Source organism: Apium graveolens, chromosome 4 (genome assembly GCF_009905375.1).
Source record: "Apium graveolens cultivar Ventura chromosome 4, ASM990537v1, whole genome shotgun sequence".
NCBI lineage: Eukaryota > Viridiplantae > Streptophyta > Magnoliopsida > Apiales > Apiaceae > Apium > Apium graveolens.
The window spans coordinates 2,791,895-2,863,983 of record NC_133650.1 but is presented as its reverse complement, the minus strand read 5'-3'; the positions used below and the strand labels follow the sequence as shown (position 1 = coordinate 2,863,983).

At 33.7% G+C, this 72,089-nt stretch overlaps 4 protein-coding genes, 1 long non-coding RNA gene and 1 pseudogene across 9 annotated transcripts; 4 read left to right on the top strand and 2 right to left on the bottom strand.

Moving 5' to 3' along the window:
* Window positions 1-7,228: 7,228 nt before the first annotated feature.
* Window positions 7,229-8,871, top strand: LOC141716596 (uncharacterized). 2 transcript variants are annotated; one of them, XR_012573262.1, is made up of 4 exons: window positions 7,229-8,080; window positions 8,177-8,243; window positions 8,488-8,562; window positions 8,661-8,871. It is a non-coding gene; the product is annotated as an uncharacterized LOC141716596 (long non-coding RNA). The 2 variants fall into 2 exon arrangements; XR_012573261.1 differs by having other exon boundaries at window positions 8,177-8,562.
* A 10,423-nt stretch (window positions 8,872-19,294) lies between these two features.
* On the bottom strand, window positions 19,295-20,026 carry LOC141717259 (putative 2' cyclic ADP-D-ribose synthase BdTIR). Its single transcript, XM_074519351.1, has 2 exons — window positions 19,788-20,026; window positions 19,295-19,421 (listed from the first exon to the last, which is right to left on the bottom strand). Exons 1-2 carry the CDS (start codon window positions 20,024-20,026, stop codon window positions 19,295-19,297), a joined length of 366 nt encoding a protein of 121 aa, XP_074375452.1.
* A 1,849-nt stretch (window positions 20,027-21,875) lies between these two features.
* On the top strand, window positions 21,876-25,415 carry LOC141717256 (receptor-like protein EIX2). Its single transcript, XM_074519349.1, has one exon. It carries the CDS (start codon window positions 21,876-21,878, stop codon window positions 25,239-25,241), a length of 3,366 nt encoding a protein of 1,121 aa, XP_074375450.1. The 3' UTR covers window positions 25,242-25,415.
* A 5,336-nt stretch (window positions 25,416-30,751) lies between these two features.
* On the top strand, window positions 30,752-37,589 carry LOC141717468 (sister chromatid cohesion protein PDS5 homolog D-like). Of its 4 annotated transcripts, XM_074519557.1 has the most exons (14): window positions 30,752-31,027; window positions 31,926-32,129; window positions 32,230-32,411; window positions 33,174-33,300; window positions 33,386-33,553; window positions 33,693-33,965; window positions 34,068-34,181; window positions 35,341-35,426; window positions 35,688-35,739; window positions 36,034-36,099; window positions 36,221-36,252; window positions 36,777-36,851; window positions 36,966-37,159; window positions 37,245-37,589. In XM_074519557.1, exons 1-14 carry the CDS (start codon window positions 30,911-30,913, stop codon window positions 37,268-37,270), a joined length of 1,716 nt encoding a protein of 571 aa, XP_074375658.1. In that variant the 5' UTR covers window positions 30,752-30,910; the 3' UTR covers window positions 37,271-37,589. The 4 variants fall into 4 exon arrangements, with proteins under 4 accessions (XP_074375658.1, XP_074375657.1, XP_074375656.1 ...); XM_074519556.1 differs by having other exon boundaries at window positions 36,969-37,589; XM_074519555.1 differs by having other exon boundaries at window positions 36,966-37,589.
* A 72-nt stretch (window positions 37,590-37,661) lies between these two features.
* LOC141717469 (CBL-interacting serine/threonine-protein kinase 6-like) lies at window positions 37,662-39,392 on the bottom strand (annotated as a pseudogene).
* Window positions 39,393-63,162: 23,770 nt separating this feature from the next.
* On the top strand, window positions 63,163-65,046 carry LOC141717466 (putative WRKY transcription factor 40). Its single transcript, XM_074519554.1, has 4 exons — window positions 63,163-63,474; window positions 63,576-63,635; window positions 63,787-64,251; window positions 64,452-65,046. The coding sequence occupies exons 1-4, from the start codon at window positions 63,397-63,399 to the stop codon at window positions 64,827-64,829; spliced, it is 981 nt and encodes a 326-aa protein (XP_074375655.1). The 5' UTR covers window positions 63,163-63,396; the 3' UTR covers window positions 64,830-65,046.
* Window positions 65,047-72,089: the final 7,043 nt, after the last annotated feature.

The following is a 72,089-nucleotide window of genomic DNA, read 5'->3' as shown; positions in this document are numbered from 1 at the left end:
ATCTAAGATTCCTGATATTCAAAAGAATACCATCATGGAATCAAGGAACGCCTCATTCTTTGAGACAACATTTCCATGTAATCCAGGATACGAACAACCTACGACGTCTAAACGAACTCATGAGTCTATAGATGATAATAATGAGAGTGAAGAGAGTGAAGACGGAAATGTGGGGGTTGTGAGAAAGAGCAAAAGACAACGTACGGAGAAATCCTATGGGTCTGATTTTATGACCTATTTGCTCGAAGAAGGTGATCCGAAAACCTATAAGGAAGCGGTTACCTCACCGGATGGGCCTATGTGGAAAAAGGCCATCAAGAACTAAGTTGATTCGATTATGCAGAATCATACTTGGGAATTAGTAGATTTGCCAACTGGTTATAAACCATTAGGTAGCAAGTGGGTGTTCAAGAAAAAGTTGAAAACCGATGGCACTATCGATAAGTATAAGGCCATACTTGTAATCAAATGATACAAGCAACATAAAGGCCTTGATTACTTCGATACATATTCTGCTGTAACGAGAATAACATCCATAAGGATGATGTTTGTTATCGCTGCAATGTGAAATCTAACAGTACATCAGATGGATGTGAAAACAACTTTTTTAAATGGGGATATAGATGAGGAAATCTATATGGAACAACCTGAAGGGTTTGTTGTCCCTGGACAAGAGAGAAAAGTCTGTAAATTAATGAAATCACTATATGGTCTAAAGCAAGCGCCTATGAAATGGCATGAAAAAATTGATGAGATCGTGCTGGAAAATGGCTTCAAAATCAATGAATGTGATAGTTGTGTCTATTACAAGGAAAACGAGAAAAGCTATGTCAAGGAAAATTATAACGGTTAAGTCATGATGACATTGTATGTAGATGATCTACGTATTGCCGGAAGCAATTATAAAGTGATCAAATCTACTAAGGACATGTTGAAATCAAGATTCGACATGAAAGACATGGGACTACCAAATGTTATTCTAGGAATTCAAATTTCTAGAACATCAGAGGGTCTCGCACTAAGTCAACCTCATTACGTTGACAAGATCCTAAAAAAATTTCTTAAGGATAACTTTGAGAAAGCTTGGACACATGTGGATATGACTTTACATCTATCCAAGAATAAAGGTGTGGGAGTCTCCCAAGTGAAATAGTTGAGAATAATCGGAAGTCTGATGTACCTTAAGAGTTGTACAAGACCATACATTGCATACTCAATTAGCATGTTGAGTAGATTTACGAGTAATCTGGGAGCTGATCACTGGAAAGCAATCATAAGAGTACTGAGGTATTTGAGGATAACTCGAAACTATGGAATGCACTGTGGTAGATATCCAGTAGTATTATAGGGATATACTGACGCAAACTGGATATCTAGCAAGAAGGCACTAAAGTCTACGAGTGACTACATATTTACACTAGCCGGAGCAGCAGTATCATGGAAATCCTCCAAGCAAATGGTGATAACTCATTCCACGATGGAAGCTGAGTTTGTGGCACTAGATAAATGCGCTGAAGAGGCTGAATATCTACGCCAGTTTCTGAAGGATATTCCAAGATGGCCAAAGCATGTGACTGCAATAGGGATACAATGTGATAGTCAATCCGCAATTTGCAGAGCACATAGCACGATGTATAATGGAAAGTCTCGGCATATACGATGACGACATAGTTCCTTTAGATAATTAATCTCAACCGGAATTATTACCATTGATTATATATCGTCAAAGGATAATATCGTGGATCCGCTAACCAAAGGATTATCAAGAGAACTGGTTGAGAAATCATCGAGAGGGACGGGCCTTAAGCCTATTTCTTAACGGCATCATGGTGGACACCCAACCATTACTGACTGGAGATCCTAAGAACTTGGTTCAACGGGACAACTAAATCATGATGACCAAATCACTGTGGGGGTAACCCCTGGCCTGTTCCTATGATGAGAAACAGTGAGACCCGTAAGGTACGAGGTTAAGCTTCTGAGCTTTTAATGATCTTTCGGTGAATACATGGAGTTCAAAATGTTGAATATATGAAATTCAGTTGAGTAAACGCGGGTTACTCTATAAGACAAAGATCACCTATGTAGGAGAGAAGTGGGGTCGCTTCAAAGGAGAATTGCGATGCACAATTCTTTAAAAACTCCTGCAGAACCAGGACGATGTTCCATGGCCAAAATGGACATACCCATGAGAGCTGAACGAGTCAGAAAAGATATAGTGATAAGTATATCATCATTTACACAAACGGTCGAATATTTTAAGGACAAGCACGTCTATTGTCTACAAGTAAAGTCGGTATGCTTACTCGAGCGAAGTTTCAAGGAGCATTCTCTACCTATCGTATACTATATCAGATCGAAGAAATTATCACCAAGTCAAACCTTATGTCTGCCTGTTTGTCTGTCTGGTGTGTGCTACTAAGATCACTAATCTCACCCATATGGGGGATTGTTGGAAAATATGGGTATAAGTCCCATATTGGTAAGTCATATTTTGAGCATTATGACTAAAAGATGTGTGAGATATGATGATATTCTCTTAATAATGGAAATTTTTATTTTCCACTAGAATTTAGCTCAAATATTATGGCATAAATTAATTTGATTTTATTTCAGATTAATTGATATGGTGTATGTCTTGATATATTTAATCTGATTTTGTTTCAGATTATTTATGGAATAGAGTAGGTTGCAAGTATTATACCGATTTCATAATTAATGATATTTAATTATGGAAAAGAGTAGCGCAAAAGTCTATCTACACCTATATAAACATCTCTAGGGCGTTAGGGTTAGATACACCAAAACACATTCGCCACTAAACACAAAACTCTACCTCTCTCTCCTCCGGTGATAATTTCTTGCTTTGTTTCAAGCTCGCTGAGAGTGTTGTTCTACATCACTGCAATCCGTTTTATCATGGGAGGCTTTTCACTCGCACACGACGATGATGGCTAATAAGCTCTAAGGAGACAGTTCCGCACTGGACTCGGATTATATCCTTCTCTCCATTTTTCTGTTACTCTGATACACATATTGGTTTGTTTCTACACAGATTGTACCACATCTTCAACTCACTAAGAGCATAAATGTTGTAATAGGCTCCTAGGGACAGTGACGTGTAACCAAGATGATACTCTGTATATTGAACTTGATATGGAATGAGACTTAGAATCCTGGAAATATCATGTTCTACTTTAAATGTTTTATATGCGTTTACATGTGTGAAATATGATAGATCAATAGTGGCATGGACTATTGATTGTGTGCATATTAGGAACTTTTTGGATCATAGGATTTCAACCGGGTTAAAGGGAATGTATGAAATTTAATAAATAATGAATTAGATTCTCATTGCCGTTAACCGGATCGGAAACTTCCCACAATCGAGATCGTTTTAGCGATTTATGTAGCTGCTGCCTCAATACAGGTAATCGAAGTGCAGTGTAGTTAAAAATATGAATGAGCACATAGAGTATGATCTGGCATTTGTTTGATGCCATTTTTCGTCAGACCTGAGCACTTAAAGGCACTTGGATGCTAACATGTGCAAATCATAGAGCTGCTTGATTATTTGACAAGTGCATTTGTTACATGTTAGTCCTAATTCCTAAATCTGGAATTGAAATGTCATATTTTAAGTAAGAAGTTATGCAGACCTTCAAACTGAGAGCTCAACTGATGCATTTGCGAACATCATGATGCAGATAGTTCATTTACTTTCGGGTTATGTTTTATACTCAAAATGAACACTAATTCTCTCCGTTTAGTTTCGTATTTGTACACCAAAATTTAAATACTAATACAGTGTTACGCGTTATGTTTGTGTATCTGTCAAAGTCTAATTCATATTAAATTATAATAAATAAAATTTGTGTGTAATTGACTGTTCAAGTATTTAGATTTAATATATTTTTTTTAATTAATCACTACTAAAAAATTAAGTTTTATATCATGTAAACAATGTATTAGAAATATTTTAAAAAAGAGGATCGGACTGAGTTTTTTAAAAATCGGGTTGACCTGGGCTTCCTATTAAGAAAGAAAAGAGGTCAGCTGTCGGGCCGAACCAGCCTTTTATCCTGTTTTTATCTATTTATATGTCAAACACTATTTAATTTTTCATATCTCTTCATGAGTAGTTTAGATACTTAATGAAATAATATTTTTAATTATGAGAAACAGTAGTTTAGATACCGAAATAAAAATTCTTCTTTTATATTGCATTTAACTGTTCTTAAATATGAATCTAAATCTCTATTGTTGATTGTTATTTACGGTATAAAATGGGCAATCTAACCAAATATATCTTGTTTTACATCTAAAAGTATAATATAGTTTATAAAAAAATTATTTTAATATTATATATATATTAAAATTTAATATTAAACAATTAAATTTTTATCTGGGTTTATTGAAAATTCCGGACTTTTATCCGGGCCGAATCGGATTTTTATTCGAATTTTTCGAGTTTATAGTCGGGCCGAATTGCCAAGGAAAAAAGGCCCATTTATGGCCAGCACACTTTTGAGGCTTTTTTCCAGATGAGATTTGGGTTTCTTATTTTTTGAACGTTTGGACGTGAGTTCTTGTAATTTAATGAAATTTTCTTTAAATTTGTCAAAAAATAAATTTTGATGGATATATTAAAATTCTGATATCACCAGATTTTGTTGTAGTTATTGAAATCTTAATTAAATGCAATCAAATTTTAAAACACTTTTTACTATCCTTCTTGAATTGTAAAAATTATTTAAAATTTAGGTTGAATAAATTGTTGTATTTCTGTATGATTTCAGAAAGTATATAATGAGTAGTGTTACATGTATCATATTGTACTAAAATTTGGTAAACAATGTGACCTTGCTTACTTTGACAGTCCCCTAACTTTTATAATTTTTATAATTATTTTAAATCATATGAATATTAAATTTTCAGTTAAAACTCGGTAATTAGATCACAAAAATTCAAACAATACATATAAATTATTAGTTGGCAGGGAGTATACTATTTTAACGGCCACAAAACGAATCAAACTAAATATTTTCTTAAAATATTCAAATACCTCAAATTGCAACCATGTTATATAATTTGTTCCAAAAAACAAATTTTGATATCATAACCATGGGATAATTGTAACTGCACAAAATTTATGTAAACCTATAAAATTTCCTTAATTATAATCTTATTCTTCCTCGTCATCTCCAATATGATGATAATTTATACCAATGTGTCTACCGGTTCTTTCAGCCCATTCAAGTCCATTATCAAGCATACAACTTATCATCATCCTCATCCATGCCAAACTCACCATCAACATTTATTGCATACGACTTATCATCATCCCCATCCATACTAAATTTCACTACTTATGGTCCCTCATAAGCAAATCATTTACATACCATGAAGGTCCTCAATGAAAACAACAAAAAGGATAGGAAAAATTCTCGAGCCCAGTCGTATAACTGTCTCCTTAAAGTTATTACGGTCCTTACCGTATGTGCGAGTCGTTAGCCTCCTAGAATAAAACGAGAAGACGGCGATATTACGCGAACAATACCTTCGGCGAACTAGAACGTAGCAAGGAATTATCACCGGAACAGAGAGAAGATAGGGTTTGTGTTTGGGAGGCGGCTGTGTGGTGTATATAGAATGAATAATAACCCTAAGCCTGATACGATATTATATAGGTTCGAGGAAACGTGTGCGCTACTCCACGCATAATTAAAACGTCTTAATTAATCAATTGGTTAATAAATCAAATCTGTAATTGAATTTAATTGGTTAATTCGTAATTGGGCTAATTTAATTGTTAATTAATCAATTTGTTAATAAATCAAACGTGTTAATTTAAAAAAAAATCGCATTTTATAAAGAAACTCTTACAAAGTTCTGCGACATCTGTTATAACCGTAGGAAGACATCCAGATTTTGCATTCTCTTGGGGTAAATGCATACAGATTATAGATATCTTGGTCTAGAGTTCTACCTAGTATGTACTCTAAAATCTCTTAGTTAATTAGCTCCCTTTATTGCATTTTAATAATATTAATGGTGCTAATATGATCACACAAAATTTTTATGTTTTCAAATGTATCACCTTCAGGGGAAGATTTGGAGAAGTAAATCTGGCTGGGATCAAGTTTTATAATGAAATTATTGATGACCTCTTACTGAAAGGTGCCTTTACCTCATCCACAACTTTCACAATTGCCAATATAAGTAGATGATAAAATTCTTTTAATGCTTGATTTTAACATGTAGGGATCAAGCCATTTGTAACGCTTAGTCATCACGACCATCCTCAAGAACTCCAGGTCCAGTATGGCGCCTGGATGAGTCCTCAAATAAAGTTTTGGTGATCGGGTAAAGCATTGGATGACAATCAATGAACCGGACTTATTCATAATGAATGCCTATATAAAAAGGCATTTATCCTCCGCGTCTTGGTAACTGCTCTGTTGGAAATTCAGATGTGGAGCCTCTTATTGCAATGCACAACATGGTACTCTGCCATGCCAAGGCTGCTAAACTATACCATGAGCATTTTCAGGTGTCCTTATACCTTCAGTGTTGTGTGACCGTGTATACATGATTCCTACTGAAAAATCTTTGTAGTTCTTTTGTGAGAAAATCAAAGGTATATTGATGCAGGTGCAACAAGGTGGTTCTATTGGGATTGTCATTATCGGAACCTAATACGAGTCAATGACAGATAAAAAGATTGATATAAACGCTGCAAGTAGGGCCTTAGCATTCACTGTTGGTTGGTATGTCTCTGGTTTGAAATGTAAAATTAGGCAACTATATTTAATAAGAGCATTAAACTGCCTGCCGAGCCCCCGTCCCCCAATGTAAAGAATTGAGAGGGAATAATAGGAATGGCGCTGATGTGCATGGGTATTTTTCATGGACATTTTTGGATGATTTTGAACGGGAACATGGATATGATGTGAGATTCGGACTGTACTATGTGAATCCGCAGAGACTTGATCGTATCCCTGAGCTCTCTTCCATGTCGTATAACAGTTTGTTGACTGGAAATAACAGCTTCAGCAGGAAAGAAGAAGCACATGAAGATCTATTGCAAGACAAATTCACTTTAAAATTACTGTGGTAGATGTGTACGGATAGGTAGAGGTACATATCGTCTACTTTGAACCTAAAATTGCAGTGGTTTTATACCTTTTCTAAAGGAATATGTTTCATTTGTAAAGTTGTAAAACCTTGGTGCTTATATATACAGGTCAGTAATGTCTTATATTCCTCAACAACTAGCTGTAATATACGGATAATTACAATGTGCTGCTACATAATAAATCAAACAAATTATCAGCTGTCCGGGAAGCCTAATAATAGATTAAATAAGATATGTAGATGATGGCTTTGGATATTTGATAAGATAGTTTTATGAACATAGTGGTTTCTGCTGTTTTTTACTCAACTGCATCTTACACATCTACTACTTTAGACAAGTTGTTGTGCTGCAAGGAGCATCAAGAGAAATTTAGACAAGTCGACACGCTCTCTCAAGTCTCAGCCATAATTTGAGTGAGCCAGAAGGCCGCCAGCCAGCCAGCACATATTATAATCCTAAGAGACTTTTACCAAACATAATCTGATAAACATGAAAGTTAAGAGTCTCCGTCTTCTCCTTACTACTATCTTGCATGCCTATCTTTGCTTAAGCTTCAATGGATTTGTTGAAGAAGAAGAAGAAATTAAACGATCAGATTTTCCACTTGGTTTTCTTTTTGGAACTGCCACTTCCTCTTATCAGGCGAGCCTTCTTCTTTGTTTTTCTCTTCTTTTTTTTAGTTTTTAAATATCGCACTCTATGAATAACACGTTTTATGATTAGAATAGTAAACTGTAGCAACAATTGTTTGGAATAAGTGCAGAACAGTCTATGAGAAATGTGTATTCCTATGTTTTATAAGAGTGAGGAACAATTGTTCTCACGGTGAAAAGTGTTCTCAGCCGAATCACTCCATATATATGGAGGCAGAACCAAGAAAAATTGTTAGTTTTCGGAAGTCAATCAGGGCTTAATCTGCAGTTTTTTTTACTTCAAAACAAGGTTTGTAAAAAAACTACTGATTCAGCTGGGCCTGTAGCCTAGGCTAGCCCCCTCTTGTTCCGCCAACAATAAGTTGTATCATATTTTAATCTGCAGATTGAAGGAGGATATCTTGCAGATGGTAAAGGTCTCGGTAACTGGGATGCTTTCACCCATACAGCTGGTATGTTAACTCTTTTTTTTGGAGAAATTCTATGACTTATGTAATGATTGTAGGAAGACATCCAAATTTTGGATTCTCTTGGGGTAAATGCATACAGATTCTCAATTTTTTTGGTCCAGAGTTCTACCTAGTACGCGCTCTAGAATCTCTTAGTTAATCTGCTTGCTTTATTGCATTTAAATTGTATCAATGGTGCTCATAAGATCACATAAAACAGATAAAATTTTTAATATATCACCTTCAGAGGGAAGATTTGGAGAAGTCAATTTAGCTGGAATCAAGTTCTACAATAAAATTATTGATAACCTATTACCCAAAGGTAAATTCAAGATCCTTATCAACAACTTTCACAATTGTGAGTAATTATGTTAGGGATGGTAATTCTTTGAATGCTTGATTTTAACTTATATGATGTAGAGATCGAGCCATTTGTAACGCTTAGTCATCATGATCATCCTCAAGAACTTCAAGACCAGTATGGTGCCTGGCTGAGTCCTCAAATACAGTAAGTAGAGGTATATATTGTCTACTTTGTACCAGAAATCGCAGTAATTCTGTTGTTTACTAAAAAGAATGTATTTCATTTGTAGAGATGTAAAACCTTGGCGTTTATACAATTCATTGATGTCTTCTTTTCCTCTACTACTGGCTGTTGTTTAGATGAATTGTTTTGTTTCAAGAACAAAAAGAGAAATTTATGTTACTATTGGGTGTGTCACATGCATTAAGAGAGGGTTAGAGCGCTAGCATGTAATCAGTCAGAAAACTCCATTAGTATAAGGGTTTTTCGGATGTGATCAAAATAAATTTGACTGACTCGATCCAGAGAAGACAATATCAAAGTTAGTTTCGCTTAGGAAGCACAATAATATAAGTAGAACTAGATGGGGCTAAAGGATGCTTGAGATCCCCTGATCACCAAAAATGACATGAAGGTCTCTATTTTGTGCTCATGTTCAACTTTTTGTATACAATTTCAAATAAATATTTGGACAGTTTAATTTGCTTCTACTGGCGGTGGGAGACGGGATTCTAATTTCTATACAGCAACACAGATATTTTCAAACAAAATTAGCAGATAATGCAGGAAAAAATTGTAAATCTTGAACCGTTTTATTAATGAAGAAAGTGAAACAAAATAGCATAGATGAGTTTTTAGGAAATTCATATATATATATATATTTAGGAAATTCATATATATATATATATATATATATATATATATATATAATATACTGCAACATTGCTGAAATCAAATAAAGAAAGTACAACAATTTATGTCGGGCTAATAAAGTTAATCGTATGTTGCTACTTTACAAATGAATATGAACCAATAACAAGGAAAGACAAATTGAATTGCACACAAATATTGTAACAAATGATTTCAAACCGTTAACTAATTCAGGCAGCAACTTTTCTTAAATTCATGTTTATGACCAGACGGGATTTTGCTTAGACCGAGCTCGCAATCCTTTTTCATCCCCAGCCTCCATCGACCTCTCCATTATGATATCCGCAATATCTTTAACCCGCAGAGAATGTAGAGCACATATTTCATTGAGCTCAAGAAAAATAGAATCAAATTCTTTTTGTTGACGAAAGAATTTGGTAGTAACAAAATTTGAGTTTCGTGACCGGAAACAAAATCTATAATGGCGGTTCTTTGCTGGAAAATGTGAATATTGTTTGGTGGTTGTGTTTTAATGGTGGCTGAGATTGCTTAGGGTTAGTAGTGGCTTATTTGCGCTCTCAACTTCTGACCCTTTGCAATTTTCTTAAATTTCTCATCCCGAGGCCCAGCGGGAAACCGTCTTCTACTAGTTTTAGGAATGTCCTCCAATGAGGCCTAACCACAAAGGCCCAAGTCACGTCCGCGGCTTCGAGATTTTGCAGATAAGGCATCTGCCCGGACGAGGATAACCCTCTGCTACCGGCCGTTTCTCTAATCCGTGGACACAGGTATAGCCATGATTTACCCCAAATGTTGAACACATCCTTGTCCCCCGGATAAAGAGCGTTTACCATATTGCAGGACAAGTGATCCTAAACTTTAGGATGTAAAGTGCAGGATACTCCAAAAGCACACACTAAGTTCATCCCACATCCCCAATGAGGATACTCATTTACTACATGAGGATGACTTCCGTCCAGGCATATCCCTGGAGGTCTCTGACTACGGACACAACTTTCATGTGATTGCATTACAGAAAGGAGTTCTACAATAGAGTACCTGCAGAAAATATGTTAGTAATATTAATCATTTTTCTCTCTTGAAGCATCCAAAGAATTCGTCTAACCAATATGTTGAAGCTCTATCCAAAGTCATACTTCGTTATTAGGGCGCACCTTAACCTTGTATAAGTTGGGACGCGTCCCGAAAACATAAGGCGTGCCCTAACTTCTTGGGAAGTTAGGGCTCTCCCTATCTTGCCATCATTTTAAACGCGCCCTAATTTTTTGGGCGACCTCAGTTACCTTTTAATGAGGGCGCGCCCTTTCCTTTTTGGGAAAGAGGGCAAGCCCTATTTCTGATTGGATCTTTGTATCCTTACCTTAATTTCATTCAATTGACCCGACTTTGACCTGGATAATTCTTGTACCAAATTTTAGGCATAACAGCTACCTCATACTCCATATGTCATTGAAAATGGGATTAAAATTTTTAACCCCCTCGCTCTAAAAAATTTGTGCAAGCTATCTAATAAATAGGGCGCTCCTTCATGATAGAGCGTGGCCTCTGTTTTAGACAGCCAATGTTTTCGGGAGTGATGGGCGACGTGATTGATTTGACGTGACAGCTGTTTAGGGCGACCTCAGTTATCATTTTATGAGGGTGTTACCTTTCCTTTTTTGGAAAGAGGGCAAGCCCTAATTCTGATTGGATCTTGGTATATTTGCCCTAATTTCATTCAGTTGACCCGACTTTGACCCGGATAATTCTTGTACCAAATTTTTGGCATAACAACTACCCCCAAACTTCATATGTCATTGAAAATGGTATTGGAATTTTTAACCCTCTGGCTTTAATTTATGCAAGCTATCTAATAAATAAGGCGCTCCTTTATGATAGAGTGTGGACTCTAGTTTAGACAGCCAATTTTTTCGGGGGTGATGGGCGACGTGATTGATGTGGCGTGACAGATTTCCCCCACGTCTTTTCCTTCCATAAATACAAGTAAAAAGTTATTTTACTTTTTTTTTTACTTTAACCTTTTCATTTTCTCTCTCAAGAAGAACTACCATTGTTGCTTTCAACTTCGGCCACCGGATTCCGGCCTTTCCATCGCCATATCTTACTTTCAAACCATTCAATTCACTCAGCATCTCAAAAGGAACAAAATTATTCTTTTCTTTTTTTAATTTCGTCTTGTAGATCTACCATAATATTAAATTGACTACTTGTCGTTCACCTCATGTGTTCTTCATAATTAATGTATATATGTTTGTGTGTATTGTGTATATATCTCTTTGATTCATAATTGGGAGGTGTAGGAATTTGAATTGCATTTTGGAATTTCAATCGTTACCCTATTCTCCTGCGCCTAATTTAGGTTTAGGGAGTGCCTTAAAAGGTTTTAGGATTTATATTATTTTTTATTGAGCTTGAGGCACGCCTTATCCAAAGTTTTAAAGACAAACCTTTCATGGCAGACCATTTTAGTGACTCATCCTTGGATGATATTCCTTTGAATAAACGCAAAGAGAAGAAGAAATTGGTTCCTAAAGAAGGTCACCACTCCCAGAGAACACGAATCTTGATGATTGGCTTAAAATTTGAATTCTGATATATATAGATGTGTGGAGATTGTTGTGAATGTTGGAGTTGGGCCTTCTAAAGTGAACTACAAACCCAATTCTCCAAATCACTTATCTCAAGGCACGCCTCACATAATTCTCCTGAGGGCGTGCCTAAAGCAGAATCACCCCCTATTCGTGATGAGATGCATTTCTTTGATGAAGACACTTACCGGTTTTTTAATTTTCTTGAACATTCTCCACTTCCAGACGAACACTGGGAGGTTTCTGAGAACGAGATAGACATTGACTGGACTAAATATGAATCATGTTCAGAGGCCATGAAAAAATATTTTAGGAAAGAATAAGGGAAATTATTTTGTGTTGAATTATCTTCAAGTTGTTCTGGTGAACAATTAGATTGGTTAATGAAGTTGTATGACATAGAGGGCACCTGGGCGCGCCCTCTCCGTATGATGCGCCCTCACTTTTTTAATTATGAAAGAATTTTTAGAATTCCTAGAATGGTGACAAGTCCCAAGATGATCTCGTTGGGAGTAGGCGCGCCTTTAAATCCCTATCTTAGAGAGATAATTGAGTTGTATGATATAACACCCCACCAGCTATCTCCAAACAGTTACAAACTTGTTTTAGATTTGTACATCTTGTACATGGACCTGAACCTTCCTCAACCTACGATGGATGAGGCCAGCTACTTTTTTAGCTTGAGGAAGTCTGATCATGGATACTACTACTTGGTTGTTGACAAGCAGCACAACAAAAAGGGATTCTCATATGGAAAAGTTAGCCATAAAAAAGGTTGAAAAGAAAATTTCTTATATCTGTATGATGTTCTGAGAGTCAGGATTCAATTCAACACTTCTCCCAGTAAGGGCGCGCCTTAACCTAATCTTCTTGTTTCTTTTACTCCTTATATATATATATATATTCTTATCTTATTCTTATTCTTAACTTTAGAAAAACCAGCCATAAAAGAACTTGAGGGTGCGCCTAAAGATCATGCTGAGGCTTTGCTCAAAGTGGCTGCTGAAAAGTGGAATTTGAAAATATTAGTTACTAGGACTAACTTGATGTGAGTGGGAATATTTTCTGATCAAGTTGGAACAAAGTGCAAATATATAAAATTTAGAAAAGGTGTTCCTGTTTCCCGTATCATTGACATCGACAGTGATGAAGAAGGCGTTGAGGAAGAAGATAATGAAGATAGTGTTCGTCAAAGTGAAACCCCATTATATTTGAATCATTTTCATGCACAAGTTATTTAAATCATGTGTTAGAAATTAGGGTGCGCCATCTTGTAAAGGGACGTCCTTTAATTTTGCTGCATTATTTTTACTTACTTCTGCTTCTATTATCACCTGCATATGCTCTTCCAAAGGCGCGCCTTACCATGTATAAATTAACCTTTATGTAGGTCATACTCTGGATGTACCTTTATAGTATTACGCCTTTGCTAGAATGACTTCCCATCTGCATTTGTTCTTGTTTTATCGTCTCTTTCATATATTAAATGTTATGGCGCGTCATATTGATAGAGTGCGTTCTTTTATTTTACCACTTAATAATGATGTATCATATTTCTCCATCTTTTTATATGTTGCATATTTCCATTCAATCATATCAATTGTACTATTTAAGCAACATTCACATAAAGGGCGCGCCCTGTCAATATGGTGCGTCTCTATATTGGTTGGACTAATTTGTAATTATCATGCATATATGGCTTCTCCAAGAATTCCTAAGTCTTTTGGGGCGCGCCATGGGAACAAGACAAAGGCTAGGGTACAAAATAAAGATGCACAAAAGACCCCAACGCCAACTCCTACTCATATTCCCATTGCCCGGCTAAACCCTGTGCTAAAAAAGAATGTGGTTGATTTGACTGAGAATTAGGGCGCGTCCAAGAAACCGAGAACTGATGGCGCGCCTTCTGATGCCAGATCCTTGGCACTCAACCACCTGGGTCCCTTGGCATCTTTTTACATCACAGATGAAGATGTCAAGGAGTGGCAGACTATGAGTTTGGAAGAGTCCACCAAAGTTTCTATTAGAGCCTCAGTTCTGCTCATGTTCCATTCCACCCATGTTGTGGATAAGATTCTAAAAGAAAAGGCGCGCCTGGGTAGGCTTTAGGGGAATAATAACATTCTTCAAAATAATCTTAAGGATAAAGATCTCCTCCATTTTAAGGACATCAAGGCCAAACACTCTTAATCTCTTTTCTAGAAGGGTGAACTCGAGAACCAAGGTTCTCGGCTTAAGTTGGCTAACGAAACAGATGATAATATTCACACAGAACTTGATGAACTGAAGCTAAGGGTTGAATACTTTGAAGAGAAACAGAATAATGGTTGGCCTTACGAGAAGAGGTAGATTACTGGTGAAGCATTTGCTCATGATTTTCATCACTATCAAGTTGGATTCGTGGAAAATGACCCTTAGTACTCCTTTGAGAAGTTTGGTGAGGAGATTGTTGCTGATATGATTGAGTTTAAGCAAGAATATGCTAATGAAATTAAAGAAATGAGAATAGATCTGGGCTTGAGAAGGATGATAGTGCTGAAGGCGCACTCAAAGATGATGATGCCCAGGATAAGGACGCGCCTGATGTTGACCCTACTGTCCATCTCCAAGTAATTCCTCCTGGTGAAAACAATCAGGGCACACCCTGAGTTTGTTTTTCTCTTATTTAAACTTTTTACTATTACAATACTTGAGGTGTCGGCCCTCCTTTAATGTTGTGCAAGTAGTTTAACTTAGATATTGTTGGTGCTTTCTATTGATGATTTCTTTGTTTTATATCTACCTTGCATGCTCTGTTTTTGTTGTTATATAACTGTTTTAGGTATATTTTTCTTTGTCATGTAAAAATTTTCTAGCATTTCTGACTTTTTTTTAAGAAAAAAATATTTTGGGCGCTTCTTCCATCAGGACGCGCCTTATTGACTTTTTGCAGAAAACATTTTCTTTATATCTTATGGTGCTATATCATTTATGAAAAAATTTAACATTTTTTTAAGTTAAACCTTTGTACCAAAATACTTTTCTTTCCTATTGGCGCTGCTACCATAAGGGCGCGCCTCAATATTTATTTCACACTACTAGAAAAAGTGCATTGGACATCACCCTTTAGACATTGGTTTCTAATGATACCGATGTTAAAAGGGCTCTTTTACATCGGTTGTACTAGAACCTATGTCTTTTACTAAATTATGCATCATTTTATCCTTTAACCGATGTCTAAGACTCCTGTTTAAAATTTTTAAGCGTGATCCCATTCTCTCCCTCGCCTTAGCCAAATTTTTACCAAATAACTTCCCCCCAATACTTCCCGCTTTTCTGAAATAAAATCATGGTTTTGCATCTGTCTTCCCCCCCCCCCTTCTTTAAAAAAAAAAGAAATATTTCAGACAAAAATATATAACCAAATAAAAAACATTCTCTCCCATTTTTCAAACAAAAACAGGTAATTCTCTGTCTTTTCTTCCCCGATATCATACCTAACTTCTTCTCCCCCTTTTCAAACTTTCGATTTTTTTACAAACTTCTTCCTTTTTTCTTCCCAGATATCATCCTCCTACTTCTTTAACTTTGTTTTTTTCTTTTTTCGGTTTAACCTAACTTTTTTTCCTTTTTTTCTCATTTTGTTTTGTTCGATTAAGCATGGATTTTAGGGATTAAAGGTTGGAGCTTTCAGTTTTAGGGATTAAATGTTCGATTTACAACTTGGAGTTCATTTGGGTTCGAGTCTGGGTTCGATTAGTTCGAGTTATGGTTTGGATTGGTTCGATTTTGGTTTCAAATCGTTGTTTGCTAAGGTACTTGCTTTCGATTTTTGTTCGATTGAGTTTGGTTTTTATACTTGCATGTTGGTTTGGATTTGTTCGAGTTTGGATTTATTCTTTGTTTTTATACTTACATGTTGCTTTTGATTTTTTGTTCTTTGTTTTTATACTTACATGTTGTTTTTTGTTGGAGTTTGGATTTGTTATGCACAACTTTTATTTTAAAAATTTTATACAAAATGAAAGTTAAAGTTGTAATTTGAATGCTTGCAATTTGATTACTCACTGAAAGTTAATTTTTGTTCGATTAAGAATGCACAACTGTTTGGATTTTGTTGAATGCTTGCAATTTGTTATACTTGAATGTTTTGAATTTCATCATAGTGTATTTTTACCTCATTATAGTGTAATTAACCATTTATGGTAGCATTTGTTTACATTTTTTGGTAGTTAAATTAATGTATGTAATCATAACATGAGCTTATATATATATATATATATATATGAAACCCATACTTAATTATATTTTCATAATGACAATTAGGTAGATCCTGTATAGATGGAACAACAGATGGATAAAACATGGATCGGGAAAGACAGGGACACATTAGAGTACGAAATCGGGGTTGAAATTATTTTGATTTATGCCGAAGATAAATGAAGAGATATGTTGTTATGGACGATAAATGACTTCCCGGCATACGGAAATTTATCAGGTTGCGTGAATCAACTGTCTCTCTAATCTGTGGACGTAAATATAGCCATGGTTTACCCCAAATGTTGGACGCATCATTTTTCCCCAGATAAAGAGCCTCTACCAGATTGCAGGACAAGTGATCCCAAGTTTTCGGATGCAAAGTATAGGATACTCTAAAATCTGTCAACGAGAACACCCGTTGACTAGAGAGACAGAACTCTCAAAACACACACCAGAGTTTACCCCACATCCCCAATGAAGACACGCATTGACTACAGGAGGAGACATTCCGTCCAGAAATACCCTTGGAGGTGATAGTTAGAGCATCTTCTTCATTGTTTATAAAATTGAAATATTTCGATCAGTCCGCTTTGGCCATTTTTTATGAAAATAAGCCATGTCGACTTAATTGATAGAAATTTGTTTTTTAATTTCTTGTACCGGAAAAACATAAAGGGAAAATTGTTGGGCAAAATTTCGATATTCAAATCTAAATTCAGATTCTGAAAAAAGATCTGTAACACTTTATGATCAAAAGAAAAATTAAGAAATCGAGAAAATCAGGACTACGAAAGTTGAGTTTGAGGGGGGGAATAAAGCGCGATAGACACAAGGGCCTCACAAAGACATGACGACCAAGTTTTCAATCTTAGTTCAACAACCTCAACTTTGTAATCCAAGATTGGAAATTTAAGAGAGTACACAAAAGAGACTAGAGAAACTAAAGTAAGAGATTAAATTTCTAAAGATTTCAAGGATAGCAACAAATTTGTGATTCCACGTTTAACTTAAATAATTAGCAAAAAAATGTTTAACTCAAATAGTTACAAATATTTTTATCAAAGGAACATTCTAGAGACTAAATAGTTATTTTAACAAGTGCAAAATGCTAACGTACGGATAATTCTCGACGGTTCTTTTTTTAGGTAATTCTCGAAGGTTCTTGATTCTCCTTATAGTAGATAATGATGAAGATACTTGTGGAAAAAATAAAATTTCTTCACCCTCTAACGATGTCGTTAGCCCATAAAAAATATCTCACAAATATGTGTTATTAAAAACTTTTCCTTTATTCTCACGGTAGTATGCTGTCTACTCTATTATCTAATTACTTCTACTTTCTCTCGATCATGTTACATTACAATATAGATATTTAAATGAGATTTTTTTCTTAATTTAAGCTGACAGAGACTAAATATAAAACATAAAGTCAGGTCCGAGTTTCTGTTTAATTTACTTTATCTCTTTGGTTATTGGCAGGGGAAGCGGGAGATTCTAATTTTTATACAACAACACAGATACATTTTCAAACCAAATGTAGCAACTATAGCTGGAAAAAATTGTGAAACTTGAATTTTTTTATTAGTGAAGAAAATGAAATAAAATATCATACATGAGTTTCTAGTAATTTCAGATGTATATACACCATATAATGCACTATTACTGCAATCAAATAAAGAAGGTACAACAATTTATTGTCAGTGCTAGTTAAGTCATTTGTATGGTGCTACTTTACAAAATGAATATGAATCGATAACAAGAAAAAATAAATTAAATTGCACATATATATTGTAAAAAGTGATTTCAAACAGTTAACTAATTCAGGTTGCAACTTTTTCTAAATTCATGTTTTTAGAAAAGAAGGGATTTGCTTAAACCGAGCACACAATTTTTCTTCATCATCGGCCTCCATCAACCTCTCCACTACGATATCTGCAGCATCTTTATCCAATGAGAATGTAGATCACCATATTCCATCGAGCCTAAGAAAAATGCAATCAAATTCTTTTCAAGAAAATGAATTATTGCATCCGCACAACCGGGTGATCGTCCTACAAAATAAGATTTTTGGTTGTCAGTGCAAATTGGTGAAGAGACATAAATAAAATTTATATATGTAAATGACAGTTACAATTTCACATAACCTAGTTGAATACTTCTGCATAAATAATATATATACAAGATGAGTCTTAATTTACTTAATACCTTTTTTATTTGTGAAATGTAATGAAGCTCGCCGAGAACATTTTAATTTTATCTCGAGCTTCATCATTAGCGATGTGATAGCTGGAGCATCTTCTTCATTGTTTACTTTATAAAATTGAAATATTTTGATCAACCCATTTTGGCCAATTTTTCTGAAAACAAGCCACATCGACTTAACTGATGAAATTTTGTTTTTTTAATTTCTTGTACCGGAAAAACATAAAGGGAAGATGGTGTAGTAGTGTCGTTTTTTTTAATAAATTATGTTAAAAGGGAAAGTTGTTTGGCAAAATTTCGGTATCAAGATCTAAAATCAGTTTCAGAAAAAAAGAACAATAACAGTTTAAGAATATAAGAGAAATTAAGAGATCGAGAAAATCTGGATTAAGGACTAGCAAAGTAAAGTTTGAGGGGAAAAATAAAGCGTGATAGACACAAGGGCCTCACGAAGATATGAAGACCCAGTTTCTGATCTTAGTTCCACAACTTGAACTAAAAATTTAAGAGTTTACAAAAGAGACTAGAGATACTAAAGTAAGAGAGTAAATTTATGTAAAACTTAGTATGGAAACGAATTTGTGATTGCAACGCTTATATAGCCACATTTTTTTCACAAAAGAACATTCTAGAAACTAAATAATTTTTTGATAAGTACAAAATGCTAACATATGGATAACTCTCGAAGGTTCTTAATTCTTCTTGTAGAAGATAATTGAAGATACTTACGGAAAAAATAAAATAAAATTCCTTCACCTTTTGACGACGTCGTTACATGATAAAAAAGATCATATGATAAAACAGTTAACTAATTCATGCATCAACTTATCCTAAATCCATGTTTTCTGATCAGAAGGGATTTGCTTAAACCCAGCTTGCAATCCTTCTTCATCCCCGGCCTCCATCAACCTCTCCACTACGATATCTGCAGCATCTTTAACCACATCAGACCAGTTTCTATTGAATAATTGCCAAAACAAATATCACACATGTTAGGCTTAGAATGAAGTACGTGTGTGTGTCGAGGAACATTTTGTATAAATTTTAAAATGTAATTCAGTTACTTGTCTTCGCACAACACACACATTGACACATACATGTACAAAGATTCTAAAAACTAAGGAAGCTAGTACATGCATCATGCATGAAACAAACTTGTATATTGAACTGTTAGTAACAGTCTGTTACTATGTGCATTCGTGTGATTTGAACGTACATATGGTGCTATATTGAACATGTCATAGCATTCAATTAAGAATGTATTAAGGGAACACAAAATTGATACTGGTCTTACCCTTTTGAAGAATCAAATGTGATTCCTACAGTGTACTTGGCCTCTGCATCTCGGTCTGTGAACAACTTCCAGTGTCTACAACACGAAGTTCTGAAGGCTTAACATCGCGAAAAATTGGAATAACTTTCTTTCTAGACTCCATCATTAAGGCAAGTTCATGCAGACAGAAATACGAGTTGCAATAAGTTGGCGAAAAAACCAAAACACCAACTTTACAACTCATAATCCCACCATTTATCTTCTCAAACAGCTTATCTCCTGGCTTCATGTTCTTGTTATCCAAGAAAGCACGAATCCCTAGCCAACGCAGATGATTGTACAACAACGATGAGATATATCTCTTCGTGTCAACACTTCTATGGTTAATATTATGTTGAAAATTGAAAAATTGAAGGAATGTTTGATGGTTTATTTGGATGGTGATGCTGCAGGCTCTGGTATTTATACACATTGCATTAATAGCACTAACTAAGGCTACTACATAAAGCACGCTCTAAACCAAGTTTAGAAGTCATGGTTTACAAGCAGTGCCTATTGGCACATCAACAAAACCAAAGTAGCCCAGTTTACAGAGCATTTAGAATGAACAAGTCTGAACAGAAGATTATATAAACTTAAATGACTAAAATTTGTCGCAGTCCAGAGATTATTACTCTCTGCCGCAAGCGTCCTGAGCTTGCTGCTTCAGTTGCCTGCATTGAGCACTGCCTATCATGCATCATGAATAATGTCAGGCTAATGACGAGTCTGAGCTGATGTCTAGAAAATGTTTAGAGCATTTATCTAATATGGCTGTCTGCTTTTCCATCCAAATGATTGCTATATGTAACTATGTATTTGATGCACTAGATACCTCTGTGATCACTGAAACTTGATCTGAAAAAGAATGAGTTACTTTCATGTTTTGATCATAGGCGGTTGAAGAGGCTGATCAATCTGCAATGAACTCTGTCACGGGTGATGGCACTGGTCCAGAACATGATTAATTGTAGTTTGACGAGAAAACTTGTAGAGATCATTTAAACACTGTCATTACATTAGGTTAAGCAGCAGGAAGACACCGAAGCTCCAAGGCATTTATAGCCTGAAAATTCAGATTTTACAGGAAAAGTGCAAGTAAAAGTTCTGAAGAGAAGGGCTGGAAACATAGTTATCTGAAAAAACCAGTAGAAAGATGTCGCGAATTAAAATATTTAATTCTTCCAGAAAACAAAAATCCACAAACATAGTGACTTGTGATCAACAACAATATATCAAGTGCGAGGATATATCAAAGGCAGAATTATAAAATTTAAAAAAGTATTTAAATTTAAAGATGTTTAAAAGAGCTGATGGTGGACGAAAAACATCAAGAATGAAAGGCTCCTGCTCAGATACCGTCACACCACAATCAGACAACTATATCAACACAAAAGCTTCCACAAAACATATTATACAACTATGTATGGCTAAAGAAAGTACATTCAGTATTTAAAAAAATAATAAGAATAACTTACTTCCCTCCTCTTGGTTATCTAACCAGCCCTCCGTCCCTGGTTGAATCTCCCAGTCTTTAAACACATGTCCTCTTAACGCGTTCAATTGTGCAAACCATTTTTATGTACTTCATAATGTTCAACGTTGTTCAGGTCAATATGAAGTTCAGGAGCTGAACTCTCATCAATGGTCACAAAACCAAACTGTGCAGGGCCAGGGACACAGTCCTTAAGTTGTTAAGTGGTTCGAAATGATTCAACATAAGAATGTCAATAAAAACTGGCATTGGTACAGAGTAACAAATTAATCTTACATTTGAATTATGTGAACTTTTAATCCCCAAATTATGTGAAGACTAAAGGGCCTTTGCAAGTCTGCTAATATTCCTTTCCGCCTTAGGTAGTACTAGTTGTCAGCTAAGTCAACCATAAAATACAGGTTGACTGACCATTTAAATGAAAATTTTACAAGTTGCCTAAGTTGATAATTGAAAATTGGTGTATTCATACAGATCATACACACAATTGAGATGTTAACTATAGAAAAGATCTATTTCTCATAAACAATTTGTGAGTCTAATGGCCTCGCCAACTATAAATCATGCCTTGTTAACTTTTGTAATATTTATGATATGTGTGAAAATGATTATGCCATTTGGATTTGATTCAGTGTCTGAACATTCCAGCAGAATGACTGAGGAGAGCAAAATCACTGGGGACAGCAAGTGCATTGAGATAGAGAGGCAAGCATTACTCGAGATCAAACGAGATCTTGTGGACTTATATGGTGTACTTTCGACATGGGGAAGCGAACAAGATTGCTGCCAGTGGAGACGCGTTGGCTGTCACAACCGCACTGGTCATGTTACTCACCTTCATCTTTCTGCTATTCATTATCGTTCTTTTGATGATCAGGTACCATCCAGTATAAGTGCTTCATTGCTTCATTTAAAGAATCTAAATTACCTGGATCTCAGTTCAAATGATTTTGGAGGACATTCCATTCCAAATTTCATAGGTTCTCTAGCAAATTTAGTTTACCTTGATCTTTCACAGGCTAATTATGGAGGAGCAATTCCACCTGAACTTGGAAGTCTTTCCAAGTTAAATCATCTAGATCTCAGCTATAATAATTTTGATTCTATTCCACATGAGCTTGGGAATCTCTCCAACTTAATTCATCTAGATCTCAGCTCTAGTTTGCATGGTTCGTTTCCTGTTCCAATGTTCATCGGATCTCTCACCAGCTTAACATACCTTGGTCTTTCTAATAACCAGTTTTCAGGAGTATTTTCAAATCAGCTAACCAATCTCTCCAAGCTGAATCATTTAGAACTCGGTGATAATTATTTTGACTCGAGTCCTATTCCAAAATTTATTGCTTCCTTCACCAGCCTAAGATACCTTGATCTTTCTAGAAGCCATTTTACAGGAGAAGTTCCACATCAGCTTGCTAATCTTTCCAATTTGCAGCATCTTGGTCTTGGATATAGTGGTGTTCTAGAAGGTGGCATATTTAGTTGGCTGTTTAATCTATCTTCTTTGACAGAACTTGACTTGAGTGGTATCGACATTGGCACTGCCAATGACTGGATAACACTAACTCAGAGGCTTCCGTTGCTGTCATTTCTCCAACTAAATAGGTGTAAGCTAACATACAACATATCTGCATCCTTCTCAACTAATATGTCTTCCCCTATTTCCACCCTTTATCTTCGTCACAACTTCATCAGTTCTTCGATTTTTGGTTGGCTTTCCAACTTTAGTGACAGTCTCGTAAGTCTAGACCTTGGTAACAACCAGCTAAGAGGAGAAATTCCAGAGTCTTTTGGGCGTATGACTCTTATTTCCAGTCTGGAGCTTCATGGAAATCAGCTTCAAGGCGCGGTTCCAAATTCCTTTCGTAATCTGTCCAGTTTGCAATATATAGATTTCAGTTCTAACAGACTCACTGGAGATCTACATGATCTTCTTAATGTATTTGCTGAGGATACCTTACGAAATCTGTTCATAGATGATAATCAGATTACCGGGTCTTTGCCTGATTTAACACAGTTTTCATCCCTCCAAAGCTTGAATGTTCGTTCCAATAAGATGAATGGATATCTGCCAAAACATTTTCAACACAATTCAGTTCTATATTCCTTGGATTTGTCATATAATTCTCTCACAGGCTCTTTACCTAATTTTACGGGATTGTCATCCTTGTCTGATTTATATCTTAATGATAACAATTTCTTTGGGAGTCTTCCTGATTTTACAGGATGCTCATCTTTGTATAGCTTGGTACTTAGTGGGAATCAGTTTACTGAATGGGAAACTCCATCAATAGGGCAACTAGCCAATCTAAGACTGCTGGATGTATCGACAAACTCAATCCGCAGTACTATCTCTGAAACTCATTTGTCCAACCTATCCAATTTAGTGGAGATAAATGCTTCATATAACTCCTTGACATTTGATATAAGTTCAGAATGGTTTCCTCCTTTCCAACTTAGTACACTTTCTTTGGCCTCATGCAAGCTCGGTCCCAAATTCCCAAAATGGATTCGGGATCAAAAAAGCCTTTACATTCTTGATTTCTCAAACAGCCAAATTTCAGATATCATCCCCATGTGGTTCTGGAATGTCTCAAGCACACTAGAATCACTGGATCTCTCTTCCAACAAAATAAGGGGAAAGTTCTCCTCTGGAAATTTCAATTTCAAGGTTATTGATTTGAGTTCAAATTATTTCGAAGGACCAGTACCCAATATTCCTTCACAATGTTCAGAAATAAATCTATCTCAAAATAAGTTTTCAGGAACACCCTTTTCCTTGGCTGTAGTTAAAGACGTGTCTTTGAGCTTTCTTGATCTCTCACATAACGTATTGTCTGGTTCGCTACCTGATGCATGGGTGCATTTTAAGGATCTAGTGTTTCTCAATTTAGGATATAATAATTTCTCTGGTAGAATTCCTATGTCAATGGGGATCCTGGTTTCTGTACAAACGTTGATCTTACGAAGAAACAGTTTTTCTGGGGAACTACCTGCATCACTAAGAAACTGTACCAACCTCGGCTTTATAGATTTTGGTTTAAACAGGCTATCAGGAAAGGTACCTGCATGGATAGGGGAAGACCTACTGAATCTTTATGCTTTAATTCTAAGATCCAACAAGTTCCATGGAAGCACGCCTTATCAGCTATGCCATCTCTCAAATCTGTATTTTCTAGACCTTTCTATAAACCAAATTTCTGGGATTCTTCCTCAATGTTTCGGTAACCTTACTTCCATGACTAAAAAGGGAACTGAAATTACCGAGCATTACTACAATTCTACAAATGCATTAGCACCAACATCATCATTTGTCGATACTGCATTGGCTGGTTGGAAAGGTCAGGAGTTTGAGTATGGACGAAACTTTGTTTATCTAAAGATGATAGATCTTTCATCCAATCAAATGACGGGGGAAATTCCTATCGGGATAACAGGACTTCTTGATGTCAAAGGATTAAATTTGTCCAGAAATAATTTTTATGGAATAGTTCCACTAGATATTGGTCGATTGAAAATGTTAGAAAGCCTTGATTTATCTAGAAACAGTTTTTCAGGCAAAATTCCTCAAAGTATGTCTGGATTGTATTTTCTTGGTTATCTAGATCTCTCAAACAACAACTTTTCAGGGAGAATTCCATCAGGAACTCAGCTCCAAGGATTCAACTCTTCGGCATATGAAGGAAACTTAGGACTTTGTGGCCCTCCAGTCACAAAAAGATGTCCAGGAGACGAGGCAGATGATGAAGATAAGCCTACATTGATTGACAACGAAAGTGATGCAGACGAGACTGAATACACGAGATGGTTATATATAAGTGCAGCACTTGGTTTCAGCACTAGTTTTTGGGGCATCTGCGGCAGTTTATTGCTTAACAGGCGATGGCGACATGCATATTTCCTATTCCTAAAGAAATTGAAGGATCAAATTTTTTTGATGGCTTTCTGCATTGCCAGAATTCGAAGGTAAGGCTTATGGTTAACAAGTGATTGGTACTGCAAAATAATGTAATGTACTATGGCTTAAGTTCTCGTATTAAAATTGTAAAGCAGTAGCAGGCTCAGATTTTTGTTTGATAAATGTATCAGTTACAAAAATCATTTATGTTTGAGTTGTTTTCTTAGTCACATGTTACAGGAAATACTAGTTAAGAGTTTGTCTGAGCAATTGTGTAATTATCATTTCAGTTTAATGAAGTACTAATCCAAATGGAGCACTTCAGTCTTCTACAATTGAATATCTTTAACTTCTGTATCAGTCCAATTGTGCTTCTTTCCGGTAAAAATTATGTCATTCGCTAACTTGGTTCTTTTCCTTGGAGCTATAAATAGTCTGTTATCTCCTCACAAGTTCAATCTATTTGCATCTTTCCTAGTACTCTCTTTAGCATCGTAGCACGTTGTATAAGGAAGAACCAAGACTTAGAGAGTGATCAACCTCGGATCGTTGCAGATCCAACTATTAGAAAAGGGTGAAGAAAATAACAAAGGGGAAGGACCAGGATTTGGGGGGGAGAAAGCTGTCCTGGCACTACATAGATACTGTGAACCAAATTAAAAGCTGGTAAATTTTTTGTTTGATGAACTTTAGTGCTTCTCATGCATTTGGGACGCTCATGCGTACTTTTCTTAGAGCATCTGCTATGGAGGGGCGCCAAACGTGGCTCTCTTATTAACACATTAGAGTTGTAAGATGTTATTGGGGTGCCAAGTGAGTTGGTATATGATGACAAAAGTTGATAAATTAGGGGGTCAACTTCTTTAGTGGTCTTAATGTTGCATAAAATATTATATCTCTATTGTACTTATATTTTTCTTTTTTTTTTAAATTATTGAAGTTGACATCTTTGGGTGTCCACCATTAGAGTATTTTTTGAGAAAAATGTGCTAAAAATTATACGAAAGGGAGAGATAATAAAAAAAAATTGATTAAGTAACAAAAATTGTACCCCTTAAAGGTACCAACCATTGGAAATGTTTTTAGTCCCGCCCTTACATAAGCGGTTTGAATCAACTGATTTTAACACGCTTGGAGATTTTTTCTCTGAACAAGAATCAATTTAGAGCCATTGGTATAGATCCATAAATGTCACTTTAAAATGAAAAATTGTCTAAAATATCATTTCGAAAAATTATTATGCAAAATATTAGTTCAAGACAGCTATATTGGGTAGTGTTTTGTTTTCCAACCCAAAACACTACAAGCTTTGTTTTTTAATTTTTCAATGTCACACACTACATCATGCAGCATTGTGTGTTCTTTCCTTTTTAAAGAAGAAGTTTTTAATGTACAAAAAATTAATACACATTTGTGTAGTGTCAAAACGCTATATGATATAGTGTCAAAATATTGGGTCGTTTGGTTGGCTAAATTCTGGAATGAGGTATGGATTTCAGTCATTTTAACCCCTTGTGTTTGATTCAGAAAAAAAAATTAATACACATTTCTCAAACCCCAAGGTATGGGTTTTTCATACCCAAGTGGGGAGGTGGATATGAGAGCGGTATAGGATTCAACTTTATAATTATTATTTTAATTTCTATTTAAGTATTTAAATGTAATTGTTTAATACCAAAATAAATAGATGAACCAAAAAAATATTAAAATAATAATAATAAAATAATATATCTAATCAAATTAAAATTGGTTGACTTAAAATATTTTAAATTAAAAATGTTCATTCCAGCACTCAATCAAACACATGATATCAGATATGATACCTGAACCCCGTATCACCTTAACCCGATTCCTGATTCCGTCTCGATATCACATCTTCAACCAAACTACACCTAAATGTTTTGACCAAAAATACTACTTCATCTACCGTTTTACACATATTATTTTTTTTAGAAAAAATATTTTTAAACCCAAATAGAATATTATTAAACCCTAAATTAATAAAAGATATTTTAAATTATTTCTAAAACCCAAAATGGTGAATCCTAAAATGTGAAAAATTATTAAATTAAGTTATATCCTTAAACTTTAAAATAGTTTAATTTGAAGTTTACATTTTCAGTGGAACTTTTATTATTTTTTTAATATTTTTAAAACTCAAAAAGGTATTGGTGAACCCTAAAATGTTAAAAATTGTTAAATTAGATGTGTCTTTCATTAATTTTTTTAACAAATAAAAAGCTTTCATTAATTTGAACATAGTACAGCTCATCTGCCGATACAACCCGGTGGTAAAACAAATAACATACTAAAAATAATTAGATAATTTGTTTCCTGATCGTTTAACACACATAATTTAAAAATTCTTGTAACTAAAATGAAATCAAAGACATCCCAAGCGATCTAAACTGCACCAACATCTCTGAAAATAACAACATCATAATTGGCCATATCATATAAAAATCATTGTTCGCCCAGTGTTCAGAAACACCAATCGCATAAACTGAGATTAGAGAAACAACACCACAGCTATCTACATGCCGGATACCAGCTATAGACATGTCAAAGGCACCCAGCCATCTACATGTCGGATACCATCTATAAACATGCCGAAAGTGTAAACCCGTGAAGAATGAACAATCTTTGATTGTGCAAGGTGAGCTCTTGTAATAATCACCAGCGTCTCAGATTCGATACAGACTTTCCAGATCACCAAAAATATTAATAAACTCGTTCTCAACAGATCCAACACCAAATAAATCCAACCATAACTAAACAAAAACATAACAAAACAATTCAAAGAGAGACAAAACACACACTCTAAGAGTAGAGACACACAAACACCCAAAAAAATGGGTTTTATTGAAAAGAAATTAACGAGAACAAAGAAAATGAAGGGGTTAAGGCTTTCCACCGGAGAAAACCAGTGAAAACTCCTCAATTTACTTGAAAATGGAAAAACTAGGAGGGAGGCGGCTAGACCCGGAGAAAAACTCTGTGATCTTTTTGTTTAATTGGTTTACTTGTTGATTTTTTAATATTTCTAAAACTTTAATCGGGATTATTGAACCCTATAAAATTAAAAATTGCTATATTATGGTAAATCATTAAATTTAAAAATATTAATTTTAAAAATGACGATTTGAAACGAAACATTAATTGGTATTTCTGATCCCAAAACGATACACGATAAAATGCTAAAAAAGGAAATTTGACACTATAACGCTACACCATGTAGTATGGTGGTGGTATTTTAAAGAAAAATAAAAGGGGTAGAACAGTACACGAATTAGTATTTTGTACTATTTTCAAAATAATACACTTTCAAAATGATACACGATATTCCGTGTCAAAGTGATATTTTCGACCTTCTTTAGTGAAAGTGACATTGAGAATAATTTATCTCAAAATTGTGACATTTGGCCCTTTTCTCCTCAAACTCCAAATGTGCATCTCCTTAATAGCCACTATACGCCCACAGTCCAAATATGCCTCCCCTAAATAACCATGTACCCTACATTATTCAATTGTGCACCCTCAGTCTACTATACTATCAAATTTTATATAATACAAGTATTCTAAAAATTAATGGATTATTCGATTAATCAGTTGATTGGTTATAGTTCAGATGGATTTAGTCTTTATTACTCGAAAATTGGGTCAAATTACATTTTTTTTCCAAATTTCGGTCAAAAGTTGGGTAAGATTGGATTAATTGGTCAATTCGGATCAAAAATCGGTTGAATACGTTAATGAGTGAAAATTAATAAAATATTTTTAAAGAAAAATTGAAATTCAAGATAATAGTTAAATATATAGCAATAATATATTGATTTATGGTGGACTACTATATACCCCTAAATTCCACTATAGATATACAAATCCCTAATAATTAAATTACTATCGTATCGGCTTACCTCAATCGCTTCATAGTAATAAGTACTGACTTTCTAAATATTAAGTACTGAATAATAATTATTATATATAAATCACTTTAAATATTAAATAAGAATTAATGATATGTGTTTTTTATATCTCATCACTTAAATATCAATATTAGATTAATTCTACGTGATTGTTTTTGTAAATTTTTTGAACATTTAATAAAATTTAAATATACTTATATATTATTATTTATTAATTTAAATTAATTCCCGAATAAAAATAATCACCAAAATGTCCCATATTCAAAATCAATGGACTTCCATATTCCCAAATTCGACAAATTGTTATTTTAGAAAAATTTCGGCCCTTATTTCGGCCGACGGAGCCGAACTATCCAAAACCCGGAGTTTAATTGGTTGGTTTAAATTTTTGTTAACCCGGATATAATGGGTTGGGTCAAGGTTTAAAAATTTTAAATCCTTACTAACCCAATCCAACCCGATGTTATAATTATAGTATTATTATCTGAAATTTTATTTTATGTATTTATTGTATTAATCTATATATTCGCAATAATATTATTATATTACAGTTTCACATTATAAGTTATTGACTTTAAACTAGAAGAGTATACGGTAGATATAATATCTAATAATATTTATCTTCCTTTAAATTATGGGGAACTACTAGTTTACTTCAACTTTCGATTAAATTTATTTGAAATTTTGACTCCTAAGAAATATTTAAATAATTTTATTCGAGTTTTAACCCAAACTAACCCGACACGACCCGACCCGACCCAACATATAAAGGGTAGGGTTGGGTTGAAAATATTTTTTTTGATTAACGGGTTCATTTTTGAAAAGCGGAACTAATTGGGTTGGTTCGATTTATTACCCTTAACCCGACCAAATTGACGCGTTCACCCCTAAATACGCCACATGAAAATGCATATCAAGCATAAATTAAAAATGGGGCATATTTGAGTATCGCCCCAATAGAGATGTTCAAAAAATCCGAAACCCGAAATTCGATCCGATCCGGAAAAAAGCCTGACCCGGTTCGGTCCGGCCCGCGTGCCTTAAATGGACCATTTTTTTTCACGAAAATCCGGCACGACTTGAAACCCGAAAAATCCGGATAAAAACCCAGATTTAACAAAGCCCGGTTCGGCCCGGATAAAAGCCGGGCATTTTGAAAATCCCGATTAAATAACCGATTTTTTTTATATAAAATTTGAAAATATACAATAATTTTTATAATTATTAAAATATTATATTATAATATTAGAATCAATTAAGGTATATATGATTATTTATATATTATATTAAAAAATAATTATCTATTTCGTTGTCTAAACTACTCTATTTGATATATCATGATATTATTTTCTCCGTTATTTAAACTACTCATAATTCGAGTTAAAAAATATTAAAATAATTTTTAATATATAAATAAAAAAATCCGGATAAAATAAGGTTCGGCACGATCCGGCCCGCAGGGCCTAAACCGTGCCTTCTATTTCTAAAAAAACCCGGTCAAACCCGATTTTTAAAAAAATCCGGACTGATCCGTTTTTAAAAAAACAAATTTTTTAAAGTCCGGATAAAACTCAGTCCAATAAGATTTTTGTGCATAATTGGGCCCGAATACCCGATTAATCCCGAATATCCAATTAATCCGTCTACCTAACAAACAATTCCTACTTACTGCTCTACAAGACTGTAGATACACACACGTATAAATTTGCAAAATTTAGAGCTTTGCCGGTTGTCAAAAAACAAACCCCAATTGAGTCATCTAGGGTTTTTGTGTTTGATTTTGGGGGAAATTAAAAGGGGATTCCTCAAATAAAAATGTCATCTTTATCAAGTTCAGAGCTTGAAACTAAGCTCAGAGAAGCTGGAATTAAGCTCTTAGAATTGACATCCTGTGTTACTACTCAAGTTCAGGAGCTCCTTCACATTCTTGATGTAAGTTAATTGACACCCTTTTCGCAGCAGAGAGAGAAATAGAAAGAGAGAGAGAGACTAAGAGAGAGATATTCTATGTGTTTATGCTTCTTTATTATTGATTGAGAGAGAGGAGAGGGGAGAAATAGAGAGAGAGAGAGAGAGTGAGAGTGAGAGAGAGAGATATTGTATGTGTTTATGGTTCTTTTTCACTGGTGACCCCCTTTTTGCAGAGAGAGAGAGAGGGAGAGAGAGAGAGAGAGATTCTATGTGTTTATGCTTCTTTATCATTGATTGAGAGAGAGAGAGATTGTATGTGTTTATGGTTCTTTCCCACTGATGAATCTGTTTTTTCTAGTTTATTGTTTGTTGATTAAGAATTGAGGTGCTTTGAAATCTTTACCGGAATTGGCTATGCATATTGCATGAATGATTTATAATGTATTTTATTTTGCTACAATATTCTTTATAATGGTTTGGAGCCAAAATTGTGAGTAAGAGTTAATCGTGAAACAATTTTATTATTAGTCAAGATTTCGGGGCTCCGAATGATGATGGGAGAATTTACCTTTTCGTTTAGTCTGTACATCTTATGCATGCCTTACGTTAACATAGTTGCTATTTTTTATGTGAATTTGAAATTACTAGATTGTTTAAGAGTTATATCACTTTGTCTTACCCTTGTCGGAGCAATTTGGATACAAGATAATATAGTGGAAATCTTCGAAATTCCTAAAAAGCTAAAATCAGTTTTACGTTATGTTTGATTGTTCTGTTTTGTCAAAATCTTGTTTTAATGATGAACGTAAAGTTTTTGACTTCATTGGCGAGTTGTTTATATTGTATTAAATGTACATTTTATAGTTCTTGTAAATGTCTTTATGTTTAATTTGAGCAAGTCATTATTCATTTCTTCCAGGAACTAGAAGGGCTCTTATCTAAGGTTGAGCAAGCACCGTCTAGCCCTATGAAAGATGCACTTTACCCCTCAATGAAGGCACTAATTTCTAGCCAATTGTTAAAGCATACTGATATTGATGTGAAAGTTTCAGTTGCATCTTGTATGAGTGAGCTTACAAGAATAACTGCCCCAGATGCACCTTATGATGATGTTCAAATGAAGGTTGCCTATTTATTTGGAGTTTTCTTAGCAATTCAAATTATAAATTGATGCTTATTGAAGCCTATATGGTTATCTGACTTTCCATCTAAATGATGTGCAGGACATTTTTCAGCTGACAGTAACGGCTTTTAATATGTTGTCTAGCAAAGATACTCGCGGTTATTCCAAGGCCCTTCATATTCTTGAAAATATTGTAAAAGTCAAAGCATGCTTGTTGATGCTGGACCTTGAGTGTGATGGATTAATTGCTGACATGTTCAAGCAGTTCCTGAGTGCCATTAGGTAATTAAAAGTACTGCTCTTAAATAATGCAATAAAAATGATTTGAAGTTTGCAGAGTAACTCTAGCACTCACAGGTAGTTAAATCCGGAAATTAGTTGACCTAGACTTACTCTTATCGAACTTGTGCACACATTAAATATCTTTTTACTCCTAAAATTTCTCTTAGTTAACACATGTTATATGTGAATTATGTGTCCCGAAATTTTTACTTTTTTTACGTTATGAACATTTTCACATTGTTATGGATGACTGTATATGTAGTATGAAATTTAATTCAGTTTATGGTTTGAGTGGTGGGTGAATTTTTGCGATATTAGCAGCATATACTTGATTGTATCCACTATTATTTTTTATTCTGTTCCCATGTACATCTGGGGATCTTTTTATTGTTTTTTACCTCCAGTTCCAGAAGATACTCCCTCCGTCCCAGAATACATGTCCCCTTTGACTTTTTTCACGTATTTTAAGGTGAATAAAAGGATATCTCTACAATTATTTTTTCAAATTTTATTTTTTTCTGAATAAAAGTATAAATATCAAACTTTAATAAAAAAAGAATATATAAAAAATAATGTGGAGCTATCATTTTTAGACTTCTTAAAGTACATGAAACAGGTCAAAGGGACATGTATTGTGGGACGGAGGGAGTATTTGTTATTTTATTACCGCTGTTGGGCATGGATATATATATATTTTTCATGCATATGCAATATAATATCTCATCTGCAGTTGAAATTAATGCTGTCTTGCTTAATCACAAGGTACATCCCCCTTCCGGTTGTATTTAGACAAATGGAATATATTATGACCCTGACCTTAGAAGAAAGCGAAGAAATTTCAGAAGAGGTTCTCAGTTCCCTCCTTAGTAGCGTCAGTAAAACAAACGAGGTATGGGGGTCTTATTTTGTTCTTGTGTTTTTGTCCCTTATATTTTCCCTCTAATATATCATTTTGTACCACACATGTGTTTCAGAATGTTTTGTCCCGTTCTTGGAGATTGGGAGAGAATGTCTTGAGGAACTGTGCAGCCAAAGTCCAGCGATTTCTCCCAAAAGTTGTCAGATCCAGGAACCTGAGCTTTAAAGATTACTCCGTTGTAGTTGCTTCCATATGTCATAACTCCCCTGAAGATGAGCATGTGGTTTGTGTCTCCTCTTCTAATTTCACATTTCTATATTTTTGTGAAGTTCTGTATTAAAAAAGTCTATGCAAAATGTTTTATTTTCTTTTCCATAAATCAATATTTTCCATATTGATTCTAATGAAATTCCTTTAATCAGGCGGCTGTAGAGACTCATCCATCTGCTACACAACCATCAGAGACTATCATGGATGACGGCACTGGTCAAAAAATAAAATATGGAACTTTAAAGGGAGGAACTTTGTCGAGAACTTTAGAAAACGGTCATCCGGTTAAGCAGCAAGTAAATGCCGAAGCTCGAAGGCATTTACAGACTGGAAATTCAGATGTTACAGGAACAGTGCAAGTAAAAGCAGCAACAGTTCCAAAGAAAAGGGGAAGAAAACCTAAATCTCAGCAAAAACCAGAAGAGGTATGTCACTAATCAATGACTTTTGAAAAGCGAGAATCTTTTGAAGAACCTTGCCATCGGAAGAATCATGATGATAAAATAGGAAATTGTACTCTCCTTCAGTCAGGACTAAGACGAGAAGAGAGAGTATCTGACTCTAGCATTATGCCATTGAGGCCATTGCATATGGATTTGAATAAAAAGGAACATGACGATTCCAAAGAAAACATTGAGAAGGTAACATTTGTGCGCATAGAATTTGTTTCATATAGCTATGTCACACCAAGGATGTTTGACAAGAAAGTATATGCACGGAGAGTAACACTTCATAGGGAGCTTGAAATCTTGAACACATTATGCACTTGGTTTAGACCTATTTGCAAGTGTAATTGATGGGTCTTTCTTCTGGCTCTTCCTGACTTCTTTTGTAATGCATATATTATGTGGCCGCATTTTGTTTGTCAAAAATTCAAATGTTAGCCTCAGTCAAATACAATTCAAACACATGCAGCATATAATCATCCGATACAGAATAATTTCACAACCAAGTTGATCGGTTCCAACTCAATTGGTTTTTTATTATATATTCGGTTAGAGAACTTGAATTCATGAGTTATACCTGTACGCATCCCATGGCTTCTTGGCCACATTTTGTTTGTTTTAATATTATTCAGTTTGTGCTACATACGCAACATATTATCATCAGATGTAAAATATTCTAAAAACCAAGTTGACCAAGGCCAACACAGTTCATTGTCTCTTTATATTTTGGGTTAGAGAGCTTGAAATCCATATGTTTTACCCATTTCAGTATTTCACATTCCCGGCACCAAACACGCCCCCTCCCCCCGGTGAACAAAACATCTGATTTTGCATAGAGAATAGCTTGTATTATTGTCTTGGTGTCACCATCAGTTGTTTGATATAATCTATTTCACTTGCGAGATGTGAGGAAAAGTGAGTCATCACATTAACCATGCATGCAATGAGGACTAGCAAATTATTTTCTGCGTAAATGATAATATTCCTTATTCCCTAGTATTATAACTGTAACTTTGCTTGCTCTATTTTCTCTGGCAGTTGCACATTTTGTAGATATAACAGCAGACCTAATGTCTCTTGATAAGTTGATATTAATAGTTTGCGACCAGAGTTTGTATTTCTGCTGATGGTCCCCAACCTCTGAAAGAAGGGAGAGTACTCATGGTTTAAACATTTTGGTTTTGAAGGTTCTAAAAAAATTATACGATGTTTTGTACAATTGCTTGATCGCGTAGTAACTATCTGATCTTTTTTCTTTACTCTTATTTTTCTCTCTTCATCTCACCCTCCCTTGCTCTCATGGTTGATTGTTTTGTTAAGAATTTTGATTGTATACTTCCATACTTCTATTCAGGATTTAGGAATCCCACATGGTATCGATGTATTTGGTGAGAAATTGGTCGGGCGCAGAATAAAGGTCTGGTGGCCATTGGATGAAATGTGAGTACTCATACTGAAAGATTATGCTGTACAGTTCTTAGGTTAGCTTGTATATAGGCCTTGAGTGGGTGTTCATGCCAGATGGCACAGCTGTGAGTCTAAAGATGTTTGTGAGTACTAATATAATATGTACTTCTAAAGATATAATTGTTACTTGCATGTAGACATGCGGGTCTCATGTGCACTTGAAGTGAGTTTATACATCATAAATGAAATGGTATTTTCACATCCTCGGATTTGATAATTCAATAACTTTTGCAGGTTTTATGAAGGTGCGGTTGCTTCGTTTGACTCTTTAACACAGACGCACAAGGTAAAGGATTATACGAATTTGTTGATTTCAAGGTTTCTTTTTCACACAATCCGTATGTAATTTAGAGTTCTTTTTGGTTTATGTGACACCTAAGATATTGTCTTCGAAAATTCTTTATGGTGCTAATGTAATCCTTGTCTCGATATTGATATTGATATAATATTTGCAATAATATCTCATAGTCTATGAAGGAGAAACTGTCTTCATTGCACCATGCTATACAATCTGAACTGACATCTTTAAAGCAACTTTTTTTTCCTAAATGTTCTGATTTATTTATATTTTCTGCTGTAGGTATTATATGCTGATGGTGATGAAGAAACATTGAATTTGAGAAATGAGCGCTGGAGCCTACTCAAGGTATCTAATATGGTACTCTTAACCTGATTCAGTTCTCAATTGTGTTTGACGTGATTATTCATTATATGGATAATGTTTCTTGTTCATTTTTGGTAATAGTATGTTCTTTGCATACTGACAGGAACATTCAAGTCTTGCTGCCGCATCTGCCAAGTAAGTTAATTGTATGATGTTCTCAAAAAGATAGTTTCAACCAACATGGTTGATGTTATCGCTTCATTAATACATGTCTTTATATGCATCCGAATGATTAATCTGTCATTTATATTATTTTCAGGGATTTGTTGTCTGATCCGCATTTTTGAGTTTATGTTAGCTTCAATGTTTCGTGCTTGACTAAAATTGTGTGATTACTTAAACCATGTGGAGTTCTTTGTGGTCCATTGTGTAATACTCTGATTAGTTGTGCCTCATGAGATCAGCACACTTCCAGCTGATTTCCTTTGCTGGACTGCAAAACTAAGGGTGTAGGGAAAAACTAATCTTTATCATCTATAATCGACTTATTGATGCATTTTTTATATGCGCGGAATTCTGTTTTGCCTCTAAAATAATTAACGCGGGGTAAATATAGAGTAGCATAAATTGTCATAAAACTGTCATAGCATAGGTTTTTTCTTGGAAAACTGTACATATCTAAATCGTGATGGTTGCTGATTTTGTCGGTGTTTAAACAGACCATTGAAGAAAAAAGCAAAATCAAAGTCTGCATCTTCTGGAAATCAACAAGGCACCCTCTCTTCATCAAAATGGTCTGTGGTGTCCTTCAATTATATAGCAGTAATCTATACATTGTGAACTTTATCATCTTTTGTGTTGTGTAATTAATATACTCTATATTAAAAGTTACTATAATATTCTGTTAGCAGGCATAGATATGTTGACAAACCCAAAACTGGAGCTCCAAAATCTGGAAATGCTGATAATGATTTTGTTCCGGATGCAAAAGTGAATGATGCTAGTAAAGGATATGCTACTTTTGAAGATGACAAACGAAAATCTAATAGCGAGACAGAAGATTCTAAGCACGATGTCATTGGCAATGCTGATGTAGCAAACGGTAGTATTACAGTAAATCCCAGCATAGTCAATGTGAAAGACAAGTTTAGTAGTGATGAAGAAACTAAAATGCCAACAATCACCAGGGAGCCTAAGCCTTTTAGCATTGTAGAACCTGGTGGTGGCTGTGCAACCCATACTTATATTTACAGAGAATGATAAATTACCTCGTGAAAAAGAATACCTAAGCAAAGAGAGAGAGACGAGAATGTTGCCAGATCCGGTCGACGCAGAGAAAAGCGATTTCAGTAGTGCGAGTAAGAGACAAAGGTTAGTGGATGGCGAAGGATGTACACCATAAGCTGGATCACAATACCCAGTCAAAAGTGTAAGTTTTGTACTGTATGCACCTACCAATTACCATGACTAACATTTGGCACCTTTCTTGTAAACTTTAATGTTAGCTTAAATTTACTTGTCGTGCCATGTCTTCTCTGCCCTTAAGTAGTAAATTTCTTCTTTAGGAATATATAGCCTAGCTCCCCAAACTTAAAATTTGAATAAATTGAAAGAAAAACACGTAGCATTATGTAATGTTACAATACATTCTCATAGATCAATTATTTAGAGAGTCAATAGACATTGACCTCTCACCATTCCAAATAATATCACCAAGTGCTGGGCGGAGTTTTTTACTCCAAAACTGATCATACTCCAATGTATCACCACCGTCTTTCCTTACTTCAACCACCATAAAGGCAGGTGTCACCGCAAACATCTCTGCCGCCACTGCCAACTTCCCTTTCCTTCCACACTCCATCCCTTGTAATCTCACCCTTGACTCACTCTTCTTAACACTAAATTGCGTCGCCTTTGCCACCTCCTCAAGCCTCGATATAACACCACTCGCTGGCATCAGTGTCCCAAATCTCCCCCCGTTATCATCTTTCCTCTTCTTCTCTTCAAACAATGGTGACAAATCAAAACCTTCTGATAATGATATTATGTGAAAAGCATTCATTGTCTCAGCATAATTGTTACTATTCTGATCAGCATTATCTATCTCTTTAGCTAGTTCATCACTGCCTTTCATGACGCCACTTTTTCCCTTAAACCAAATTGTTTGCATAAGCTCCGATTATGTGATACGGGTGATAGGATTCGGGTCAAGCAACCTCTTTAGGGTCTTGCGTGCATCTGAGGAGAACCAAGAGGGACACTTGAAGTCCCCTCTGTATATTTTCTTATACATGGCCATTATATTAGTGTCATGAAATGGCAAATAACCGGCAAGTAATACAAATAATATGACTCCACATGACCAAAGATCAGCCTTTGCTCCCTCGTATCCCTTTTTCCCAATAACCTCCGGTGCTACATATGCTGGAGTTCCACAGGTCGTGTGAAAAAGACCGTCTTTCTTCAGATGATCTGACAATGCTGACAGCCCGAAATCAGATACTTTAAGGTTACCCTTCTCGTCCAGTAAAAGATTTTCAGGCTTCAAGTCGCGATGGTAAACACCGCGACTATGACAAAACTCAACAGCAGAGATAAGTTGTTGAAAATAAGTCCGCGCCATTTCTTCTCTTAACCGTCCTCTGGATATTTTGGCGAATAATTCACCGCCACGTATGTACTCCATGGCTATGTAGATCTTGGTTTTGCTAGCCATAACTTCATGAATCTTCACAATGTTTGGATGATTCACCATTTTCATGACACATATTTCGCGCTTCAATTGCTCTGTCATTCCAGCTTGAATCAGCTTCTCTTTTGAAACTACTTTCATGGCCACAAGCTCTCCTGTTCGAATATTTTTTGATTGATAAACTTTCGCGAAGTTTCCAATTCCAAGAAGACGGCCAAGCTCATATTTCCCGTGAAGTACACTAGATTTCTTAACGTCTTCCATTATATTATACTTATAGATAGGTTTGTATAAATAGAACTAGTCTGATATGAAGTCAGAATACATAAATACGGAGGGGTGTATTTGTATATTAGTATCGAAAGAGTAGACTAGCCGACTTGGACGTATTTGCGGTGGCAAGTTCGATCGTGAAAGATGGTCATAGTAAGGTAATGTTGATCTGTGTAGAGAAACTAGGGGCTCAGAATGAATGTGTTTATGCTCTAAGTCTTGATATATACTTCTGCATTTGTGTTAGAAGACGTAAAACATATGAACACTTGACTGATGATCAGTCCAAAAATCTATATGGATATGCTGGTATGTTTGTTCTATGGTTTAAATCATGTAGGAATAATTGAGTGGTGGGTGATGACTGATTTTGAATTATTGCAAGTAACCGAGAAACAACTCGGAAGGTACCTAACTACACTTACGTACACATATATACAAATCTGAGGTAGGTCAGGCACCTAACCGAGAGCACGGTTGGATAGTTCAAGTGGTTAAGAGTTTATCCTATGTCGTCCCCGGTACTCCCCGGTACTGGGTTCGATCCTCACTCACTCCGAGATTTATGAAAACATATACTCATTTGTAAGGTTATAAGTCATATTTGTCAAAAAAAAACTACACTTACGTACACACACATATATACAAATCTGAGGTAGGTAAGGCTACCGGAATGTAACCAACTTATAAGTCAGAAACTAAATCATTTGTGCGGTGTTGTTTGTTCGTGTTTGTGTACTTTCATGTTGTGTTCTCTAAATACAGGTTTAGATCTATGTTACTCGGACTCTTTATTTTATCTTCGAGTACCCGTACCCGTGTCGGATACTCGATACCTGGACATGGACGCTCGAACTCGGACACTTATTTTAAGCCAAAAACATGTATATTTTACAAAATATTGCTGAGTCCGATACTTGGACACGTGTCGGTGTCACACACTTCTAGCCGAGTCCGAGTAACATAGGTTTAGATACAAATTGCGAGGACTTGTGGGTGAAAATCAAACATATGGTCTATATTACGGAGATTTATGGGTGATTTGCTCCGTACTTGCGGGTGAAAATCAATTGAGCTCGTAAATTATAATTAATTTGATCTATACGAGGACTTATAGGTGATTTGCTATATATCACGAGGACTTGTGGGTGATTTGCAAGGGTTTATAGATTTTGTACCGTAAAATGGTACTCAGTTAAATACGAAAGATATGTTCTAGTTATACATGTTTGAGACAAACTTATAAGTTGCTTATAAGTGAGAAATACATATAGTTTATAACTTATAAGTTACTTATAAGATATCTCAAACAAGAACGTCTTAGAACAGGTCGGGTGGGTCCGGAGGAGCATGGGTGTGGTATTCATGAATCATGAATTGTGATGATCAATTATTAAGTTTGGGAGGGACTGGTAGCTGGATGATTGGATCCAACAGCATCTAATAACATGGCTCCCCAGCAAAAGAATAATTGTGACAAATGCATGATCATGAACCATGTATGTGGATCCCATTCCTCCATGTTCTTCGTGGTTAGTAGCTTCTAAGCTGTCCTCCTTCACTCCGGGGTGACCCAGACGAGCAAGACTTGCGTATAGGGCCTCCGACATATAATTGTCCCAAAAATTTCTAATTTTTTTAAATATATATATATATTCATGCTATATGTATATTAGGATCCTATAAACTGATTTTGACTAGGGTCCCTCGAATCTAAGGGTCGGCCTGCATTCACTATACATTGCATGTTCTGAGAAGAGATTAGTTTCTGCTTCATTATTGATGTTTGTTTGTCTTTCCCTAAACTTCAGTAACTGCGTATTCTTAAGAGTAATCTATTTGACTGATTCGAGTATTCGAAAATGATGTGGCTGATAATGTCTGTAAGCCTGATACTGATTCTAATTAATCAGTCCTAATCTGTAGTTACCAATCTGAAAATGTAGTTAGATGCTCAATTCACCGATCCAGAGATTATAATTTTATTTTTCGTTCGGTAATACCAAGAGTATTAGATTATTTTTCGAAAATAGTCTCGAGTAGGTGTACGACCACGACGGATCCAAGATTTTTTGTTTAGGTAGACACAGGGCCGGCCCCTGAGATTCGAGGGGCCCTAGATTCGAGGGGCCCTAGTCGAAATTAGTTTATGCGACCCTAATATACATATATATGAAATTTATATATATATATACTTAAAAAAATAAGAAATTTTTGGGGCACTCATGTGTCGAGGGCCTGCGCAAGTTTTGCTCTCACCTAGGGTTACCCCTGAATAGATACCGAGCAAAATTTTGAGAAAAGATATTTATATTTTGGAATTTTGATATATTTAAAATTTTAATGATAAAAAATATAAAATTTAATTTTACGGGGAACGTGTCGTCGTGCCCCTAGATCCTCACCAGGGTACTGACAGAGTAATCTAAACCATACAGTAACTTTCATGTTACATTCTATACTTCCCAAGTTTTGAATACGTTGTGGGCTTCCTATTCTTAGCCGTTAGAATTATATATTTGGACCAAATAAGAAACAACGTAATTGCCAAGAATTTTAAATTTTCACCACATATAATCAAGATTAAATCCCGAACCGCAATCAAAATAAACCTTTAATCAATTTTTTATTTACGGGCTTGTCCGAGTCTCTGTGATAAGTTGATAGTTAAAAACAAATTTAAATATAATAGAAATTTTTAATTATGTAATGTGAAAGTTTAAATTCAACAAAATACCTGTTGAAATCGAAATCTTAATGTTACTGGCTCTTATTTTGTTTATCTTTTTGAACGAGAACAAAAATGGTTGTTGTTACTCAGTTTTTTTTTCATGAGTTATAAAAGGAAGTTTAAAATTTTATTGGGCTTCCGGCCCAAAGTTTACTTTTATCCGAATTAGAAAACTAAAATTAATTACGTACCCAAAAAGATTTACTAAAGTTGCATAACACCGCATTTAATTTCAATACGTAAATATGTATGCATGCGAGATCCATATTAAAAATTATTAGTAACATATCAATGTTTAGAGAAATTTTGAATACGGAATATCCAGAATTAGAGTTTCTAGCATTTTTCTTTTCATAATAAATACAAATGTAAATTCATTTATAAGTATGTAATTAGATGGATTTTGTATTTTGAGGTTTTAGTAGCATATAGTATCAGTTTATTCATTTATTCTCATTCAGTTAATGTGCTTAATTTTTATTATTATTGTATTATGGATTTCACATTATTAACACTAACCATATTTTGGTAAATCGAATTTCTTATCATTTTGAAGAAGTCATTTGATTTACAAAGTACAAGTTCTACGAACATTCTTAAGCAAGATTGAGTTGAAGATATTAAAAGTATTTTTATGCGAGATAAAAGTGACTGCTAACAGTCACTATTCGGTATTGTGTATTATATATTTTTATGGTTATATTTCATATTTATACATGTACGCACACAAGTCGGGGGTCTTTCGAGGAAAAAACTTTTTCATTCTTTTAAATGAGAGAAAGGTTGTGTATATCTTACCATTTCCGAACCAGCGGGATATACGCCCTGTTTGGTATTGTTGTTGAAGACAGATACAACAGTTTTTTCAGAAATGTGTTTGGTAAATTTTAAAAGCTATTGTCGGGAAAAAGACTTTTGGTCTAAAAGCTGCTGTTAGTAAAAATATGTCCCCCTATACTTTTGGAAAAAACTGCTTTCAACTTTTGCAGAAAGTAGCTATCAGTTTCACCATCAAACTTTCTCAAAAATATTATTTATATATATATATATCTGAAAATATGCATAAATTAAAAAAATTATCAAACAGTCATCTAATTTTTATGACAACACTTTTTCCCCAACATTTTTTCTCACAGTACAGCAGTTTTTAACAGCACTACCGAATAGAATCACATTGGTTATGTTTGATTTAGTCAGGTATGTAAATTGAAAATTTGGAGTTACCAGAAAAATGTGGTCTAATAAATTAGTAGATCATCGTATTGAAACACGTTTATTGTTAGCCTAAAATAATCGTAAATAACAGTATGCTATATTATTGATGTATACGTATACAATACGTATACAATACTAGCATATGGAGGTATATAACCACGTGAAACTTGTGGACCGACAGGTTGAGCAACATTAATATATGCAGGAACATGCAATTAGATTTGATCTGCCCCAAGATCAAACCAACAAATCGGTGGGGATTATTTAGTCAAGTTACACAAAGACTCAACTCTTTAAATACACATTCATCAATTTACTGTTGTACTTTCGGCTTCACATTCAACTAATTTCTTCGTGTCATTATAATATATATTAGGTGATCGGACTCTTCATTCTATCTCCGATTATTCATATTCATGTCGGAGACTCGATATTTGACATGAATACTCAGACACTTATTTTAGATAAAAAATATGTATAACTTTCATAATTCGCCCCGTCTGATAATTAAACACGTATTTATCTCGGACACTTATAGCCGATCCGAGTAATCTACTTTATAATCTTAGATGGCCAAACAAATGTATATACATTCCCCGAGCAGGTTCATAAAACCTTCACCATACCAGAACAGTACTTCCCCTGTCCCGAAATAAGAGTCGTTTTGACTTTTGACACGCATTTTAATGTGTAAAAAAAGTAATTAAGTACTACCTCTGTTTTTTTATATGTCGTTTGACTTTTGTGCACACGTTTCTAAGTTCATTGACCATATAGTTAAAATAATAATTTTTAAAAATTTCTTTTTCTGAATTAAAGTTTTAGTTATATATTTTTATTCACAAAAAGAAAATTTTAAAAATTATTATTTTAAATATATAGTCAAAGCACATAAAAATGTGTGCACAAAAGTACAAACGTCATATAAAAGAAAATAGAGGGAGTATATTTTTTCAAAATTTTCTTTTCTGAACAAAAATATAAATACTGAATTTTAATTCATAAAAAAAAATTGAAAAAAAAGCACACGAAAATAATTTTTTTACACCTTAAAATACTTGTCAAAAGTTAAAACGACTCTTATTTTCCGATAAATGGAATCCCATTTTACCGTTCAGTATTTCAACCAAAGCTCCCAACTGTTAGAAAGTCTAGTGTGGCTGTACACGTGCGGTTTGGTTACCAGACAGAGTACAAAGTCTTGGCAAAACTGTGTTTCAACTTTCAAGCAACGTGATGTTTGAACTCTGTAAAGATTCTACTAATAATTTAACCAAAAGCTAGAGAAAAACAGCACAGTAACAAGACGATAGGTGTAGTAGTAGGTAACAATGAATGTTGTTTAAACATCAAGACTAATGACTCTTTTTAGCATCTATTGGTCACAGACTCACAGCTAGCTTCTGTGTGTATGTAATGGTATGACTGTATACGAGGATGCGTGTCAAACTTTGAGATTATGTATTTATCATGTTGTCGTCTTGTTCTTCATGCTCCCTTGAGTTTTCTACTTCTGTGGACACGCAGGCTTTGAAAGTTATGGATCAGGATTCAAGTCAATCTTCCATTGCATGTAATAATGTTATAACAGGTGCATTAGAGCAAGTCAAATGCTAGATATAAATAATTATAATTAGTGTTATAATTTGACATTTTTAGACTTCAATACTAGTTCTATTTAATTTATAAATATTTAACTTACAATTATCCAACTTAATTATTTTATTTAAAGTAAAAAAAATTGCACTTCATTATAAGCTATTTGATAATGTAACAATAATAACTATAATTATTTTGATATCCGTTTATATCCCCGCGGAGACGGATACTGTTCGACACGTATTTTAATGTTTCTCAAAAATATAAATTTATAATTTTTTTTTTGAATAATAATTTGATGTTTAAATTTTAATACAAAAAAAACTAAAAATAAATTATGAATATATAATTTATATTCACCTTAAAATACGTGTCTAATATTAAAAAAGGGAGTACCAAATTATGAGATCCAGGTAATTAGTTGAACCAAATGTATACGTGCATAATGTCGATGTATTCAACCAACATGAGACCGGAATATTTTCAAATTAATAACTTTTATTAATAATAAGGGAAACCTTTTTTTAAATTGTACTATTAATTTTGATTTCACCAATTTTTGGTACCACTAACTTTTGATTTCACTTATTTTTTCATGTATATCTTCCCTTATTATTAATGTATATATTATAATTTTACTTTTGCCTATCTTTTAATTCTACTAGACTTTTGATTACATTATTTATTCATGTTATACTTCTATATGTATTATGATTCTATTAAATTTTATTTTATTTTTATTATTTTATATTTCTAGATTCTATTAAGTTTAGTTTTATTTTTATTTTCTTATACTTATACCTATTAAGTTTGGTTTTATTTTTGTTTCACCCTTTTGACTTTAACATGTTCTTAATTCCCTTATGTATTTCTAATTCAATATATTATACGTGTTTGGTTTCATTAATTTTTTATTTCACTCATTTATGAATTTCATTATAACTCTAAATGTATAAATCTTTATTCTTCTTTTACTTTTATATGACTCATAAATTATATATTTTATTTTTCCCGTTTTTTAATTGCAATTCTTATATTAATTTCAACTCAGTAATCTTATTTATCATATGACTCAATAGCATATTTTAACGAAATAATAAATTTTTTGAAATCGTATAATTAACATCAATATCGTACGCAATAGTTTGAGTTGGATTTTCCGAGTAAAAATTAGAAATTTTTACATGACACTCGTACTATTATGATTTTTAAAAATTATTTAAATAAATTAACTCGGTCCGTGTTTCGCACGGGTTATGAACTAGTATATTTTAAACATAAACTTACAGAATTTGTGGAAAATATTTTTTCTCACATTCTGCTGAAATTAATGTATATCCTAGGAAACTAAGAACTCATACGGTTTTTTCGGTTTTCCTATAATATAGGCATTATAAACACGCAATAATTACAAACACTCTTAAATTTGATTTGTTCATTTATATAATTCATTTTAATGTTATTAAACTCATTGTATTCGCACCAATAGGCCAAACTCATTAGAGTTTGTCAACGCGCACACCCCAGAAAATCTAAGAATAAATTCATGCATTTTGATTTTAAACGTTCTTATATTTTTCTATATTATATACACTGTAATATATTAAAAATTAAATATAAGTGGGGTTTTGTTGCCGCCGACCAATGTGAAAACCCTAATTTGTCAAAAGCTACTACTCCTCGTTCCAGCACGTGCGTATTGCACCGTCAACTCTACCGGTATATCTCCATTATATCTTTTTTCTTTTTCCAGCAAGGTATATTATTTTATCTGACGTTAATTAAACGTTTTCTCAGGTGGATTTTAATCCAAATTCTCTTTATAATAATGTATACTACTTCCTCAGTCTCAAACTACAAGTTTCTTTTATTTTTACACGTATTTTAAGATGAATAGAAAATAATTTCGCATATTTTTCAAATTTTCTTTTTCTGAATAAAAGTATACATATTAAAATTTTAATTCAAGAAAAAAAATTTAGGAAAAAATACGGAATTATGACTTTTATACACGGTAAAAGTAAAAAAAAACTACTTCTCCTGTCTCATTGAATTCTATACATTATTTTTCGGCACGCTTTTCAATACTCTTTTAAAGTATAACACCACAATATTTTTTTAATTTTTTTTTCTGAATGAAACTTCTATTCAAAAAAAAATTAAAAAAAAAACATTATGAAACTATACTTTATACAAGTCTCGAAATACGTGCAAACAGTACTTGTATAAAAATTAACCAGACGAAGGGAGTAGTATTTTAGAACAGAGGAAGTAGCGTTAAACTAATTAATGAGCTAAGCACCGCCGTTTAATTAAGCAGTAATTAAGTATTAACCGGAGTCGGAAATTCATTTCCCATACTCTAGTCTAGGCCTCAACTTGTTACTATTAAAAAGTACTCTTAATTAACAACCTTTTTTTAGCTTAAAAAACTCCTGTGCATTGTTGTTTTTTGCTTTGAAAACTAGAATTCCAAAGATTCTTTGTATTTGGTTTTCTTGATTCATTTCAATATGTGAACCACCGTCATGACATCACAAAATATATGACGCAAAACCTAAGTTGATTGAAGTTCTTCTGGTTTTAGACTAGTCTTTCCGACATCAAATCACAAGTTGATAATGAATAGTTATTACTAAATATACGCCGTACATGCATGCATCTTCTAATAGTTTTCCTCGGACCACAAATACAAGTATCTACATCTTTAGCTATATGCAAATGGTTTGATATCGGAATTTAAGAAAATGTGTAATTTAATAAGAAAAACCTAATAAAAATAGTAAAATAATGGGGTTAGGTGATATTTAAATATATAAAGCGAGCATAATTGAAGAAGGCAGTGAATTTATATTATTGTAGTTAATTTATTGAAAAATGTTAGGTTCACAAGTTTTTTTCCCAAAAATTTCTCAAATGCTGATGTGTCACGTAATAGATAGTAGTTTTCCTAAAAGTAAAATGAGAACCTGTATACATAAACATGCGCCCACAAATTAAAATCTCTCATACGTTAATCACATCATTTGGTAAAAATTTTGTCAAAATTTTATTGAAATCTAGCACTATAAATTTTATATTATAAAATTGATTATATTTTAGATAATTTTTGTTATGTAAGAAATTAGAGCGACGTCAGAAAATGAAAATATATAGAAACGAACAAGACAAAGGTATATGTTTACGAGATAATAGTTTCTTTTACTTTTACTTAAAAGACATATATTTACATTTACATTTTGATCAAATTATTGATTTTGTATATAGCAGTTAAAATATATGCATTTTGGTCTGTCCCAATTATTCAGTTTTTTTGCGTATCCGCAATTGGACTGTCACAGTTATTCAGTTTCGATTCAACGCTTCTTCAGCGGAAAAGCGACAATAAAATTACCGCGTTTACAAGATATTCGAAGAAGAGCAAATAAGACACGCATATTCCAAGTGCATTGTTGAGTTAAAGGAAGTCTTGTCCACTCAAAGCTAAGTGACTTGGTAAATATTCTTGTCAGTCAACGTTTCATCTCAATTTACAACTCTCTTTTACAGCTTATGATTATTATCGGTCCCAGTTGCCGGTGATTAACGCTCTTATATTCCTTACGGAAGATTAGGAGTTCTGCTCCCAGCATATACGTGTATAATTAATTAGTAAAGAAAAAGTCATAATTATTTGCTTCAAAGTTAAGAGCAGTGCAAATGTCTCCATTCAAATTTTTACGAATAACATGTCACCATATTTGGAATGTATTAGTTCGTGGACGAATATGTTTATGCTAAGTGATTCATTATTATTATTAGGAAGTTACCAAATTTTATCGGTAATAAATAAGTATTTGTAAAATACTTTGAAATTCAATCAGGGATACCTAATTTTTTTTTTTCAAATCTTAATTACTTTGGTAAATATTTTGGGAGAATTAGTGTTTTTCTAACCTTTTCGCATTACCTGTTTTCGAATTATTCATTTTCAAAAATAAATTAATTTTTTTGTAAGAGAATAGTGAATACATAAGAGCGTATGATGACAAATTGACAACTCATACGAGATTTCTTTGTCAAAAAACATTTTTTGGAGGAAATTTTTATCAAATTAATAAAACTACGACCTAGAAGAGCAGATGATTCCCTAACAAACGCAATCATATTTGCATATCGTTTTACAAATAACAATTATACGTTGTTTAAACGATGCATAAAATCCGAACACTCAGAATCAATTGCAGCAAAGCCATACTTTCACTACAAGAAAACAGGACAAAACCGACCGTCAAAAACGGCCGGTTAAGACGTAAAATGGTCGGTTAAAACGGTCATAACCGACCATCAGGGGTGGTCGGTTTTAGCCTGGTCGGTTATGACCTTTGGTCGGGTTTAAGCCTCATAACCGACCAACACAGTGGCTGGTTAAGTGCCTGGGCATTTTACAAAAATGTGGGGTCACTGTGTACACGTGGTAACACGTGTGCACACGTGTCGCCACGTCACTGAGTCATAACCGACCGCAGGTGGTCGGTTATGTCTATTTCTAAATGTTGACTGGAACTCATAACCGACTGTGGTCAAAGTGTGCACATCGGTCGGTTTTATTTCAGAAGCTAACTTAAACTTCATAACCGACCGTCCTAAAACCGACCACCCTCTAAAGAGGAGGGTCGATTATGTCTATTTTTAAAAAGTTGACTGGAACTCATAACCGATCGTGGTCAAAGTGTGCACATCAGTCGGTTTTATTTCAGAAGCTAACTTAAATGTCATAACCGACCGTCTTAAAACCGACCATCCTCTAAAGAAGACGGTCGGTTTTATGAAGAAGGTGGTCGGTTATGTCACCTGACGGTCGGTTTTCTGGGTTTTGTAATGGTCAAAAGTGGTCGGTTATGCCTATTGTCGGTCTGTTTTAAGGTCTGATTTTAAAAAAAAATTGCAGGTTTTTCTGCAGCCCCTGGATACCAAACCAAATCAATACACAAATCCAATCCAATCACAACCAAACAACCAAAACAAACAACAATGATAATCATTAAACTATACTACTCAAAATCATTCGCAAAAACTAGTAAATTTCATAATTAAACCATAGTAATTAAATCCAACGCAAACATTCACAAACTCCGATAACCGGAGGATTAAACCGTATCATTACATCATTATAGTCTTAAAACCATCACAGCGTATTATATTACATCCCATAACCATCAAATTACAATAGTCTTAAAACCGATCAATATAAACTAATCTGACAAATCAACATCGGATGATCCACCGCCATCACCACCGCCATCACCGCCGTCATCACCGCCGCCATCATCAAAGTCCTCATCATCGGAGGTCTCATCCTCGGACGTGTAATCCTTATCGACTTCCATAGCACGCCGATTGTTTTCCTAGATACAAGTTTAATTAAACTAGTTAAAAAGAAGAAACAAAATTTACATGTGAATGAAAACAATAAATAAACAAAAAGGTCAAAAATTATACCTCCGCAACACGAGATTCCGTCTTTTGGACAATATCTTCAATCAAGGAGCCCACGATATGCATAATCTCGCCACCGATAAGGTTATTCCATTGCAACCTTTGGCTAGGATCGGAGGATGAATCTGAGGCCTCGAGAGCGGTACGTGCGAATGTAGCTATTTCCGCATCGGAAAGTTGACGAGCAAACCGATTTGGATTAGCACGGATCTTTGTAAGCACATTCCTCACGATGACAAGATATACATTGTCGGGGATGACTTCACATTGTCTCGGAGCGGATGAGGATGAGCCGACTTCATTCCGTGTGGAATCTCGGTACCGGGTAGCAAGTGTAGGTAAGAGATCGGTGGCCCGAGCATTGGGGAACCCCACCACATAATTCTTTTTCGGTTTTGTACCTTGGGGGACTTCCAACGCTTCCATCCACCAATCCCACGACTCATCCCGATCACCCGTTTGTGTAACCTCCACGGGCATGCGCTCGAGAATGACGGCATATCGTTCCTACAAGTTCATTTAAAACAATTAACGATGCATTTAAAATCAAAAATATATATATATAAAATCACATATAAAAATGCATTTTAAATCACATAAATACATATAAAATCACATATTAAGGATGCATTTAAAATCACATAAAAATGCATATAAAATCACATATAAAAATGCATTTAAAATCACATAAATACATATTAACCCTCATTTAAAATCACATAAAAATGCATATTAAATCACATAAAAATGCATTTAAAATCACATTAAAATACATATAAAATCACATATTAAATATGCATATAAAATCACATTAAAATGCATTTAAAATCACATTAAAATACATATAAAATCACATATTAAAGGTGCATTTAAAATCACATAAAAATGCATATAAAATCACATAAAAATGTATTTAAAATCACATTAAATACATATAAAATCACATATTAAAGATGCATTTAAAATCACATAAAAATGTATATAAAATCACATGAAAATACATATAAATTCACTTATTAAATATGCATTTAAAATCACATAAAAATGCATATAAAAAACATAAAAATGCATTTAAAATCACATGAAAATATATATAAATTCACTTATTAAAGATGCATTTAAAATTACATAAAATGGTCATAAAAGTACATAAAAATTACCGCATTACGCATGGCGGTCGGTGTAGTGTAGACGGGATTTTCCGGATCGGATCCAACTTTCCTATGACATTTATCCCACACCTCGAGTCTCGTCGGCTTTTTCTTATTCTTGTTCGTCATTACCTTTCAAAATATTAAATAACTTATATTAGCACGTCCTAATAATTAGTTGATTATATTAAATATGGTGAACGTGTATGTATGTTTGTGTGATGGAATACAAAAATATTACCTCCCGAACTTTATTGAATGACCTTGCACCGACACTATGCAATCTTTCAACTTGTTGTCGGTTGGTGGATCCAACCGATGACCGGTGCAAGTGTCCTTCATTGTTCTCCCAATACTCCAAAAGGTCCTTCCAAAAAGGAACGGACCAATAAGGCGGCTTCAAAGACAACTTGCTCACGCCCCCCTCCCTTGCTTTTCGCTCCACCCTCTTCTTAAACTCGTTCAAAGTCCTTTTTATCGTCACTTTAATGTGATCTTCCACAATTTTTCGGGCCTTTGAACGGCTTTGCCCCTTAAGATGCCTATAATATTTCTAAAATTGCAAAAAAAACGAGGATAAATGCATCATAAAAATCATGAAATAAATGACAATTTCAAAAAAAATAACTTACTTGAAACTCCTCGACTCTTGCATTCAACCAACCCGGGTGACGTTCTTCGATATCGGTATAAGTGTAACGCCCAAGAGGCCACTTCTCCCGAATCATAGCCAAAAGCGTTTTCTTAGCCGTATCATCTTCAATACTATATTTAAACAAAAGAAAATAATAAACATTAACAATTCACATAACAATATTGAACATCACCAAAAATATAAACATATAGGAATAATGCAATTTAAAAACTTTTTAACTTACTGTCCATCGGAGATATCAATGCGATATGGCTTCAATGGCGGTTTCTCTCCATATATGCCACTCGAATGTGATCGAGGTCGCCTTCCTCGCCATTCTCGCTCCTCCGCATTTGTCATGTGCCGAGTCGGATCATTCGGGTCCGAATCCGAATCCGTCGGCTCATCCTGTAAATGCAAATTCCCTCCTTTTCCCTTTGTATCCTTTCCCTTGCCCTTCTTACTCGCGACTTTGGACTTTCCCTTGGCCTTTGCCTTCCCCTAGTCTTTTTCTGGCTCCTTGTCTTTCCCCTTCCCTTTTTTCGCCATTGTCAACACCACAAGACTTATCATAACCAATGTCAACATCCAAGCAAAAAGATCCTAAAATAAATAATAAAAATATATTAGCCAATATGAAAATAAACAAATCGATGAAACGACTTGCATTAGTAAATCACATTACATAAAAAAGCATTTAAAATCACATAAAATGCATATAAAATGCATATAACCCTATCCATTTCATAAATTAACGATAAAAATAAACACAACTAATTAGAGCATTATTTAATTACGCAAATTAAACAATTAAATCAACTTAACCTATATATACAATAAATTAAAGTTCCAAACTCACATATATAGTGCAATATTTATCCGTTTTCGAGTACGGATCATGTTTACAAGAGCAAACCCCTACAAATTAACCCTAAAAATACATTTATACTTCTACCTAAACGTAAACAAACCGACAAAACCCTAAAATTTATACTTATACATATATTCAACAAATTGACAAAACCGACGAATCTTTTACATGCAAAATTTTACATGAAAACTGAAAAATCATATGAACTTTAATTTAATTGAGAATTATCCATTTCGAGTACTTTTATGTGTTAAAAATTAACCCTAAAAATACATTTATACTTCTAAAAAGAGTAAACAAACCAACGAAACACCCAAAAATTATGACTTTAACCTATATTAAACAAATTGACATAACCGACAAATGTTTAACATGCAAAACTTTACATAAAAACTGAAAAACCAATGAAGTTTGATTTGAAGTGAAACACATCAATTTATGTGAGAATAATACTTTAACAAATACAAAAAACATATAATTAACTTCGAATCATATATATAAACATAAAAAATACAAACACATACACACATATATGCAATCGAGTAAAAAAAGTGCTTAATCGTAAGAAAATCTTACATCAAGAGTGAAACCGGAGGCAATGAGAGATGATTTGGGGCTCCTTCGTGAATTAAACGCCATTGAATCAAAGCTTTTTAGTGAATTAAGTCGGTTTTGAGTGTAAGAGAGAGATAGAGAGAAAATAGAGAGATAGAGAAGGAAATAGAAAAAAGAAAAGTGAACCGTTCTTTTTATTTATAACAGACTTAAAACCGACCGCCTGGGACTTAAAACCGACCACCAGGTCGGTCGGTTTTAACCTTGAACCCTGTGCAGCATGCAAAACGGTGTCGTTTTGCTCTAGGCGGGGGTTTTTAATTTTTCACAAAAAAAACCCGCATTTTTTTAGGTGGTCGGTTATGACCCAAAGTGGTCGGTTTTACAGTATTTTTTTTTTTAATTTTAGGGTTTAGGGTTTAGGGGTTACAAACCCCTAAATTAAAAAAAATCTTATAAAAGCATGATTATTATTATTTAAATAGCTTAATTTTTGGTACATTTGCTCGTTTTTACTGCGTCGGTTCATCCGTACGGTTCGATCATGTATATTTTATAATTTATATATATTTTATAATTATTTCACTTTTTTAATCAAATTTGCTAATTTTCTTATAAAAACGTATTTGTGATCGTTCAAATGTGCTAATTTTTTGTGCATTAATATATTTTTACATGAAGTTAACATCCGTACGGTTCGATCGTTAAATATAAATTTTAAAATTATACTTATAGTATCAAATGGTATGTTCAACTTATTATGTCTACAGAATGCCGACATATTTACTGAAATAATTATATTCCATATGATTTTGATTATACTATTTTTAAAATAGACTAATTTTTGGTACATTTGTTCGTTTTCACCGCGTTAGTCCATCCATACGATTCGATCATGTGTATTTTATATTTTTCATTTTTTTAATTTTTAATTAAATTTGCTAATTTACTTATAAAAACGTAATGGTACTCGTTAAAATGTGCTATTTTTTGTGCATAAGCATATTTTGACATGAATTTAACATCCGTACGGTTGGATCGTTAAATATACCTTTTAAAATTATACTTTTCAGATCGAATTCATTTTTTTTAATTTTTAATTAAATTTGTTAATTTACTTTTATAAAAATGTAATGGTACTCGTTCAAAAGTGCTAATTTTTTGTGCAAAAGCATATTTTGACATGAAATTAACATCCGTACGGTTCGATCGTTGAAAATAAGTATTAAAAATATACTTTGACCAAGACTGCTAAAACCGACGGAGGTTAAATGTGCAAAGTGGTCGGTTTTATTTCATAGGCCAATTTAATTATTATAACCGACCACCTTAAAACCGACCACCACTTTAAGGAGACGGTCGATTTTACTAAGAAGGTGGTCGGTTTTATCAAGAAGGTGGTCGGTTTTAGTCAAGGAGACGGTCGGTTTTCTGGGAAATATTACGGTCAAATATTATGATTTTTTTGGCCCTAACCGGACGTAAACGCATAAAAACTTAGCATTAAAACCAAAAATTCACAAACCCATTAAAAATTTACTATAACTTATAAATAAAGTATCCTAATCATTACAAAATTTACTAAAACTCATCTTTAAAATACAAATGACATTATTCAAAATTGTCAAAACCATCATCATCTTCGTCATCATCATCATCCTCATTGTCACCTTCACTTATTTCTTCTTCTCCTTCATTTTCATCTTCGTCATCCTTCAAATCATCTTCTTCGTCTTCTTTTTCTTCTTCTTCACGCCGAATAAACGGTATTTGTCCATATTGTGCAAAATCGACAAAGAGCGAAAACGAGGTCGATGCATTAGATCTATCTTCCTGAAAAGCGTCCTCTATATCGTTTTGCGCAACAATAGATTCATCAATTGGGCGACTTTTAGATTTGACCACCGTATATATTTTTGCTTTTGGATCCAATACACTAGGAGCATAATATACTTGTGAGGCTTGACTAGCTAAAATAAAAATCTAATTTGACTTCAATCTTGAAGTCATATTGATTGTAATCACACGATTCTTATCAATCCTCACACCATTACCAACACTATCAAACCATATACATTTGAACAAATATACATGATTGCATCCTTGATAAATAAGTCTAATAATTTCTTGTAGTTGACCATAATAATCAAGATTATTTTCGTGCAAATTTCCTTTAACAACAATATCAGAACCGGATGCAGATTTTGTTGAAAATTTATATCCATTAACTTGACAAGTCTCAAAAGTCATAACTTTTAATACTGGCCATTCAAGTAAGTCCTTAAAACGAGGTCCTTCCACCTCATCTTTATCAACCTAAAAATAATTCAAATCGATGAGACATTGTAATTATAAGAATTTTAAAAAAAACTTGCAAATTAAAAATAGATAAATACCTTTTGTTTAAACCAAGTTTTAAATCGACTTTTGACAATACGATCTAAATCTTGAGGTGTTATTTCCGTGCGCTGTCGCATAACACGATCTTGGTACTTCCTAAAATATAAAGTAAGATCATGCATGTGTCATTAACAAAAATTATTACGCATATTTTTTAAAGTAAGATTTGGTACCTTAGATAAGGTTGAACTTCAGGAGAGTTTAAAAGAACATATTCTTCCGCTAACTCTCGTTCATCATCACTCATGTATCGAGTTCCTTCCTTTCTAAGAAATTGAATTGGATATTTGAACACTTCTAAATTCTCGGAATTTTGCACATCAAACAAAACCTCGTTACGACGTACCTTATTATGGATCGTGTCAGAGGCAAAATAAAAAGAACAAATATTAAGAATCTCCTCCTCCATATATCGTTCGGCAATTGACCCCTCAACCCTTGCTTTATTACCGACTTTTTGTTTTAATTTTCCCAACAAACGTTCAATCGGATACATCCAATGCCAATAAGCAGGTCCAGCAAGTCTAATTTCTTCGGCTAAATGTACAACCAAGTGTTCCATCGAATCAAACCAACTTTGAGGAAAAATCGTTTCCAACAAACACAACACTTTGATAACCGATTTTTCCATTATTTCCAAGTCGGTTTTTGTAACCACGGATGAACATAAATCTTGGAAAAAGTTAGAAATTGTCGTGATTGCATCGACAATAGGCGCCGGTAGAAGTTCACGAATTGCGAGAGGCAATAATTTTTGAAGAAAAATGTGACAATCGTGCGATTTGAATCCATAAAATGTACACTCCTCAACATTGCAACAACGTGATATATTTGAGGAATAACCATCCGGAAGTTTTAGTGAACTAATCCATTCACACAAAAGTTTACGTTGTTTTCTAGTAAGGGAATAAGGTGCTTTAGGTGACTTTCCTTTCTCATCGATCCACAAATGTGGTAACACCCCAAAATGCTTGCAATCCGCTCTTGCTTTTTTATGATCTTTTGACTTTGCCGCATTGACAATAGTAAACAAAATGTTTTCAAAAAAATTTTTTTCCGTATGCATGATGTCAATTGAATATCATAAACTATGTGATGACCAATAAGGGAGTTCGTAAAAGATTGGGACATGAGTCCAATGATGCTCTTCCCCGTATCCGACACTCCTTGCCTTCGAATTAGTCTTTCCGGGTGGTGGAAAAACTAAACCATCAAGCAATTCCTTAACACCCTCACCGGACAAACGACCACGAAACAATCTTCTTTCTTCATTATCAAACAAATTACTTTTTTGACGGAGTGGATCATTTGATTTAAGGAATATTCGGTTCGTGCCATAGAAACTACATTTTCCACAATATTTTAATTGAAACCCTTGCACGCTTCCAAGACACACTTGACATCCCATCTTTCCTTTGCCCGACCACCCACTTATCATACTCATAGCGGGATAGTCACTAATTGTCCACATAATAGCCGCTCTCATTGTAAAATTTTGTTTCAAAGATTGGTCGTATGTCTTCACCCCGGTATTCCACAATATCTTCAATTCATCGATGAGAGGCCTTAGACAAACGTTAATATCTTTTCCAATACTATTTGGACCCGGAACTATATCGGTCATGAATATATAAGGCTTTTTCATACACATCGATGGTGGAAGATTGTAGACAACTATCACCACGGGCCACACACTATATGTTTTTTTCCCAGTAGGGCCAAAAGGGTTGAAACCATCGGTCGCAAGACCGAGCCTTATGTTACGAATCTCTTGAGCAAATGAAGGATACCGACGGTCAAAATTTTTCCACTCTTCTCCATCTGCGGGATGACTTATTTCTCCATCTTTCACATCTCTTTTTTTTGTACCATTTAATGTGATCGGATGTATGTCCCGACATATATAAGCGTTGTAATCGAGGGATCAAAGGAAAGTGTCTTAAGATTTTTTTGCTATTTTTTACCATATTTCCTAGAAACATCCTGATAACGATCTTCACCAAATATATCACACACAACTTTATCCTTGTCATCTCCATAAAATAACATACAATCATTCTCACATAAATCAATTTTTTCATATTCAACCCTCAAATCCTTCATAATTTTTTTCGTTGCGTAATAACTTTCGGGTAATGTATGTTTTTTTGGTAACACATCTGTAAGAAGTTTAAGCAAACTATCAAAAGCTTTATTACTACAATGCGAGTTATTTTTGAATTCCAATAATTTGGTGGTAAAACTTAATCTTGTGTACTTTGTATTGCCGGGATAAATAGGTGCTCCATTTTCAACAATAACCTCGTACAATTTTTTAGCACTATCATTTGGAGCTTCTTCTACATTCATAGTTCCCGTATCCGTAGTTTCATAAAATTAATAATTTTCACCGGTTAAATCATGTAACATCGCATTCAAATCTACCGGTTCTTCTACTCTCGAAGGTTCCCGAACACAATAACGGTGATGTGATGTTCGACTACGTTTTCTTTCTATTTTTTCACCGTGCGACGTCCACACGGTATAACCCTCAAGCATCCCTTTAGCGATCAAATGAAATCTAACATCATCAATCTTTAACCAATTCAAATTTTTACAACATTTACACGGACACTTCATTGTACCATCTTCCATTCCATTTTCGCTAGCAAATTTTAAAAAGATTTCTATACCAATTCTATATTCCGGGGTCAATGAAATTTTATCGCTTTGCAATTGATTACCAATCCAACTTCGATCAATGGTTTCCATCTACAATAATATTTTTTAAAATTAAAAAAAAATATTTAATAAATAATTTATCATTAATCTCATACAACAAATTATATACAATAAACATTAATAAATGAAATAAACATATTTCATAAAACACACAAACACATACACTATAATTACAATAAATGAAACTAACTTACAAATTATCTACTACCAAACTTCAATTCCCACAACAAACATTATATAAAAAAATAAAAACATTAAATACGTACAACAACATTTAATACATACACCACCGACATAAACACACACACACACATTATTACAAAATAAGGAAATAACTTACAATCTTCTGAAACTCCTCCACTTCAATCCTCTGTTTTTTTTAATTTTTTGGCCAAAATCAAGAAATGGGGGATATAAACAAAAAAATTAAAAAAATAGGTTAAAACCGACCGTTAGAGCGGTCAGTTTTAGTCAGAAGAATAAAACGACACCGTTTTTTCTATAACGGGTACTTTTTTTGTACTTTAAATTAATTTTTTATTATTCTACAAAACCGACCACCATATATGGTCGGTTTTAACCTGCAGAATTTGTGTATATAAACGACCACTTGTAGTCGGTCGATTTTAAAAGTGACACATCAGCAAAACGATGTCGTTTTTTTCTATAAAACCGACCACCAGCTGATGGTCGGTTTTATGTGTGCCCCGTCATCGATACGATGTCGTTTAGTTGGCATATAACCGACCACTAACGTCGGTCGGTTTTAAGGTGACCAAATCGATGTCGGTCGGTTATGTCCGGTTGGTTTTACCCTGTTTTCTTGTAGTGTTTATTGGAGTTTTGCTCCTGATAGTTTGGTTATATAAGAAAATTACTAAAGTTACGTATTTCCACATTGGATATTACCATTGAGATACGCATTTGCCAAATACGTATCATAAAAAAAATTGGATACCCATTTGACAAATGCGTATCTCAAACGATATTTTTAGCCCATGAGTATTTTCATTCATTTTTGGGTTTTTTCGGCCATCCTCAAAATGAGTATTTTCAGTCATTTGCACAAAATAATGTCATTCTTAACATTTTTTCGTTCCAATATTCTGCTTCAACTTGCATTAAAAAATGAGAGGAGAAAAAATCTTAACGGTGATAATATATGATGCTGTGTCTTACGGTAATAATATTTCTTTCAAAATTCATGGGACAAGTATTCGACGATTTATCAAATAAGTGGACAATCAAATAAAAAAAATCAATAATTAAATTTAAATAATTAAACTTGATAAACGAAAGTTTAAAGAATTAAGAAATAAGAGAACTCGAACTTAAAACCACTGCGCCTCCCTCAAAAAGTAAAAGTTGCTAAGCGTGAATTGAACTAAACCATAGACTGTATTTGTATTCACCCTCCGATTCCGAAAAATAGGTCAAGGGGAACGCTCATTTGTTAAATCTGAATAAAATTTTTTGAATAGTTAAAATTTCTAAATCAGTAATAATCTGAACAGTAATAAATAAGATTGTTTGATAAAATTATTTAAATTCCTAAATGATAACATTAACCTGTTTGTGATTGAGTGATTGATAATATTCGATAATTCTTTTTTTTTAAAAGTTGTTTCAATTAAAATATATATAATTAAAATATTTTTTTTGATAAGTTAAAATTTTATCATTTTGTAATAATTAGGCAACTTTAAAAACTAGACCGTAAATAAGTACAATCACTAATAATCTTAAGATAATACAACATATTAAAAATGATTTTTTTTTAAATATATATATATGTGTGTTTTTTTTCAAGAGAGAACCCTTTTTATACCTTGATTCTATTATAAAATTTCATCAAATTTATTCCTAACGTAGAATGATAATTATATATTTAAATATAATAAAAAAAATTAACAATTGAAATTTGAAAAAAAAATTGATTTTAAATTTGATTCTATTGTGCAATAATTTTAAATTGATTTTACTACAAAACCATTTTAAACAATTTCATCAAATTACAATAATTTTTAAATAAATAAATTTGCAATTTATCATTAATTTGGTAATTAAAATTTATAACTATATATGATGAAAAATGAAATAAATTATGTATTTATATTTTTAAATAATAGTTCATCTCTATATAAAAAGTACTTCATGTATTGACATCCCCAATATATATAAGTTTCAAAGAAAGTTTACGTATTTTTCTATTTTAATTCAAATAATTATACATTTAATTATTTTTGATTCACTCATAAGTAATTTAAATTAAACTTTTATTTTCTAAATACAAAATATGAAATTTAAAAATTTACAAACTTTTTTAGTTACAAAATTCACCACATGTGTTTGCATACTACTAAGAGGACAAGAAAATTATTTTTTAATAAAAGATGAATAATATTAAGTAAAATGACAAAATTTAAATTACTACATGAGAATTGAAAGAAGGTGACATAAATATAATTTGACTGGTTCAGTGGAAATTTAGAAGCTCACTCATCCAACACTTGTTCAGAAGAAATCCAGTCGTCCAGATGCATGAAATTTTAATCAAACAATCTGGATAGAGGAAACAAGAATGATTCAGTTCATAATCACTAGTTCACCTCTTAACAAATGGGGCCTTAATTAATTAAGCTTGAGTTTAGGACTCTAGTTAGGCACTTAAACAAAGACAAATGATGATTATTGTGATCTTACAATTGTTCAATGTTCAATGATTGAGCTTTAGATAGTATTGCAGTGTTGATTACTACAATACAACAAGATTTCCCTCAACCACCGGACCTCTATAAATAAATTGTTATACACAACGTGGAACAAACGTTCCGAAACGTGCCTATTAAAATAAAATGTTAATTTTATGCACCTGAGAAACGAAGTACTCTTATATTATATAGTAGTCTCTCGAACAAATACTGTATATTATACTTGAATTATTGGAAAAGCTCTTTGTAAAAAGTATTGCAGTCAAGGTACAAGACTTGTCTTCCATTTTACACATATGTTCATGTTGTGTAACTATTTCTTTCTTAATTAATATGGCCTAGTTTTGGGCTTATCATCGTTCATTATTACAGAATTCAGAAATCAAAATTAATCGATTGAGATATTAATTTTTAATTATATTATGGCTTTTGAGAAATATGATAATTGATCAAATATTTTTATTGATTTATCGATAATTTATCGACATTTTTTGAAAAAATCGGTCGATTTCAACAATAGAACCCCTGCTACGCTGAAAATGACTAACACAATATCTTGCTGTCATGACCTACTTAAATTATTTATTATAAATTTTGAAAATCGAAATTAATCGGTTGAGATATTAATTTTTGATTATATTTTGACTTTCAAGAAATATGATAATTGATCAAATATTTTTTATTAATTTATTAATAATTATCAAAAAAAAATTATAAATCAACCAATTTCTACAAAAAAAAAGTCCATATTACACCAAAGAGGATTAACCCAACATCCAGTCACCCTACTTAAATTGGTGTACAAAGTTAACCCGGATGAGTAAAGAATCCATCTGTCCCGTTCATTTCTATAAACTTTCTTATTGCGATGTCGCATTCAATTCTATACATTTCAAAACATACCAAAAATAGTAAAAAAATTATAATATAAAATTAACTATATCCATTTATCATCACTATTTTCTTCCACTATCCTAATTTTATATATTAAATATTGATTGATCCATCATTTTATCCACTTTTCTTACTTTTTCTCATTTCCACTTTTTCTTAATTTTCGTGTCCAAATCAAACGCACAGTTCTCCGTCCCACGGAGAGTAATTTTTAAGCTCATAAGATTGCTTAATAAAAGAAATATATATAAACCTACCCATGACATGTTGATAGACCTGTACACATAACACATGCGTGGACCCTGGGTAAATTCCTCATGAGGGCGGCTTGACTTTGACCAAATGCATGATTTCAATTTTAGAAGGTTTTAACACACAAAGCCGACAAGACAAAACAATAGTTCTCCGTGTACAACAAAACAGAAGAAATGCATTTATTAATTTGACACGTGTACCTTTAATTTCAGAATTTTTCTTCACCACCACAACTTTTATATTCTTTTGTCAAATTGTATTTCAACATTAATAAATCAAAATATGAAAAACATAAGTTATTTTCAAACTAACTCAAAATAAAATCACTTCTGCCAGCGAAGTTCGGTAAGGTTGGCTTAGTAGGTTAAATAGAGGATAATTATTTTCATCGTCACATGTTCGAATTTCAGAAGAGAACAATTTATGATTATGCCTCCTGAATCAGAGCATGTCGCTTAAGTGCGGTTTATTTTGGTTCACGTGATTTGCAGGTCATTACGTGAGCCTGTGGGTTTACCTTAAGCGGCTTATCTTGGTTCACGTGATTTACAGGTTATCAAGTGAGTCCGTGGATTTACCCAGTACGCACCCAAGGATACTGGCTACGGGTTCCCTACGAAAAAAACCACTTCTAGTTTTTCGCTTTTAAAAATTTTTTTTGAATGCGAAATCAACTTCAATAGAATTACAAGCTCGAATTCGAATAAACTCGAATCTTTTATAAAGCATGAAAGGAAATAGATTATCTAAAGACATTTTATAATGTATGTAGATATTATTAACTAAGAAAGGACAAACATTATAAAAGAACATGCACGCACTTGAAACTTGAAAGTGTAAGAATGCTAATTTTCTATGACTACTTGAATCCACAAAATCCAACCCTACCCACTTACACAAATATTTGTATATAAACCACAATATTATACAGCCTGTTTCAAACTCATTCACAACCATTTCTCTCCTTCCTTGGTCTTTCCTTCTCTGTCAACACCTTGAAAGCCAGATCTCATCTCTTCTATTAAAAGTTCTATATATCCACCTTAGCATCTCTAGCTACTTTATTGTGGTGCATACACTAGACGCTTAGCTGTACGTTCAATCTGCTCAATCGTATCAATCGCTACAGTGTTTACGATAAGGTGTGAATCTGCATATAATGGAATATTCAAGTAGTTTTGTTGATACTTCTTTGGATCTTAATGCTAAGCCTCTTCAGCTCTTCAGCGAAACCCCGGTACGTATATTACTGTCAAGTTTATAGCCTGAGTATTATTTTTCTGTACGTCTGTCGTGAACTTGACCCGTTCTTATTTCTTGAATTTGTTTCTGTTTCAGAGACAACAAGTACAAAGCAGTTTTATTGATTTTGGAATCAGGACTTCTGTAAAAGAAGAGGTTAGTTTGACTGTTCTGTTAATGTTTTTATTTTTACCGAACCAGCCAATACTCGTAAGAGCAACTGACAACGAAGGGTGTGCTCATATCAGCTCCCTGGTCAATTTGAAATTTCTGATACTAATATGTTATCGATGTTTTGTTCCTGCAGAATAACGGAGCTTTGATAGAGGAACTGAACAGGGTGAATACAGAAAACAAGAAATTAACAGAAATGTTAACTGTCATGTGCGAGAACTACAACACGTTGAGAAACAATTTGACGGATTACATGAACAAGAATCCTGAATCGACAAAGAAGAGAAAAAGCGCGGAACGCAGCAGCAACACGTCTTGCATGATCAAGAACAATGCTAGCAGTGCAAAAAACAATGACAATTCAGAGAGTTGTTCAACTGATGAAGATCACAATTCGACAAAGAAACCAAAAGTAGAACATGTCAAAGCCAAGATCTCGAGGGTCTATTTTCGGAGTGAGGCATCTGATACTACAGGCTTAATAGTGAAAGATGGATATCAATGGAGAAAATATGGACAGAAAGTTACCAGAGATAATCCTTCTCCTAGAGCTTACTTTAAATGCTCGTACGCTCCTACTTGTCCCGTAAAGAAGAAGGTAAGCATGCAAAACCGCGCTAAATCTCCCATCTAATCGATTTTTTCACATTCTTACTGTTAAAGAGTATAAAATCATGTTCGGGCCTTCCTCTGCCACCTTAAGGTTTTAGAGCGACTGGTTACTTAACACTTACGATTCAAGAACACTACAATGACGTCGCTTTTAATAAATTGATTTTGATTTTTGTAATTTTTAAGGTTCAGAGGAGTATCGATGATCAATCTATATTGGTTGCGACATATGAAGGAGAGCACAGCCATCCGCAACCTGCAAAAGTGGAGCACAATGATTCGAGCTCTAAACAATGTGCAACACCAACCTCGCTTCCTTGCTCAACTTCTCTCAATTTATCAGCACCTACACTTACTCTCGACATGAAAAAATCGAAGTCCATAACCGAAGATGCCAACAGAAAAACTACTACTAAAAAAATTGATTCACCAGAGTTCCAACAGTTCTTAGTAGATCAAATGGCTTCGAGCTTAACAAAAGACCCGAGTTTTAAAGCAGCACTGGCAGCTGCAATATCAGGGAAAATTCTCCAGCAAAATCAGCAGAGAAACGGTGAACATTAATACGATCAAAAATACAAATTTTTGGATATTATAGCATTGTGTTTCTTGTTTTAGTTCAGAACAATTTCGAAAAGTGAAGGGGGGAAAGAGCATTGATGTAAATAGCATGTTCCAGAAGGTAGAATGGTTGATTTCTCAAGACAAATTGGTTGTTTAACGACAAAATGTATGCAGGCTGGCCCTGAGAAAATGAAGGCCCCAAGCAATTTGAATTTTTTGCCCAACTATTAATCAAAATCAAATCCATACAATTTCTTTTTCTGAATTTCTATCTTAAACCGTTTTTGGTGTTAGTTTGGAAAAAAGTGCCCCTAAAATATATCCTTCCTGTTAAATAACCAGTCATACTAAAACCTTAAGGTGGCAGAGGAAGACCCGAACAAGATCTTATACTCTTTAACACTCCCTACAGTCGTACGGAGTCCCTCCCTAAACCGAATTCTGATACCATGTTAAGTAACCAACCCGAATAAGATCTTTCTTCGTTGCCTCAATTCATTACCATAATCAGTTTGGCCTCGGGGCCGGCTCTGAATTGACGTATGCAAGTGTTTAATCATGGAGTTAGGCTGCTTATATGAAATGAGGAGTCCCAGAAGACTAGCTCAACTTAGCCAATGCTTTCTCTGGCCCTTTAAACAAAAAAGGATGTTGGATGACTTATAAGTGATCCACTCATGCATGTCACCCACTTACTTTTATGTCAATTTTGCATTATACTACTACATTTTTGCAAAGTACAAAAACATAACTTTCAGCCAAAGGAATAAACCTAGTGAGAATAATCAAATGTTCAATGATGGCAGATAATGATGTCATTTCAAAAATTAAAAGTAATATGTGCATTCGATATCTAGATTCCGTGCCACAAAGTAGAAAACCTTAAGGTGGGCACTAATTCGGATAAGTATCTAGCTGGCGGATGAGCTATGAAGGTATCACCTTCAATCCTAAAGGCTGGTGTTTATAGGAATTTATGGACCAGATACTCTTTCCGTCCCTAAAAACGTTTCCTATTTGTATTTGACACGTTTGTCAATGCACACTTTTGATTGTTAATATTTTTAATTTCGTATTAATATTAAATATAAAAACTTTATTATATTAAAGTACTCATAAATATGAATCCAACAAAATTACTCGAGACTATATTTGATATTATAAATTAGACGTAAATTAGTAGTCAATCGTTATCCTAAACAGTACAAAAAGTCAAAAGGGGAAACGTATAACGGGACTGAGGGAGTAGTAATTTTATTCCAGTTGATTTGAATACATTAGTACTAGGAATGGAATGGTCTTGAAATTTTACCAAGTTAATTAACTAAGCTCCGTACTTTCTAATGTTACACGTGCTGATGTCAGGGAGGATTTAGTAAGGGGCACGGGAGGACACATGTCCCTAAATAAAATTTTATATTTTTTACTATTAATTTTTTTGGAAATGTATAAAAGTGCCCCCCAAAAATTAAAAAATATAAAGGTTTATTCACAAAATATTATCGGTGTCCCCCGGAGTTTAAATCATGGATATGCCCCTGATGCCCATTTTTGAGGGAACAAAATCCTTAGCTAAAATATCTATGTGGCGTCTATGTGACATGACGGTTTTAAAGAATACCTAAAATTTTAAGTCCTCCAATCATGTTATCCCTTTAGCAAAAAATATAGATAATCATATTTGGTCGACTATATTTGTTGAACCATCAAACCCACTGGGTATAATTTCACCTATCGTAATTATACATAATACCATTGCAACATATATTCTTCCCTTTAGCTAAAAATTTAGCTAATCATTATTTTATTATATCTTAGTTAAGAGTTTTTGTTATCAACCTCGAGACGCTCTTAGATTTCACAGTTCTTGTAATTCGACGTTTCATTCGTCGTCTTAAACCTTCATCTTTCTCACGTTCATCACCCAACGGCATAAAATTTAGGGCAACAAAAAAGGAAAGAAAAGTCGATGTTCGATGCTTTCCTCTTTTGTACAACACTTGCGGAGTTAGGACCATTGTGGGACACAAATTGGGGCACTGGATGAGTAAAACATCTGATTCTTTCTCAAGTTGCAGATCTTTGTTTAATTCTTTTAGGAAAAGCGAAACTTGATTTTATATATCAAGGGGGAAGGAATCATGTAAGCATTTCAATATTGACATGCTATGATTAGCAACAAAAAAGGAAAAAAAGTCTCTCTGTAGAAGAAGAATATATTACCTATGAGTCTATACCACATTGGTGATAAAATTGAAATCGGTTTCGGAATAATTCATATAGCTGGGTACACAGAAGAGTAGGTAAAACTGAGGCATACCGGTTTGTGGATATTTTCTCGTAATATATGTACCCGTGCCCTAAAAATTTGCATCAGACTATATTTCGCGGTATTCGAGCCTGAATCGGACTGAAATTACAGTAATAACCCTACTTGATTTTCTGTGCATCACTGATTATTTACCAATCTTTAATACATTCATTCATACACCAATGTACTAATGGGTATGTGACACATTATTATATTCAATACAAGTAGTAATAGTAATAAATATAAATTAATGACACATTATTACATTAAATAAAAATATTAATAATAAATATGCTGAAATGAACGACTATATTTATAATACCCTATATCAAATTTTTAGCATTTGATTCATATATATTTTAAGAAAAATAAGAAAATAACATTTCAACAATTTAAAAGATACACTAAAGAAAATTCTTAAAAAATTAATATTAGATATAATAATTGAATGTATATGATTGTTCTTATAATATACTTTACAAATACGACACCTTTTATTTGATATTTTTAATTTTAAAATATCTCTAACATTCGTTTTTCTTTGACTAGCAAGTATACTTCACATATAATACAATTAAAATATAAATTATTTTGCGAGCACGGTTGGATAGATCAATTGCTTAAGAGTTATTCTCTGACGTCCAAGGGTTTGATTCTCGCTCACCCCGATAATTTATGAACAAATACTAATTAGTAAGGCTATAAGCCATATTAATTGAAAATCCATTATACTCGATTACTTTTTCAAAATTTGAGTATTCAGTTGATTTTTTAAATACTAATTTTCAGTATCCGAATACTTAGCCTAATACTCTCATAAATTTATGCAAGAATTTTTCTAAATACTCATTCGAGTGAGAACCGATTTTAAAAACAATATCTTTACTACATATATTTAATTCACAAATGGTGACGTACTTCTTTACTTAATTAGTTGAGATATATTACTAATTATTTAATATTATTTAAATATTTATAATATATATAGACATATATTAAAATCTTAAAAATTATTATCACTTAAATTATTTCTAAATTTATTTACGAATTTACTATCTTTTAAAAATAATTATAAAAATACGGTTTGCAGCAAAAAACAACCACATATATAACTTTTTTTACATTTTTTGTAAAAGATTAAATTTGTTTTGTTGGATTTGATGTTGAATCGGATTATGTTTGTGCTTGTGATTGCGTCGTGGCAAATCATTTTTTTTTAAAAAAATGAAATTTTGTATTTTTTTCAATTAAAAACTTACAAAGTGGTATTTTTGCAAAAAGAAAAATTTTGATAATTTTTTTAAGAAAATGTCATAATTTTTTTATAAATAACAATTATTTACAAAGAAAATAAATATATCAATTTCAAGTTTAATAACCTTAATTTTAAAGTGTACAAACTTTTCAACTAAATAGAAGCAAATTTAGAATCAAAGTGAAATTGATCAATATTATAAAAATAAATTAGAGTTAAGTGATTAGCCATTGAACAATCTAAGGCGCCCACACTTCACTCCTCGTAATCACAACTATATTTAATCCACAGTCAAAATCTAGTTAATTACTCCCACAGTCACTGTTTACATTTACATTGAGAAAAGTGTCCGGCACGTATTTTAAGGTGAATAAAAAATATAGTTATGCAACTTATTTTTACAATTTTCTTTTTCTGAATAAAAGTTAAATGTTTTAATTTTTATTCAGAAAAACAAAATTGTAAAAAAAAATTACAAAACTATATTTTATATGCACCTTAAAATGCGTGTCGGACACTTTCTAAAAAATGTAAACAACTGGAAGGGACGGAGGGAGTACTTAGCAAGACATTTAATGGATACATGGATATAGGGTTAAATGGCGTTTTGATCACTCAAGTGACCACTAACTTTCACTTGGGTCATCGAACTCAAAAAGCTGTCAATGAGGTCACTGAAGAAATAATAATGTTCAACTTAATCATTGCACACGTTAAAAATTTCACGAACGTTAAATGTCGTTGACTATAGACGGTTCTCCGTTAAATATGTACAAGTCGTATGCCACATCAGATAATTGACCCGCCCAATCCTAAAACCACCCAACAAATTAAACCCGACCCAATTAAAACCCACGACCCTTTTAACTTTTATCCCAAAATTAAAACCCTTTATCCCAAAATTAAACCCCCCCTCTTTACGATCTAACCCTAATCGCAAGAATGGTTCGAACTCGATCGTGTGTTGAGGTTCGTTTAACTCAACCAATCGATGATATCGATAGCAATGATACCGATTACCTGTTTGCATCTGATGGAGATAACAATGAAACGGAGAAGGATAACGAAGCTGAATCAAAATTTGAAGATGCAAATCAGACCACCGATAAAGAAGCAACGTAAGTAATGTTATATCTGAACTTTTTACAGTTAATTAGGGCTAAATATTCTTGCTTTGAATATATGATTTTATATGGTCATATTTGCAATTAGGGTTCTTAATTTGTTTATAGAATCAAATTTTGAAGATGCAAATCAGACCACCGATAAAGAAGCAACGTAAGTAATGTTATATCTGAACTTTTTACAGTTAATTAGGGCTAAATATTCTTGCTTTGAATATATGATTTTATATGGTCATATTTGCAATTAGGGTTCTTAATTTGTTTATATTTAACAGGAAAAACTTGTACAATGTGACAGTCTATTATGGAGGTTATTTTGTTCATGTTCCGTATTCCTCCTACACAAGTAATGTCAAAAAGGTCTATAAGGAAATCGACTTTGAAAACCTTGGTATTAATGATTTAAAGACCACATTTGGTGCTGTTGTTGGTGAGTATGATTCCCTTTATTTTAGAACTCCTGCATTGAAGATTTATGTACTGAATGCTGAAAGTAAGCCAATATTGATTGAATTAAGTAAGGAATGTGCTTATAATATTGTGCTTTATGTGTATCATGTGAGTCCTGCCCCTGAATCTGATGAAGAAATAGATAATTATAAATGTAGTGATGATGAGTATGTAGAAATTAGGAAAGCTTGTAGAGAAGAAAAAAGAAAAATGGATGAATTGGAGAGGGAAGCTAATTTACATGAAATGTCAGGGATGGAATATGATGATTCTACTGGATCAGATGAGGGTTTTTATCCTAGTAGTGAGGAGAGTGATGAACCCTCCCCCAGATAAACAGAAAATGAAGTGTGTAGATGGGGTCTTTAATGTTAACACATCTGCCAACAATATTAAATTTAAAGCTGTGATGGTATTTGGTAGTAAGAGTGATTTTAAGCAAGCTGTGCGGTTCTGTTCAATGGCTAATGGTAGACCCTACAAGTTCCTACATGATGACTTAAAAAGGGTCCAAGTTGGATGTGCACATGGGTGTCCTTTTAGAATGTGGGTAAGTTATAATAAAGAAAAGGATGTGTGACACTTAAAGTCAATAAAAGATGAGCATAACTGTGTGTGGAATTATAAAAACAAGCTAGTCACTACCAAGTATCTTGTAGATCTGTATGGGGATAAAATTAGGAAAAATCCAAACTGGAAAATTGGAGAGATGCAGGAAGAGTTTAAAAGGGTACTCAAGGTAGATGTGTGTGATTCTAAATGCTCCATAGTTAGGAAGCAAGCTCTTTGTGGTATTGAGGAGAAAATGAAAGAACATTATGCCAAAATTAGGAAATTTGCAGGTGAGGTTTTAAGGAGTAACAAAGACAATACAGTTAAGATCTCTACTACAAGGTTGCAAGAAGGAGATGCAAACAGATTTAGAAGAATTATGTGTGTTATGCAGCCTTGAAGAATGGATGGAAAAATTCTTGCAGACCAGTTCTAGGCCTTGATGGGTGCTTCTTGAAGACAGTGACTGGTGGCCAATTGCTTTCTGCAGTAGGGAGAGATGCAGAAAATTGTATTTACCCTGTAGCAATGGCAGTAGTTGAAAGTGAAAACTATGAGTCATGGAAGTGGTTTCTGGAGCTGTTAATAACTGATCTTGATCTTGAAGATGGACACAGGAAGACACTCATTTCTGACCAACAAAAGGTACTTATTTCCCAACTTGTACAACTTTCAATTAATTTTCATCTTGATCTAAATCATGTATTGTTTATATGTCAGGGGCTGGACAAGGCAATCAGGGAATTGTTACCACAAGTGGAGCATAGATTTTGCACCAGACACCTATCTGCCAACTTGAAGAGCAAACATCCAAGTAATTTGGTCATGAGTGCATTTTTTGAAGCATCAACAGCAACTCACCCCCAGGCCCATAAGAAAGCAATGAAGGCATTTGAGCAAGCCTCTAAAGGTGCTTTTGAGAAGATGAGTGACTTAGAACCAGGTATGTGGTCCAAGGCTTTCTTTAAGACACACTCATTGACTGATTCCACTGAAAATAATATAAGTGAGTGTTTTAACTCATGGATTTTGAAAGCAAGATATATGTCTATTATTGATATGCTTATAGAGATCCATGACATGCTTATGACAAGAGTTCATCAAAAAAGAGATAGAATGTCAAGACAAGATATTGTTATTGTTCCAAAAGCTAAACAAATTTTAGATGAAGCAATTAAGGAATCATGTGGGCTTACTGTTCTGTGGGATGGTAGGGAGACTTATGTTGTAAAGGGTAGGGGCACATCTTGTTCAGTTAATCTGCAAAGAAGGTCCTGTTTTTGTAGAGTCTGGGATTTGTTAGGTATACCCTGTTGTCATGGTGTTACTGCAATTCAAGAGGCTAGAAAGAATCCCATTGATTATGTTCACTCATGTTATTTAAAGGAAACATATATGCAGACTTATTCATACTGTTTGGATGTGATAAGGGGGGAAGATTTTTGGGAAGATGTGGAGGGTGACTTGGTGTTACCTCCACTAATTAAAAAAAAACTAAAAGGCAGACCCAAAAAGATGAGAAGAAGAGAGGGTTGGAAGGGTGTTGTGTCCAGTGGTAAGAAGGTAAG

What these genes read in the sequence shown, in the direction of transcription:
- LOC141717466 (XM_074519554.1), top strand. Translation starts at nt 63,397, where the DNA reads ATGGAATATTCAAGTAGTTTTGTTGATACTTCTTTGGATCTTAATGCT. An exon ending in AGCTCTTCAGCGAAACCCCG is followed by an intron (nt 63,475 to 63,575) that starts GTACGTATATTA and finishes TTTCTGTTTCAG; the next exon opens with AGACAACAAGTACAAAGCAG. An exon ending in CTTGTCCCGTAAAGAAGAAG is followed by an intron (nt 64,252 to 64,451) that starts GTAAGCATGCAA and finishes GTAATTTTTAAG; the next exon opens with GTTCAGAGGAGTATCGATGA.
- LOC141717256 (XM_074519349.1), top strand. Translation starts at nt 21,876, where the DNA reads ATGATTATGCCATTTGGATTTGATTCAGTGTCTGAACATTCCAGCAGA.
- LOC141717468 (XM_074519555.1), top strand. Translation starts at nt 30,911, where the DNA reads ATGTCATCTTTATCAAGTTCAGAGCTTGAAACTAAGCTCAGAGAAGCT. An exon ending in CCAAAGAAAACATTGAGAAG is followed by an intron (nt 34,182 to 35,340) that starts GTAACATTTGTG and finishes ACTTCTATTCAG; the next exon opens with GATTTAGGAATCCCACATGG. An exon ending in CTTGCTGCCGCATCTGCCAA is followed by an intron (nt 36,253 to 36,776) that starts GTAAGTTAATTG and finishes GTGTTTAAACAG; the next exon opens with ACCATTGAAGAAAAAAGCAA.
- LOC141717259 (XM_074519351.1), bottom strand. Translation starts at nt 20,026, where the DNA reads ATGAAGCCAGGAGATAAGCTGTTTGAGAAGATAAATGGTGGGATTATG. An exon ending in ATGCAGAGGCCAAGTACACT is followed by an intron (nt 19,422 to 19,787) that starts GTAGGAATCACA and finishes ATTATTCAATAG; the next exon opens with AAACTGGTCTGATGTGGTTA.